This window comes from Hordeum vulgare, chromosome 3H (genome assembly GCF_904849725.1).
Source record: "Hordeum vulgare subsp. vulgare chromosome 3H, MorexV3_pseudomolecules_assembly, whole genome shotgun sequence".
Classification (NCBI taxonomy): domain Eukaryota; kingdom Viridiplantae; phylum Streptophyta; class Magnoliopsida; order Poales; family Poaceae; genus Hordeum; species Hordeum vulgare.
Window position 1 is genome coordinate 286,379,607 of NC_058520.1, and position 72,089 is coordinate 286,451,695.

Below are 72,089 nucleotides of genomic sequence, written 5' to 3' on the forward strand. Positions count from 1 at the left end.
CTATCAGGCCACTGTACGCGTCGCTCATTCATCGTGTCCTCAGACTGAGATATGCGGCTCTTATCAGGGTCGTCGACACGACGGGAGGTCGTGCTAGTCTTGTCCTACCTTGGCGATATATCTTGCGTATAGGAATGCCGGTGAAGCTTTGGTTCTCCCCAGAGTTGAGGTTTTCCACTAAGGAATCCGGCGAGATCACGAGATTCGTGACAGAGGATTACTTTGCGGCCCGTGACAGTTTGTGATGGACTAGTTGGAGCACCCCTGCAGGGCTTAATCTTTCGGAAAGCCGTGCCCACGGTTATGTGGCAACTTGGAATATTTGTTAATATCCGGTTATAGATAACTTGAACATAATCTAATAAAATTGCCAACTGTGTGCGTAACCGTGCCTGTCCCCTTTGAAGACCTCTCTTCGATCGGGAACACGGTGGGGTTATGATTGACGTAAGTAGGTGTTCAGGATCACTTAGTGATCAGCTAGTATTCGCCCGCTAGTATAGACCACCATCAATACTTGTTCTGTGAAAGATAGCCACCATAAATGCTTAGGATGCTGCAACCTAAACACTGAACCTTCCTTACCTAATAACTTCACTAGTTCTGGCACCGAGGTCATAGATTGTTGAGTCCCTATGGCTCACTGATTACTTCAACACACCAACAGGTACAGGTACGCCCGACACAGGTGATCCCGATAGCATGCAGCTGGCATGGCAGTACGATGAGGAGAACGACCGCTTGTATGTGAACTATCCAGAAGACTGAGGCATGGTCGTGATCGTGGGCAAGCATGCAGGGTAGCATAGCCATTTATCATGTTATGTAGTCCGTAGCGGAACTACCTTGTCTGAAATAATGTGTGATGTAAACTCTGATATTATTTATGAGATGGCAGATGAATCCCTATTTGTCATTCTATTATTATGTATGTGTTATGTTATCGTGATTGCGAAACTCTTAGATGCGCTTCTTTCCATTTTGGGGCCTCGTTCCCTAAATCGGAAAGGACCGCATCTTAGTCGTTACAAGTTGGTATCAGAGCCTTACGACCATAGGAGCCTTTGTGTGATCGTACTTGGCCGAGTCGAGTCTAGTAAAATGTTTTGAGTCTTAGTTATATCGGAGAGTAGGATTCTTTTTTCTCCTCTTCCATGCTCTGGTGAGGTTCCCGACTTAGGAAATCTTAATTCTACTCCTCTTCTCGCTCAAATCTTTTTTAGGATGACGCGGGTATTTTTGAAATCTATATGATATCGATGTGACGGAGTTCTATCTTGGTGCCTCCTGTCTGCCTTGATTTCTTCCGGGGAGTTGAGCTCCAGGGGATTCTTGTGAACATCGCCATCATTCAGATTTCTGAGTATCTCAGAACGAAGGATGTTCGTAATTGCTTCAATACTTGTAGTGGCGAGATAACCCCGATGTCCCTAGTACTGGTGCAGATTGTTCGGGAGTACTTCCATACTTTGTGTCGTTGTGATCACGAGGATCTGTTGTAGATGAAGGTCCGAGATTCTGGTTATGTGTTGACGGATATGATATAGTGGACGGGTTAGTATAGGAGTTGTGTGAATATTACTCCTTGTATCCGTGTACTAGATTGCATGACCAGATATTTCGGGAATTCATAGGTGGGATATCAAGTAGTAACTTATAGGGCAATCTTCCTACAGATGCATGATGTGAGGTTGGGATTCGATATTCAGTGGGTATGTTTGTTCGCGGTCGTCTTACAGCGGTTCTCGTTGTGTCTTAAAGAGTCCTTGTAGCTCGCTACGACTCGGGGATACTTCGTAAGTCATGTGCACTACCTTGCACAGGATCGCTACTGTAAATTCGAGCCCGTGGGATCTTATCCACGAAGATATCGGACGAAATCTCGATCATATGTTTGTTCCGAGCAGTTCTAGCTCATACTTGTTTGCAAGTGGTCTTAATCAGAATTTTGTCGACCGTCACTTTGAGGAAGCATTCTTACTATTTCGTTCGAGTGCAATTGCTAATATTCCTGTTCAAATATTCCTGCCTTTTCGATTCAGCTATACCTTCAATTTATTCTGTGGGCTAATGTGTTGTCCGTCTTCAGGATGGCTCCACCAACTCGTCAGAATCCAGGTCGTGAGGATGTGCCGCCACCACCTCCTCCTCCGCAGAATCCTCCTCCTCCGCCGCCTCCTCCTACAGAGGCTTGGCAAGCGGTGATGGCTGCTACAAATGCAAACACCCAGATGCTGATATAGTTGTTGCAAGAGATGACTAATCAGCAGCAAGGCAATTTCCAGCATGGTGACGATCAGTTTGCTAATCTGAGTCAGTTCCTGTCAAACCAGCCGAAGACTTTCACTTCCTGTGACCAGCCGTTTGATGTTGAGGATTGGATCCGTGACACGAACAAGCACTTTGAATGCAGCAATGTTCGTCCTGAGGATTTCGTCAAGTTTGCAACATTCCAGCTGAAGGGGCAATCATATATCTGGTGGCAGCAATTGAAGGATTCCAGGGGTGCTAGAGTGATCACTTGGGATGAGTTCTGCCGTGACTTCAGATCCCACTACATTCCGTCCAGCTTCGTGGAGGAAATGCATGAGAAGTTCAGGTGCTTGAAGCAAGGTGGTAACTCCGTGTACAAGTACAATGTCGAGTTCCATGAGCTAGCCCGATACGCCTTGCAGGATATCCCTGCTCAGAAGAGTAAGATTTATCAGTTCAGAGGTGGCTTGAAAGAAGATTTGCAGTTAGCTTTCGCTTTGCACGATCTTGAGGAGTTCGATAAGTTCTACAACTTAGCTCTCAGGGCCGAGGCAGCTTTGCTCAGGGTGGAGAATTCTAAGAAGCGCTTCAGAGATTCCAGCTCGTCTTCTACTCAGGTGGTTCAGAAGCAACAGAAGTTTTGGGTGTATCCTCCTCCTCCTCGGCACACGCAGCAGCTCAAGCATTCTGGTGGCCGTGGTTCTTCCCACCCACCCAACCCAGCTTTCCAGCAGAGATTCCAGTAGCAGAAGCAAGGGCCTCCTCAGACACAGGACCGTCAGCCAACAGATGTTACTTGTCACAAGTGTGGGCAGAAGGGTCACTATGCCAACAAGTGCACTTCTCAGCTCCATCTTCCGCCTCCTCCTCCAGGCAAACCTCCAAGCAATGCCCTCGTGAAGTTCAACCCCAGGTCTGCTCGAGTCAACATGGTGAATGCAGCTGAGGCAGAAAACTCGTCAGATGTGATCATGGGTAACCTCCTCGATAATGATATTCCTGCTAAAGTGTTGTTTCATTCTGGTGCTTCTCATTCGTTCATGTCTAGAATGTTCTTTGCCGAGCATGATTTTGATTCTGAGTATTTGAAGAAGTCATTATGTGTGGTGTCACCCGGTACTCTTATGAGCGCCAACAAAGTGGTTCGAGATGTCTCAGTCAAGATCGGTAGTTATTCTTTTCTGGTGTCTCCTATTGTCTTGGGCAATTCCGACATTGATTTGATCCTTGCTATGGTCTGGTTGGCCATGAACAAGGCATCGATTGATTGTGAAGCTAAAGAACTGAAGCTTACTCACTCTTCGGAGGACGTGATTATATTCGCGGCGCGCGATGATACAATCTGTTTGTTCTCGTTGAATGAAAAGGGTGAGATTAATCTTATTTCGCAAGTCCCAGTGGTCTGCGAATATGAAGATGTGTTTCCAGAAGATCTACCAGGAATGCCTGTGTGCAAACGGTCGTACAAATTGGGTCCAGAAGAGTTGAAGGAACTTAAGAGGCAACTCGATGAGCAGGAGCGTTTGGGTTAGATCAGACCGAGCTCGTCTCCGTGGGGCTGTGGAGTTCTGTTTGTCAAGAAGAAGGATGGCACGGACCGGTTGTGTGTCGATTACCGTCCATTGAACAAGAAGACAATCAGGAACAAGTATCCACTTCCGAACATAAATGAGTTTTTCGAACAGTTGAAAGGGGCTAAGATCTTCTCCAAGCTCGATCTCAGAATGGGCTATCATCAAATTCGCATTCGCGAAGAGGATATTCCAAAGACTGCTTTCAGGACTAGTTTTGTCTCGTATGAGTATACGGTCATGTATTTTGGTATGGCAAATGCTCCTCCGATATTTTGTCGAATGATGAACTACATATTCTCTCTGTTCAAGAATGAGTTCGTCTTGCTGTATCTCGACGATATTCTGGTCTTTTCAGAGACTGAGGAAGAACATGAAGAACATCTCAGACTGGTGCTTGATAAGTTGAGAGAGCACAAATTATATGCCAAGTTTTCCAAGTGTGAGTTCTGGTTGAAAGAAGTCGTCTATCTTGGGCACACCATCTCTGCCGAGGGCATCAAAGTTGATCCGTCGAAGGTGCAGGCCATTGTTGAATGGGAGCCTCCGCAGAATGTGAAGCAGCTTCGAAGCTTTCTCGGGCTTGCAAGCTATTGTAGAAGGTTTGTTGAGAACTTCTCCAAGATTGCTAAGACTCTCTCAAGTCTTCTTCAGAAGGGTGTGAACTATGCTTGGTCTCCAGAGTGTCAGTTGTCCTTCGACACACTCAAAGAGAAGCTCACCTCTACTCCAGTATTGGTTCCTCCTGATGATTCCGAACCTTACCAAGTGTTCTGCGACGCCTCTCTTCAGGGTCTTGGTGCAGTTCTGATGCAAGAGAAGAAAGTGGTTGCTTATACCTCCAGGTAGTTGAAGCCAACGGAGAAGATATATGATCTTGATTCCATATCAAGACTTGTTATGCTAGATTCACGTTTCCTTCGTCATATGCTCGCTGCCTACCACTGAAATAATTGCCTCCTGATATTGCCATGAAACCCAGACACTTATCCCCTCCTAGCAAATCTTGAATGGCTACGTAGGCTTTCTTAGCTTCTAATGTTAGCGTTGCTAGTTGCAGGTGCCTTGTCTCATGTGATAACATGAGTTTGATATCATTATGTTAAATCTGTTATTTATGTAATGCACCTATATACTTGGTAAATAACGGAAGGCCTAGCCTTTTGCCGGATGTTTTGTTCCGTTATTGCCGCCATAGTTTCCGGCTACCGGTGTTCGATTCCATATCTGATCGCTCCTAACACGTTCGGGGTTGTTATGGGGACCCCCTTGATAAATCGTGTAGTGTTAAGACTTGTACGGTAGGACCCAACATTGGTGTTAATTTGCTAATCACTTAATAATAATCTACATAGGGAATAGCTACCCCGAGGAATTAATAAACAACCCGGGCCAGTGCTCCTCATGAGTGTTGGTCCAAACCAGAGCACTGTGCGGGGCCAACACAGGGCAACTAGAGAGATTTCTATCAGGCCACTGTACGCGTCGCTCATCCATCGTGTCCTGAGACTGAGATACACGGCTCTTATCAGGGTCATCGACACGACGGGAGGTCCTGCTAGTCTTGTCTTACCTTAGCGATATATCTTGCGTATAGGAATCCCAGTGAAGCTTTGGTTCGCCCGAGAGTTGTGGTTTTCCTCTAAGGAATCCGACGAGATCACGATATTTGTGATAGAGGATTACTTTGCGGCCCGTGACCGTTTGTGATGGACTAGTTGGACCACCCCTGCAGGGTTTAATCTTTCGAAAAGCCGTGCCCGCGGTTATGTGGCCACTTGGAATATTTGTTAACATCCGGTTATAGATAACTTGAACATAATCTAACAAAATTGCCAACTGTGTGCGTAACCGTGACTGTCCCCTTCGAAGACCTCTCTTCGATCGGGAACACGGTGGGGTTATGATTGATGTAACTAGGTGTTCAGGATCACTTAGTGGTCACCTAGTATTCGCCCGCTAGTATAGACCACCATCAATACTTGTTCTGCATAAGTTAGCCACCATAAATGCTTAGGATTCTGCAACCTAAACACTGAACCTTCCTTACCTAATAACTTGACTAGTTCTGGCACCGAGGTCATAGATTGCTAAGTCCCTGTGGCTCACAGATTACTTTAACACACCAACAGGTACAGGTACGCCCGACACAGGTGATCCCGATGGCACGCAGCTGGCGTGGCAGTACGATGAGGAGAACGACCGCCTGTACGTGAACTATCCAGAAGACTGAGGCGTGGTTGTGATCGTGGGCAAGCATGCAGGGTAGCATAGCCATTTACCATGTTATGTAGTCCGTAGGGGAACTACCTTGTCTGAAATAATGTGTGATGTAAACTCTCATATTATTTATGAGATGGAAGATGAATCCCTATTTGTCATTCTATTATTATGTATGTGCTATGTTATCGTGCTTGCGAAACGCTTAGATGCGCTTCTTTCCATTTTGGGGCCTTGTTCCCTAAATCGGAAAGGACCGCATCTTAGTCGTTACACACTCTTTGTTCCATTGTCCATGAGAACATCACCCAAAACTTGAAAACTTCACAACAAAAAACTTAAACAGAAACTCATGATATCATTAGCATAAGAAAACAAACCACCAACTCTTTAGGTACTGTAGTAAACTTGATTTCTATTTAGATTGATGTTATATTACTGTATTATCACTTTTCCATGGATAGTACCCCTCTATACTAACAATAGTTTCATCTAAATAAGCAATCAACACAACAAAAACAGAAATTTTCAAAAACAGACCAGTCTGTAGCAATCTGTATACTTCGTATACCTATGGTATCCCAAAAATTCTGAACAATTATGCCAATTAGGGAAATTCCCATATCAATCAGCAGAAAAAAGAATCAACTCAAAAGCTCTTTCTGGATGGAAATTAAAAATAATTTCGTGAGTACAAAGTTTCTGTCTTTTTGAGCATGATCAAACAACTATCACCAAAACTAACCATAAAGGTTCTACTTGGCACAAACACTAAAAAACATAAAAAACACAATAATAACAGAATTATGATGGTGTGGAGACAACAAAACAGAAAGCAAAAAGCAAAAATATATTCATTGGGTTGCCTCCCAACAAGCGCTATCGTTTAACGCCCTTAGCTAGGCATATCAATTTCAATGATGCTCACATAAAAGATAGCAATCGGACACGAAGAGAACATCATGAAACATGTGACAAACATATCTAAGTCTAACATACTTCCTATGCATAGGCATTTTATAGGAAAACAAATTATCAAGACAAGCAATAACTACCATATGCAAGGAAGAAGAAAGAGACAATAGCAATCTCAACATAACGAGAGGTGATTTACTGATATGAAAATTTCTACAACCATATTTTCCTCTCTCATAATAATTACATGTGGGATCATATTCAAATTCAACAATATAACTATCACATAGGATATTTATTTCATGATCCACATGCATGCAAAGTTGACACTCTTCAAAAGGAGTGGGATTATCATCAACTAAAGTCATGACTTCTCCAAACCCACTTTCAATATTATTGCAAACATTATTATCAATATCATATTCATCATCAGGCTTAAACAAATTTTCAAGATCATAAGAAAAATCATCACCCCAATCATGATCATTGCAACAAGCAGTGATTATAGCAAAACTAGCATCCCCAAGCTTAGGGTTTTGCATATTTTTAGCATAATTGACATTCATAGAATTCATAGTGAAACCATTGCAATCATGCTTTTCACTCAAGGAGCCCTCGTGGATCACTTCATAAATTTCTTCATCACAATTTTCAGATTCACGCATCTCAAGCAAAACTTCATAAAGATAGTCAAGTGCACTCAACTCACTAGCAATTGCTTCAACAGAATTGGATCTCTTAAAGAGATTAGCAAGTGGGTGAGGATCCATATCAATAGATTTTTAGCAAGCGAAGATGCAAGCAAATAGAAGGCACATGGCAACACAAGCAAACATAGCAACAAAAAGGCGAACGGAAGAAGAGCGAATAAAAAGGAAAATATTTTTGGTAATTTCGGAAAATCGTTTTAAAAGTGGGGGAGAGGAAAACGAGAGGCAAAAGGCAAATAATGTAAATGCAAGAGACGAGTTTGCGATAGTTACTTGGTATGCTTCACTTGAATACTCCCCGGCAACGGCGCCAGAAATCCTTCTTGCTACGTCTTGAACTTGCATTGGTTTTTCCCTTGAAGAGGAAAGGCTGATGCACCAAAGTAGCAATAAGTATTTCCCTCAGTTTGAGAACCAAGGTATCAATTCAGTAGGAGTATCAAGATGAGGCACCAATGTACCCGCGCAAAAACGAACAAACTTGCACCCAATGCGAAAACGGGGTTGTCGATCCCTTCATGATTATTTGCAAGGTGAGATCTGAAGGTGAAAAGTGCAACAAAGTATTTTTGGTAGATCTGAATATAGGATGTGAAGTAGACCCGGGGGCCATAGTGTTCACTAGAGGCTTCTCTCATGATAGCAAGTATTACGGTGGGTGAACGAATTACTGTCGAGCAATTGATAGAATCGCGCAAAGTCATGACGATATCTAAAGCAATGATCATACATATAGGCATCACGTCCGAGACAAGTAGACCGACACTTTCTGCATCTACTACTAATACTCCACACATCGACCGCTATCCAGCATGCTTCTAGTGTATTGAGCTCATAACAAACTGAGTAATGCCTTAAGCAAGATGACATGATGTAGAGGGATAAATTCATGCAATATGATATAAAACCCATCCTTTTACCCTTGATGGCAACAACATGATGCGTGCCTCGCTACCCCTTCTGTCACTGGGTGAGGACACCGCACGGTATGAACCCAAAACCAAGCACTTCTCCCATTGCAAGAATTATAGATCAAGTTGGCCAAACAAAACCCATAACTCGAAGATAATTACAAGGATACGAAATCATGCATATAAGAGATCAGAAGAGACTCAAATAATATTCATAGATAATATGATCATAAATCCACAATTCATCGGATCTCGAGAAACACACCGCCAAAGAAATTTACATCGGATAGATCTCCATGAAGATCAAGGAGAACTTTGTATTGAAGATCCAAGAGAGAGAATAAACTATCTAGCTACTAGCTATGGACCCGAAGGTCTGTGATGAACTACTCACGCATCATCGGAGAGGCAATGGTGTCGATGAAGAAGCCATCCGTGTCCGAATCCCCCTCCGGCAGGGCACCAGAACGTGCCCCAGATGGGATCTTGTGGAGACAGAAGCTTGCAGTGGCGGAAAAGTATTTTCGTGGCTCTCTTCTTTGGTTTCGGGATTTTAGAGAATTTATAGGCGAAAGAGGTAAGGAAAAGGAGCCACGTGGGGCCCACAAGCCTGCCAGGCGCGGCCACCCCCTAGGTCGCGCCTAGGGGGCTTGTGACCTCCCCCGAGGTCTCCTGCCTTGGTTCTCAAGTCCCCTGCATATCTTCTGTTATGGAAAAAAATCATCCCGCAGGTTTTATTCCGTTTGGACTCCGTTTAATATTCTTTTCTGAAAAAGGTCAAAAACATGGAAAAAACAGAAACTGGCACTTGGCACTGAGTTAATAGGTTAGTCCCAAAAATGATATAAAATAGCATATTCATACATATAAAACATCCAAAGTTGACATGATAATAGCATGGAACCATCAAAAATTATAGATACGTTGGAGACGTATCAACCACCACGACCGCGCCGCCAGCCCTTCGTTCCTCCCCTTCCCCTCCAACGCCGTGTCAGGATCTACTTAACTGACGAATGAACGCTTGGTATTTGGAACTGATTTCACAGATCGAGATTAGCTCACAAGGGAATTGTATTGCCCTCAAAATGGGGAAAGTAGGTAGACCACGGCATAGGCGACTTAGGGTTTTACCCATACAACGATTACATGCCTCTATGGGCTGGAAAGGGAGGCATTTATAAGCCAAACGGAAGTGCATAAAGTAGAAAGAGTAATACAACTGCTACTGGAGTTGTCGGAAAGCAAACAGCGACCCGGGGGAGGCGCTGAGCCGTCGGATGCTGTATCGATGGCCCTCGACAACCTCAACAGCGAATCGGTTTCTGATACTCTCAGCCGTTGGATTGAAGATCGACTTGCCAGGGTGCTTCCGGCACACAAAAACAGGGGAGGCACTCGGTTCCTCACAGTTCCCCCCTATTAAGCGGCAACTTGCCCACAAGCTGCAAAAGAAGGAAAAACTTTTTGGATAAAAGCTGAATCTTCCCAGGTGGCTTCCTCCATTGGCATATTCACCCATTCGATCAACCATCTCATCGAAGTAACACTAATGTCTCTCTGAACTCTGGGAACCAATTTTCTCTCCAATATGGCCTCAGGTTCTATTTTGATCACTCCATCTGGACCAATTAAAGGCAAATCTTTGGAAGGCACCACTGATGGCCCAATGTGCTTCTTCAACTAACTCACACGAAAGGTATGATGTAATTTGCAGTCTGCAGGCAATAATATCTTGTAAGCATGAAGACCAACTCTCTAAAGAACTCTGAAGGGCCCATAAAATTTGGAATGCAATTTCAAATGCGTGTGGAGACTAAGGGATGTGTGTTTGTAAGGTTGCAGCTTCAAGTAAACCATATCCCCTACTACAAACTCTCTTTCCATTCTCTTCTTGTCACCAAACCATTTCATCCTTGCATGTGCCTTGATAAGGTTCTGCTTGATCACCTCCAAAGCCAACTCTCTGTGTTTGAACTGAACTGTCAGCATCCACAGAGATGGAATCAGGCAGAGCAGACTCAGCTACCATAGGAGGGGAAAACCATAAAGAGATTGAAAAGGTGTCATGTGCAATGAAGTGTGAAATCTACTGTTGTACCACCACTCAGCCAAAGCCAACCATCCATGCCATTTCTTAGGCTACTAAAAACACATACATCTTAGGTAATTCTCCAGGCATTGATTCACTCTTTCAGTTTGCCCATCAGATTGAGGATGATAACTAGTACTCATATGCAGTTTAAACTTGAGGGACTTTAATAGTTGTTGCCACAAATTGCTAGTGAAGATTTTATCCCTATCAGTGACAATTACTACTCGCATACCATGCAATTTGAAGACTATTTCAGAAAAGGCTCTTGCCACAGACTCTACTGTGATAGGATGTTTCATAGCAATGAAATGAGCATACTTAGTGAATCTGCCCATAACCACCAAGATTAAATCTTTGTTCTCAGACAGAGGCAAACCTTCCACAAAATCCATACTAACATGGGCCCAAGCAAAATCAGGCACGGGAAGTGGTTCAAGCAGGCCTGGATAAGGACAGTGTTCAGCCTTATTAATTTGGCAGACTGGGCAAGCCTTTACAAATGCAGTAACATCCTGTTTTAATCCTGGCCAATGAAACACCAACTTGACCCTTTGATAAGTAGATCTTTTTCCATATTGACCTCCTAATTCAGAGCTGTGTAAGGTTTTCAATAATTCTTGTCTGAGAGCAGTTGCCTTTCCGACTACTACCTTGTTTTTGAACCTTAGGATACCATTCCTATATGAGTAAGAAGTAGTGTTATCCTTTGCCACAGTGCATTGAGCAATCAGCTCCTTAATCCTTTCATCTTGACTATAACTTTTCACCACTTCTACTACCCAGGTGGGAGTGGTGCTGCTAGCAATAAGCATGGAAGCAAGATGCATCACTCTGGATAGTGCATCAACTGCTTTAGTTTCTTTGCCTTTCTTGTACTCAATAGTAAAATTGTATCCCAACAATTTGAGTAACAACTTGTGTTGAACTCCCTCAGTGAGCTTCTGCTCCTGTATGTATTTCAGGCTCTCTTGATCTGTTCTGATAACTAGAGCAGTTGCCAGGAAATAATGCTTCCATTTCTTAACACCTTCAATGATTGCCATAGCTTCTTTATCATAGGTGGACAAGGCAGTAGCTCTAGGCCCAATTGTTTTACTGAAATAAGAAATGGCTCTTCCTTCCTCTATCAGTACAACTCCCAAACCATATCCACAAGCACCAGCTTCTAAAATAAATGGTTTGGAGAAATCATGCAAGATTAAGACTGGAGAGTGAGTGAGATTGTCTTTTATTGCAGCAAATGCCATGTCCTGATCATTGCCCCACCGGAAAGCATCTTTCTTTAAGCAGTCAAACAGTGGCCTGCATATGAAGCCATAGCCCTTAATGAATCTTCTGTAGTAACCACTTAAACCCAAGAAACTTCTCAATTCAGTAATGTTGGTAGGAGCTGGCCAATCCTGGATTTCCTTAATCTTAGATGGGTCAGTAGCCACCCCTTCTTGGTTAATGATGTGGCCCAAATACTCCACCTCAGTTTGACCAAAAGAACACTTTTCCAGTCTAGCATATAACTTGTTTTCTTGCAGAATATCAAACACCTCAGTGAGATGCTCCTTATGTTCTTCCAATGAAATGCTGAAGACCAGGATGTCATCAAAGAGTGTTACTACAAACTTGAGCATACCAAAGAGAAAATCCATCAATGCTCGAAAACTAGGAGGGCCATTTGTTAAACCAAAAGACATGACTAGATATTCAAACAAACCAATATGAGTGACAAATACTGTTTTGTGGATATCCTCTTTTGCCATTCTGATCCGGTGATAACCATTTCTGAGGTCTATTTTGGAGAAAAATTTAGCTCCTTTTAGCTGATCCAACAAATCCTCAATGATTGGAATTGGGCACTTGTTCTTGATGGTAATAGAGTTCAACTTCTTGTAATCAGTGCATAATCTCCAAGACCCATTGTAACATCCCAAATTTGGAATGTTAATATAATTGTTAGAATGATTCTTTGTTTGTTTGAGTGATTGAAACTTGACTCGTGTTTGTAACTTTTCAAAAAAAAACTTTTGAATGAGAGGGAATAAAATGATTTTCCCCTTCTCCCATGAATTCAAATTCATCCATTTAAAATCAATGAGCGAAGATGACATGACTTCTTCAAATTTTAAAGATTTTGAATGAAGGTGGCATTTGAATTTCTTTAAATTGTTGTTTTGCAAATTCATTTTCTTCTTCACTCACGGAGTGCCCGGATTATTATCTTGCCAAGCAAGAAAGAGTGGAGGAACATTACCCTCCAAACCAGGGGCATTTATTTGAAGTATTTGAACCATAGAACCCCAGGGTTTATTTGAAAATTATTGCAAAAAGAAATAAAATATTTAGGGGATTTTCTGGAAAACATTTTTTTAAGTTTTTATTTTAGCCGTGTAAAAATGTCCATCATTTAGATATTATTTTTCTGATAATTTTAGTATATAAAAACTATTTATTCCGATATTATTTGGTTTCCCTTTTATCGTTTTAGTTTCCTGTTTTTGAAAAAGGAAAGAAATCGCGTTTAATAGGAAATAAAGCGATGACCCATTAAGGAGTTTCCAAATCTGGCCCATTTACTATCTTCTCCTTCATGTGGTCATTCACGTTCCGAGGAAACTTCCATCAATGGAGGAAGGAATCTTCTCCCTCCCGATCTCCCTCGTCTTTCCCTCCCGGCGCCTCCCGAGCCCCCTATAAGAACCCACCCGGCTTCCTCGTTCCATTTTCCCAAAGAGACGCCACCCTCATCGCCCCTAGCCGCCGGCCGCCTCGCCGGAGTAACCCTGCCCCGGTCGAGTCCAAGAGCTCCCTGCCGACCTCCCCATCGCCCCTACCCTCGCTGCACCACACCCCTACCCGCCCCACCCCTCGCTGCACCCCACCCACCCGTGCCGCGCCTCCCCACCTCGCCCCCTTCCACCTCGTCGCCGTATAGAGCCCACGCCAACACCTCGCCATTCCTGTCTGCATGAACCTGACGAAGCACCCCACGGACTCCCCAAGCGCCCCCTTCCCCAAGCGCCCCCTCCACCGGCCCCTTCCCCACCCTCGCCGGCGACCCCCCCCCCCCTCGCCGGAGTGCCCACCTCGCCGCCCCATCCTCCCGCCGTCGCAGGAAGCTCCTGTAGGGCATGTAAGCTTTCCTTCTTTTTTTTTCTCTTTCCACCACTTGATCTATTTTCAACGGTGTAGATTAGAGTAACTTACCCCTTCGTTTTTAGTTATATAACCATACCGGTTCCCTGTTAGTAATTTTAAACCGAAAGGGTTTTTCTTATATAGCGGCCATCCGCTGTTTAGCCTATGCAACGCACACCCATCAGCCAATCAGAAGCCGCCACGTGGATTCCCTGTTTGTTTTATTTTTCAGTTTTAGTTCAAAAACAGAGGCAGTTTCAGTTTTGTTTTGCTCATAACTTTTGATCCACAACTCCAATGAGGTTGATTCTTTTTCCACTAGATCACAATTTTTCTGCAGTTTTCAAAAACTTATTATTTGCCTATGTTTGAAATTTTAAAATTTGAATTAGATCAGATTTAGTTTAAACCTTGTTTTGCTTATTCTGGGAGTTTAAAAATAGATTTTTAATTAATTATTTTTGCTACTGATCACTAGTGATCTTATTTTTGAGTGGTAAAAATATAAGAATTGTTTGTGTATTTTAGCTCATTATTTCTGGTGAAACACTTTCTGTTTCACTTCTTTTAGGATTATGACTATATTTCTTTCTTTAGTTGTTTTTAAATTATTTTTCTTTTATATTTCAGAAACATTACGTCTTGTTTCTGTTAGTTACCAGTAGGTTTGCAACAAGTTTTGATTTTATTTTTATATGTTATCATGAAATCAATTCTAGTTCTCTAATAACTTGCAATTGGTTTCTCTACTGTTTCAAATCCCGTTTGGAAATACTTTCAAATAGTTTTGTGAAAAATACTTTGTTTTATCTTAGTTAAATTTATATCTTTGTTCCCTGTTATTTAAGTATTTTAATTTTCTGTTAGACAAAAAAACTATTTAGTGTGTGATACAGTAGAAGTCTCCCTAGTCTTATTTGAAGTTTCCTTCGGATTCTTATTCTCTCTCTCTCTTTTGTTTTGATTGCTAGTATTGAGTGCTTACGTGAATGATATGGTTGTTATATAGATTTCATCGGAGAGTGACGAGTAGTCTATCAAGTTATTCCTCTAGAACGAAAATTCTTCTTCGTCAACATCACCAGGCAAGTCATTTGATCATGTATCACCTATGTTTTATGCATCGTAGTTCTACCATCCTATGCCCAATTGCATGCTGAGTAGGTACTTGGAAATTATGGTTACATATTGTAGTATCATGTGGTAGGCACCCAACAACCCCGTTACTTGGCCCGGGATGAAAAATTTCATATTGCTATGCTTGAGTAGACGGGATTCTGGTTGAGAGTTTATCACGAGTGATGCGAGAATAATTTAATAACCAAGACCGGTTAAGTCAAGACTTTTCAAGACCTCGTGATGCAATGCAACTCTGGGTGAAGGAAGGTTGATCGGCTCCCTGGAGAAACCAGTGGATGACCCAGGATGCTGGAGACGTGCCATGACATCTTGCGGAAAGCTTCACCCAGGCTCAAAGAGACTGACGGATATTTTCAAGACCCAAGGCTTACCTGCACAACCACAAGTCATTATGGGCTCTGGCTTGGTTGGACAACGCGGCGACTCTGGATAGGCGGTGCCAGCAGATGTAGAAGAACTGTAGGATTTGGATGGGCTCCGACAGGGATTCAGAGGGGCCCGTTGAAAGACCATGTTTTGATCATCCGGTCTTCAAACACCCTGAAGTGCGAGGATATACACGGAGGCGATCAAATCTTGTGGGGAACGTGTGCAAAACTCTGCAGAGTACTCAAACCTAATCGATTAGCCGTGTCCACGGTCATGGACAACTTGAGCCAAAGGAACTAAAGTTATCTAGAATTCTCAACACCATTTATATATATTTGATGTGGGTAATATTGATAACCTGGGTATGAGAACTGGTTGGCAGAACCATCTCATTAACAACCAAAAGTGTAGTAATATTTTGCTTTTAGCCCCTCTTGTTGTAGGAGAAAATTTTGTTTACGCTAAAACTTACAACACCCCTCGCCATATATGCATATAGTATAGATGATATTTTACCCCCTCTCATATGTGAATTGTGGGCATATTAAATATGCTGACCTACACGGCTGCAACGTCTTATGTTGCAGATATTTTTCTTCGACGAGTAAGAGTACGATTCAGGGTTACGGTCTACACACAACTTGCCGTTGGTGTTTATTGGGACTCCACTCCCTTGACTGCTTCCGCTGAGATATTTAAGGTATATATCAGTTTTACGCTATTTCCATGTGATTGCACTTTGATATATACATTGATGTACTGTGTGTGCCAGCATACTGATCCAGGGATGGCACAGATACACAGAGGCTTGACTCGTTTTGTGTCGGGTCGCTACACCCATCCTTTTTCTTAACTAGCAACATTGGAGATGTAAAGGGGTTGGTACTAGGCCTAATCACTCTAGATTTTAACAATTATTTGATGATCTTCTCCAATATTTCCTTCTGGTGATGGGGCATTTTGTAAGGCCTATGATTCACTACTTTTGCTCCTTCCACTAATGGAATCCTGTGAGCACAAGGTCTGCTGGGAGGTAATTCAGTTGGTTCTTGAAAGAGCTTCCCATACTTTTGTAGTAGGTTCAGTAACTCTACACGTAGTTCCTTGGATGTGCTTCCCATTTCAACAACACAGACAGTAAACAGGACAAACCCACATACTTCTTGCTCCATCAGTGTATCAGCACCATCTTTAGCCTCTTCACGCTGTGCCCTTGGTATTGTTTCATCATGAAATGTGATTAACTGGCCATTCAAAACAGACACCTTCATCTCCATTTTGATGAAATCCATGTGTATTGGGTCGTGCTTCTTTAACCAGTCAACTCCCAGTATCATGTCATAACCCTTCAATTGCAGAACTCTGAAGCTGTGAGTAAACTGGTGACCCTGTATTTCATAGAGGCAATCTTGCACCATGAATTCACTCCACATCACCTCACCACTTGCCACAACCACTTTAACTCTAGGAGTAGGCTTGGGCTTTACTTGCATTTGGGCTGCCATTTCTGGTGACACAAAGTTAGAGGTACTGCCAGTATCTACTAATGTTGTTGCAGAAGTGTTGCCCACCTTGACTGTCATAATAAAAGTGTTTTTGACTGCTCAAATTCCCATAGCTGCATGCATAGATACCTGAAGAATTGCATCAGCTGGAAGTTGGTCCATGTTCTCTAATTACGGATCAGCAAAATCAGTAACATAGATAGTCTCAGGTACTTCCTCCTCTAGTGCTTGAAGAGCCTGAACCTGTGCTCTTTGACTCATCTTACACACTTGCCTGTGTCCAAGGACCCAAGGTTCCCTACACTTGTAGAGACATGGTTTTGTTTTGCTTGCAAAATCAACACATTTCTGTTCTACACTGCAGGGCTCCCTTGTACCTTTGGCTGATCAAAAGTTACTTGTGTCTTTGGTTGTGGAATATAAGCCTTGGTCTGCACCACATGCACTGGTGGTTGAGCCTTCTCCATCCTTCTAGCATACCAGATATCAGTTTGCATATTTTTAGGCTTAAAACATTCCACATGGCTCTTGATGTAAGTGTTCAGTCCAGACACAAAACTAGTCACATAATAGCTATCTGGAATACCATGGTTTTCCCTTCTCATGACATTCATTAAGTGCTCAAATTGTTCCACATATGCTGACAGAGTAGTAGTTTGATGAATTGCATGAAAGGAGCTAACTATGTCACAAGATGAGTCAATAGCAAATCTTTCAGATAAATAAGAACAGAATTTATGCCAAGGCACATTACTAGGTGCATATCCAGTTCCTCTCCACCATTGGACAACATGTCCTTGCAAATAGGATATTGCCAGCTCAGTTCTATGTTCAATTGGAGTTCTCGCAGCAGCAAAATATTGGTCCAAATTTTGAATCCAAGCCTGAGGGTCTTGTCCATCAAATTCAGAGATGTTCAATTTAGCAAGCTTCACTGTAAGAACAGGCCTTCTACTACCCGAAGGAGAATAAAGCCTTTGCTTCTGCCCATCTAGCCATTCCTCCATGGTGCCCATATCAACTGGTGGTAACTGCAGCTGTTGCTAATGTCCTGTTGCCCGATTGCCCTCATTCTTGTTGCTGGTGAAGTTAGGATGCGTGTATGGAATCTTACTAGTACCATCTAAATTCAGCTCCTTTCCTTTGTGATCTCTCAATACTGCCGTGCCTACTACCACATGTGCTTCTTTCTCCTGTCCATGCACTAATGGAGGCGTGTAATTGACCAATTGCTTCGGCCTACCCGCAGGTACAACAGGTGAGTGCACTTCATTAATCTTCATCTGGGCACTACCCTGCTCGGAGCGCTCTAACTGTCCTTCCTCACAACCAGGATCTAACAACAACTTCCTGAAATTCTCTTGTATATTGTAAAAATTGTTGTGCATCGTGACAAAAATTTTGTTCATCATGGTGCGGAATTCATGAAATTACTTCCTATCTTCCTCTCTGTTTAACTCCATGGCCTTAATATCTAATTTCAATGACGCCAACTGCAGATCAACCGTAACTATCGAGGCTGCTTGCCCTGTCATGGTGTTGCTGAAACAGGGGTGGATGGTGGGATTTGATGCAGTACCTTGGATCTTCTTTTGTCACACCTCCGTCCGATCTGGATCTCGTAGAGGCTCTCACCACCGCTTCTCCTCAAGCACCACCACCAGCCGCGAATCGACTGGTCTCTGGTACCAATTGTCAGGATCTACTTAACTGACGGATGAACACTTGCTATTTGGAACCGATTTCACAGATCGAGATTAGCTCACAGGGGGGGAAAAGTAGGTAGAGCACGCCACATGCGGCTTAGGGTTTTACCCATACAACGATCACATGCCTCTATGGGCTGGAAAGGGAGGCATTTATAAGCCAAGCCGAAGTGCATATATAAAGTAAAAAGAGTAATACAACTGCTAGTGGAGTTGTCGGAAAGCAAACAGCGACCCGGGGGAGGCACTGAGCCGTCGGATGCTGTATCGATGGCCCTCAACAACCTCAGCAGTGAATCGGTATCTGATACTCTCAGCCGTTGGATTGAAGATCGACTCGGCAGGATGGTTCCAACACAGAAACAGGGGAGGCAATCAGTTCGTGACACGCCGTGGGGCGGATCTACCAAAATAGTCCAGGTTCCGCTGAAGATGAGCTAGGTCAATCCACTGAACTGAGACATAGTTTTTCTTGAAGTGCGCGACAACATCACGGTAGATCCTGCACTGATCCTTTGCCCAGACATGATCAACATCCTTGATCACAACCCTCTCGTTGAGATAAAGGTTCTGAGTGCAAAACCGCAGAAAGTCCTTGGGGGACATTGTGCGGACATTGATCCTCTTGTCCTTACTTGCGGTCTTCTTGAAGGACTGCCTTTTGGGGTGAAGACCTGAGGTGGCAGACCCCTCGGGAGCCTCTGTGTTGTGAAACTGCTTTGACTGTGTGTCCCGTGGGGGGTTCGAACAGTGAGAACTACCTGTGACACAAAGCACACATCAAAAAGAAGCGACAAAAAGAGTCAAGGCAATGAACTAGAAAAAGCAGAAAAATAAACACTCATTGCCAAGCACATGAAAAGAATGCGCAGTGAATCCTCCTGGCGGTAGTACCGCTACCCCTGGCGGTAGTACCACTGGGGCCTAGCGGTAGTACCGCTGGGGGTCCTAGCGGTAGTACCGCTACCCGTGGCGGTAGTACCGCTGGGGTTTTACTTTCAGATCTGACAGATAAAAATAGACCTCATGCATAGGGCTACACGAATTTACGAGGGCATTGGCTGTATATGAGCACTAAGAACACCACCCCAGCCCTACTCACATGAGGATCACAGGTAACACCGAAATAAATACATGCCTAGGCAAGAGAGAGCAAGTTTTAGATCTAAACCAAACATAGTTCAAGTGCTAGATCTAAAACAAGTAAATCCTAGGGCATGGCAACATAATCAACAATGATTCATAGGACCTACACTCCCCTCAAATATCTCCTTCATGCCATCCAAGAACAAGGCACAAGATCAAAGACATGGATCCAATCCCCAATGCTCCTAACCCTAGAACAAGAACATCAACCAAAGAGAAGAAGGGGAGGAGCTTTACCAGGATTCATGGCCCTTGGAGGAGGAAGGAGAGGTGGAGCAACCCTTCCAATCCAACGGAGAGAAGGAGCTCCTCGAAACGAGATCCAAACAGGGAGATTTCGGGCTAGGGGAGGGAGGAGCCGCGAGAAAGAAGAAATAGGCTGAGAAAAACGGGCTCCCCCTCCTTTATATAGCCCAAGGGGTGTGGGCCAGCGGTAGTACCGCTGAGAACCTAGCGGTAGTACCGCTGGATGCAGCGATAGTACCGCTGGGGTCCTGGCGGTAGTACCGCTCCCCCTGGCGGTAGTACTGCTCCCCCTTGAGACAGCCCTAAAAATTTCCTAGCCGGTCGTGTTAGATTGGGGTCCTGGCGGTAGTATCGCTACCCCTGGCGGTAGTACCGCTGGGGTCCTGGCGGTAGTACCGCTGCAAATGTCACAACGCGGCCTAGGATAAGAGAAGAACTTGGGCAAATGACAAGTAAGTAAAAATGAGATCACCTAGAAAAATGTACTGACTTGTCATTGTATATCCTTTCTTCTATACAAAAGAAAGGGGCGGTGACCGAGGCCACCTATGTTTGAGACAATGGTATGACACCGCGAAGAATTATCCTTGGGTTCATGACCAATGCTCGTCTTTGAAGCACAAGTGCCATTTGACAATGGCTAAAGTGAAAGACTAGATTGATTTATGCATAATGGGGGGAGGGAAAGTTCATTAAGAGAATAACACTCCCCTATGTCCATGCCTACATCTAGACCAAGGTGGAATGCAAAGTGAGGTGCAATATGCCTAGTTTCAATCCACATTACTTGAATCAATGATATTTAGCTCATGCCTTAACTCCCGGAACCTTGCTTCATCTAGAGGCTTAGTGAAAATATCTGCAAGTTGCTCTTCAGTGTGGATGAAGTGAACCTCAATATCACCTAGCTTGATATGTTCACGAATGAAGTGATGACGAATATCAATATGTTTGGTTTTGCTATGTTGCACTTGGTTGAGGGAAATCTTGATAGCGCTTTGATTGTCACATAGAAGAGGCACTTTGTCACAAGTGACACCATAATCCTTTAAAGTTTGCCTCATCCATAGCAATTGTGCACAACAACTTGCAGCTGCCACATACTCAGCTTCGGTGGATGATAAGGAGACGCAATTCTGCTTCTTTGACGACCAACTTACCAATGAGCGACCAAGGAATTGGCATCCTCCAGACGTTGACTTCCTCTCTACACAATCTCCTGCCCAATCTGAGTCAGAATAGCCAACTAGATTGAAGTTTGCTCCTTTGAGATACCAGAGGCCAAAGTTTGGGGGTATGAGCCAAATATCGAAATATTCGCTTAACAGCCATGTAATGAATTTCTTTTGGTGCGGATTGAAACCGTGCACATATCCCTACACTTAACATAATATCCGGTCTAGATGCACAAAGGTAAAGGAGGGATCCAATCATGGAGCGGTATACCTTTTGATCCACTGCTTTACCATTGGGATCACTGTCAAGCTTGCATCTTGTTGGCATGGGGAACTTGACGGGTTTGACATCTTCGAGCTCGAACCGTTTGAGCATGTCTTGAGTGTACTTGGCTTGTTTGATGAATGTCCCTTCTAGACCTTGTCTAATCTCGAACCCGAGGAAGAACTTCAACTCTCCCATCATGGACATCTCAAACTTCACAGTCATTAGTGCAGCAAATTCTTCATTGAATGAAATGTTAGGAGAGCCAAAGATAATATCATCAACATATAGTTGGCATATGAACAAATACCCTTTAACCCTCTTAGTAAAAAGAGTGGGATCTATCTTCCCAATTTCAAACCCACGATCTTGTAACAACTCAGTAAGATACTCATACCACGCGCGTGGGGCTTGTTTAAGGCCATAGAGTGCCTTATTAAGTTTGTACACATGATTGGGGAGCTTGGGATGTTCGAATCCCGGGGGTTGTTTGACATAGACCAACTCATTCAAAGGACCATTAAGAAAGGCACTTTTCACATCCATTTGCTGTAATTTGAAGTTATGATGAGAAGCAAATGCAACCAACATGCGAATAGATTCTAGACGAGCAAGAGGGGCAAAGGTTTCACCGTAGTCGATACCCTCGACTTGGGAGTAGCCTTGAGCCACCAATCTTGCCTTGTTTTGAATCACAATTCCATTGGCATCTTGCTTGTTCTTGAATATCCATTTGGTTCCGATGACATTATGTTCCTCCGTTGGCCGAGGAACTAAATCCCAGACTTGGTTGCGCTCGAAGTTGTTAAGTTCTTCGTGCATGGCCATAAGCCAGTCCACATCATCGAGCGCTTCCTGTACCTGTTGAGGTTCACAATACGAGACAAACGTGTGATGCTCACAGTAATTCCAAAGCTGTTGACGGGTGGATACTCCCTTTTTTAAACTGCCAAGTACATTCTTCATAAGATGTGACTTGACTCTCAGCTTGTTCGCATTCTTGGCTGCTCGACGCTCCAAGAGTTCTTCATTAGATAACGGGGGAGCATCGACTTGTTTCGGTTGCTTGCCCTTGCGTCTTGAGCCGGCTATTGGAGCTCCAGAGGGGAATTGTGAGACAGTCTCCTGATCATCTTGTCCTTCGACTTGAGCAGGTTCACTAGTTTGTTCTTGTATTAGTGGTTGCTCTTGATCTTGATCTTGCGCTTCTACTTGGTATGGATCTCGGGGATCCACTTGATCTTGATCATGAGCAGGTTCGGAGTCTCGGGGTAGTGCTTGAATATCATGGGACACATCACCATTGTTGGGCAATTGATCTTGACCTTGAGCTTGTTCAACTTGTTGAGAGTCTTCTCTTTGTTCATCGGAAGCGTGTGGGGCTTGTGGGGGTGATGGCTCCACGTGAGTAGAGCATTGTCCTTCTCCTTCGGCCACAAGGGGTTCCTCAATGGGGAGTATTTGACCAATCACCACTCTTCTTATGGCTTGGGGAGGAATTTCATCACCTACATCACAAAGACCACTTTGCTCCACTTGGGAGCCATTATTTTCATCAAACTCTACATTACACGTCTCCTCAATTAGTCCGATGGACTTGTTGAGGACACGGTAAGCATGAGAGTTTGCAGCATAACCAACAAAGATACCCTCATGTGCTCTAGAATCAAATTTAGCTAGCCGTGCTCCTTTCTTGAGAATGAAACACTTACAACCGAATACCCGAAAGTATTTGAGATTGGGTTTGTTTCCAGTTAAAATCTCATACGGAGTCTTGTTCAAGCCTTTGCGGATGTAGAGCCGATTGGATGCATGACATGCTGTGTTGATGGCCTCTGCCCAGAAGTTATATGGAGATTTGAATTCTGCCATCATTGTCCTTGCAGCGTCTATCAAGGTCCGGTTCTTCCTTTCTGCCACGCCGTTTTGCTGAGGGGTATATGGTGCAGAATATTGGTGCTTTATTCCCTCATCACATAGAAACTCATCTAAGGTGTAGTTCTTGAACTCTGTGCCGCTGTCACTCCTAATCATCAAGATCTTTGCTTCATGTTGACGTTGCGCTTCATTAGCAAAGTTGATGACCGTTTGCTGAGTCTCACTCTTCTTTTTAAAGAAGTATACCCTGGTATATCTTGAGTAGTCGTCAACAATCACTAAGCAATACTTTCTGCCTCCAAGACTATCAAATGATGGAGGACCAAACAGATCCATATGGAGAAGTTCCAATGGCCTCTTAGTGTAGATAAGAGTCGTTGGACGATGAGCAGTTTCATGAATCTTTCCTTCAATGCAGGCACTGCAACCACGATCTTTAGCAAAGCTCACATTTGTTAGTCCTCGAACATGGTCCCCTGTCAGAAGACTTTGCAAAGATCTCATATTAACATGAGCTAAACGGAGATGCCAAAGCCAGCCCACGTCAACTTTAGCCATTAAACATGTCGCAGTCTTAGTGGGTCGCTTTGAGAAGTTCACCACATAAAGACCATTTTCGACATGTCCAACATAGGCTAGTTTAAGAGTCTTGCTCCTCAGGAGGACCACAGTGTCAATATTAAAGAATGTGGAAAAACCCATAATTGCAAGTTGACGAACCGAAAGTAAATTGTAGGCAAGTGACTCAACAAGCATGACCTTCTCAATAGATAAATCTTGAGAGATGACCACCTTACCAAATCCCAATACCTTTGAAGAGGATGCATCGGCGAATTGGACATGGGTGGGCATAGATGGAGAGGGACGCACATCCACCACTAAGTCCTTGCTTCCGGTCATATGATTTGTTGCTCCACTATCGAGCAACCATGACACCCCACCGGAAGCAAACTCCTGCAATAGATCAAGGCTTGGTTTTAGGTACCCATTTTTTAATGGGTCCTTTCATGTTAGAGACAAGGGTCTTAGGAACCCAGATAGCCCATTCAATATCCTCATCGTAGGAACCAACAAATCTGGCATAAACATGCCCATCACTAGCACAACACAAAACATAAGAAGAATTGAGTTTGCCGGTTGTGTTAGTAGGAACGGTTTTGCCCTTCTTGGGGTTCCCATAGTCCACCTTGTTCCTGTTCACCTTCTGAGTCCCCTCACCCTCTTTGAAAAAGATGTCCATGAGGGTGAGAGATCGTTTGTTCTTGTTCTGACTTTTACCTTTTGACTTGGAGGTAAGTCCAAGTCCTTCCTTTCCTACAACACCCTTTTTAGTGCTCAAGAGATCGTTCAGACTCTTCTTACCTTGTATGCATGCCACAAGACCCTTCTCAAGTTTCTCCTTTAACTTGGTATTTTCCTCCACAAGATGTACATGCTCACAAGAGGGGTTAGTTGCACAAGCATTATCAATTAACACAAAGGGAGGACAAGTAGAGATCTCCTTGGTAAGCTTTGCTTGGAGTTGATCATGAGACTCTTTTAGAGAGAAATGAGCACCTTTCAAGGCTTTGTGGGCCTTGTCAAGTATGTCAAACTCCTTTTTGAGTCTGTCATGACCAACCTCAAGAGCATACTTTTCAGATTTAAGCACACGAGTAAGAACAACATCATGATCTAGTTTCTTTTGCATTTTAGCGCAGTCATCGTTATATGACTCCTCAAGAGCCAAACGAAGAGTGCGCTCCTCTTCTAGAGCACTAGATAATTCGGCAATTTCATCGGCATAGTCACGACTATGTCCCTGAAGCTCAGAGATGGTCTCCTCATGAGACTCAATGAGGTCAGTGGCCTCACCCAGTTGTTCTAAGAGAGCAACAAAGCGCTTCTTGGGTTCTCCCTTAATAGTGCACAGAAACTTGTCAAGATCATGCTCATTAAGTTCCCCAACATCACTATCTGCAACACAATTTAACAATGAAGGAGCAGAAGCAATGTTGGTCTTAATGATGGGAGTTACCTGATTGATACCTTTTGCCATGAGGCACTTGGTGATGTGGTTCTCGTTGGGGGCGTTGAAGAGAGACACCTTCTGGGGAGAGGTAGTGGCAATAGCAACAGTTGCCGTTGCCACTGTATCATCATCATCATCATCATCATCTGAAGGATACTCTTCAAGGGCCACCATCCCTTTTGGGTGAGGTTTCTTCACAAAGTTGTTCTTGATTGGAAATGATTTGGTTTTGTCTTTGCGAATCAGCTTGCCTCCATTGTCTTCTCTTTTCTCATAGGGACATTCGGCCACGAAGTGACTCACGTTACCATAGTTATAGCATGTCCTTACTCGTTGTTGGGTTTGAATCCACTTGAGTTGTTCTTGGTGAAAGTGGGTCTTGAGTTCCTCTTGCTGCCTCAGAACTGCCTTGATGCAAGAGCCATGTGCTCATGATAGGCATACTTTGTGTCCTCAGGGCAGCCCTCCTCTTCCTCATCTTCTTCTTCTTCTTCAAGCATTGCTTTTGCCTTCAACGCATGGTTGGGTGAAGTTGTCTTTGATCGAACACGAGCAAGTGCATTGTCGGCTGTTTCGTTCATGATTGACATTGCAATGAATTCATCCAACACCTCACTGGAAGACAAGGAGTGAAAGTCTGGCCGCTGACGAATGACTGATGACATAGCTTTATTGAAAGGCATGATGGCTTTAAGGAACTTGCGTTTGACCCATGTGTCATCCACATCCTTGCTCCCATGATCCTTGAGTGCCACAGCAATAGCAGTCACCCTCCGATAGAGATCACGAGGGTCCTCGTCTTCCTTCATCACAAACTCATCGGCCTTATCAAGTATCACTTCATAGTTGGATCGTTGAATGCTTGAGCTTCCCTTGTACAACACCATAATATGCTCCCAACAATCCTTGGCTAAAGTGAAGGGACACAAGTGAGGAATATCTTCAGGTGGCACTGCAGACTGGAGAATAAACAAAGCAGAGTGATTGTATTGATTGTCTGCATCTTCTCTCGGAGTGAGGTTGCTTGGATCATGGGGATAATATCCTTGCTCAATGATTGTCCACAAATTTGTTGAGCTGTGATTCAAATGAGACTTAATAGAAAATACCCAGTTAGCAAAGTCACCTTTCACAAGCTTAGGAGGAGGACCAACAGGATTAAGACGTGGTGCGGGAACGGATCCTCCATAGACCATGGGGGGTGGAACTGAGGCATATGTTCCAGTCCCATCCTTTTCGTGAGACGAGGGAGGTTGCATACCTTTAGCCGCTTCCTCAGAGGAGTTGGCCTCCGAATCGGAAACGGTGGGTTTAACCACTATAGCCGGTTCGGGTGAACTTTTAAATCCCTCAATTAACTCTTTAAGCATGGTCTTGACCTCGTTCGTCAAGGACGTCTTGAGAGCGGCCATAGCCGTATTCAAGTCGTCCCTTGTGACCGAAGTCAAGTCCATGGCCTCGGGTTGCCCATGGTTAATTCCCTCTTCGCCTTCCATACTCTTTGGGTGGTTAAACCCTTAATAAAGAGACGTGGCTCTGATACCAATTGAAAGGATCGATATGGTTGGCTAGGGGGGTGAATAGACAAGGATCACTTTTTAAATAATCTTAGCAAGTTAAGGTAAGCAACATACGGGTTCACAAATAGTACGACAATGAGGTGAACCCTAAAGAAGCTAAAAACGAGAGCTATTAAGACAAGTAAGATGTAGTCACAAGCATAAGCAAATACAAAGTAAAGGATAGAGATAACCACAAGTGGAACCGATGGAGACGAGGATGTGTTACCGAAGTTCCTTCCCTTTGACAGGAAGTACGTCTCCGTTGGAGCGGTGTGGAGGCACAATGCTCCCCAAAAAGACACTAAGTCCACCGTATTCTACTCACGCCCTCGCACGATGCAAGGTACCGTGATTCCACTATAGGTGCCCTTGAAGGCGGTGACCGAACCTTTACAAACAAGGTTGGGGCAACTCCACACAAAGCTTGGAGGCTCCCAACTAGACCACGAAGCTTCACCACAATGGAATATGGCTTCGAGGTGACCTCAACCGTCTAGGATGCTCAAACACCCAAGAGTAACAAGATCCGCAAGGGATTGGTGGGGGAATCAACTTTTCTCTTGGTGGAAGTATGGATCTAGGCCTTCTCAACCAATCCCTAAAGAATCAACAAGTTTGATTGGCTAGGGAGAGAGATCAGGCACTTTTGAGCTTGGGGCGCAACAATGGAGCTTAGAGAGGTAAGAGATGGGGTTCCTCAGCTAGAAGAACCCTTTATACAGTGGGGGGGAAAATCAGACCGTTTTCCCACTCTCTGCCCGAGCTCCAGCGGTACTACCGCTGGCTGCAGCGGTACTACCGCTGGCACTCGAGCGGTACTACCGCTGACAAGGGTGGTACTACCGCCGCCTAGCGGTACTACCGCCGGATGCAGCGGTACTACCGCTGGAACTCCATCGGTACTACCGCTGGGCCCCTGGTAGTGCAAAAAGCACTACCACCGCCAAGAAAGTCTTCGCAAAAAGGTCCGTCCACGAACTACTGCTAGGCAGGCGGTACGGAGCTCCTGGAGCGGTACTACCGCTGACTAGGGGCGGTACTACCGCTGGTTGCAGCGGTACTACCGCTAGCATCCCAGCGGTACTACCGCTAGGGCCAGCGATACTACCGCTGGGGACCAATTTTGCAAGGAGGACAAAAACACAGTGGTGGGGGCCGCTCCAATGAAGAAGGTAAGGGAGAATATGTGAAGTGTGCGCGTGCAAAGATAGATTCCACCCAAACCTTTCCACTACGGACCCCCTCTTAATAGTACGGCTTTCCTATGACTCAAATAAGGAGAATCGTAGAGAGCGCCGTGCTTCCGTTCCATGAATGAGGAGACGAGTCGACTTGTGCCGTTGATGTGTGTTATCTGAAACCTTAACACACACGGTTAGTCCTTTACGGTACTATCATCAATCACCAAAATTACTTAGGCATAAACTATGCCCCAACAACCGGCCCGAGCAACCCCGGTGCTTCACCTCTGTGATGACGAGGACGGTAAGTTCTCTCTAGTGTTTTGCTTAACAAATGCATACTTAGCTTTGTACGTGCTAGTTAGCCCTAATATGTCACTTACTTGGCTCATTTTTCGAAAGAAAGACATACTTAGCTAATTATAGTCCAAAATGACATAATTAACTTATTTATTTCATTTATGGAATAAGTAACTTAGTTAGGTCAAAAATAACATAATAACCTTGGTTAGCTCATAAATGTCATATACTTCGCTTGTTTTTCTTCAAACTGACATAATAAGTTTAATTAGCTCAAAAATGACATAGTTACCTAAGTTAGCTTAATAATGATCAATACTTACCCTATTTTCATTCAAATGACATAATAAGCTTAGTTAGCTCAAAAATGACATAATTACCTAAGTTAGCTCTAAGATGACACAGACAAGGAATAAGAAGAAGAAAATCGAGGAAGAGGAGAAAAAAAGAATATAAGAAGAAAGAATAAAACAAGAAGAATGAGAAGGAAAATGATAAAAAGGTAGAAGAAAGAAGAAGGAAATATATTGTTATTCTTCCTTTTTCTCTTCTTTCTTTTTCTCCATCTTCTACTCCCTCTTCTTCTTCTTCTTCTTCTAGTCCTCTTCTTCTACTTCTTCTACTTCTTATTCTTTTAGTCTTATTCTTCTTCTTCTTCTAACTTTCTTAATTACTCTAATTTTTGTAGATTTGGTTCACCTCATGGAAGTTGGCATTGATGGCCTGCTAGTGTTCAGTTTTTTTTCATTTGTATTGACGAACAATGTGAAACTTATGTATGTATATATGGATCAACTATGCGAAACTATGTATTGTGCTAGCCTGTGTGTTCTTTAGCTTGTTAAATATTTCATGATGATGTTGGAAATATATGTCCTGTGAAATATACGTGCTGAAGATGTTTGAAACTATATATATATATATATATATATATATATATATATATATATATATTTGTGCTGTGAAAATGTAGGGAAATTGAAAGTGCGTTATATCGACTAGAGGGGGGTGAATAGGAGATTTTTAGAATTTCATCACTGAGGAAATTCCTTTTGAGGAAATTCCTCACTGATGGCTAACTTACAGCGGAAATAGTAAATGATCAGAAGTGCAAAGTTTCACAACAATAGTTTTTTAGAGTGAGGAGTGTGAAAACAGATTGCATTGTGAGCAGGCATGCAAAATACAGATGAAGATTAACTGGCGTGAAGAATTTGGGGTTGAGGAAATTCAGAGAAAGTCTTCAGCAAATTCTTCAGACAGTAGCACTGAAAGTCATCAACACATAATTTGAGGAAAGTAAGGAGTTGAGGAATTAGAACCCGTTTCTTAGTGAAGACAGTAGTTGATGACCCAGTTCCACCTGCTGTGACAGTCTATCGGGACCCCGATCCTAAGTCATAGGAATCCAGCGTGTAACACATCGCATCCCTTTGGTGGTCTCACGCACGGTTAACTCCACGGCTGCAGCCTTACCTTAGCCGGGACCGTTTGCGTCTTTTGACTCACGTATGCAATAGTGTCGCTAGCATTCCAATGTCAAAGAACCCGGATTGACAATTCTAGTCACAAACCAAAGTGGCAGTACCGCACAAGGACAGGCATACATGACCCAACAAAGCAGGTGTCGGTCACCAGCGAGTGTAGACGAGTCGTAGCAAGCTAGAAGGACTCCATTACATCGCGTGACATTTCCCCAAAGGGGACAAACAGAGCATTGAATAGGTAGCATCTTGTACTACCATGTCAACAGTGACTCCCAACCCATAGGACCAATGGATTGGCTCCTCAGCTCCAGGGTAGTCTGGAAATACCCTAACAGTGCAGATGTACTGGCTCTGGTTGAAGTCTCGGTACTGTTCCTCCACTGTGTACTCGGGGTACCAGCGGTAACCGCACACCGACATCACCCTGACCAGCATGGCCGTATGACCCGGCACATCAATGCACCTGGTCAGACGTACCACCTGACAAGAAGGACGGCGAGGCATCTGTAAATAGAGAGTAATGCAAAAGCATTAGAGCTCTGAATGCAAAATTGGGCAGCATAACAACTGTAAATGCTCAAAAACAAATTTTGAGACAACCCACAAATGGAATAGCGTAACCACTCAACTATCAAGTTCAACTCTCTGGTCATCAAGCTTACTTCCTTTTTCCTAGGAATGAAAGAAACCCAATATCTCTTGACCCGTGGTCCTATAATCTACCGAGCAGAAACACGAGCCTAGAAGAATATGAGTAACCTAGTCCTTAATTCCCGCAGAAAAGACGAGGAAGACCAGAATAGAATAACTTGAGAGGAGAACAAGAGTCTTACGTTCCCTTCCACAAACAATTCCCTTATATATAACTAAAGCAAGTCTAGACTCAACTTCGACCAGTTTGGCTTAGTAATCCTACAATCAGTCAGGCTCTGATACCAACACTGTCGGGACCCCGATCCTAAGTCATAGGAATCCAGCCTGTAACACATCACATCCCTTTGCGGTCTCACGCACGGTTAACTCCACGGCTGCAGCCTTACCTTAGCCGGGACCGTTTGCGTCTTTTGACTCACGTATGCAATAGTGTCGCTAGCATTCCAATGTCAAAGAACCCGGATCGACAATTCTAGTCACAAACCAAAGTGGCAGTACCGCACAAGGACAAGCATACATGACCCAACAAAGCAGGTGTCGGTCACCAGCGAGTGTAGACGAGTCGTAGCAAGCTACAAGGACTCCATTACATTGCGTGACATTTCCCCAAAGGGGACAGACACAGTTGCTAAGAAGGACACATGCCGGTCAACCAATGTGTCCAGAGCAGTAGCGAACTACCATGGCTCGTTGGATGACAAAGGGGCATTTCCTTGTAAGGAGTGCTACTAAAGTTGACGACTAGGTAATCGAACCCCATACATATCAAGTACGACACACGTACGCATGGCATACCGATATGTATAGATACATCAATGGCATCACAACATAACCATAAACATACAAACTTTATTTAAGAGGCTCGGAAGAGCCACACACATAATATTACACATTAAGGGTCTCACGACCCATAATAGCAGTCATTCAGTTACAAGCCAGCGGAAGAGTTTAAAACTGTCTGAGTACAGACAGGTGCAACTAGAAGGCACACGGCCTGACTATACTACAGACCCAACGTAGGGCCGAATCGTAGCTGGGACACCAGCTACTCGTCGTCGTCGATGTCTACGAAGAACCCTCCATTAGGGTCACTAGCAACCTCTGCAACAATTATTAAGAAAACATGAGTACGAAGGTACTCAGCAAGACTTTAGGATAACTAACTACTCATGCAATGTATTAACAAGGTATGGTGGGGTTTCATGCGGAAAGCCAGCATTTTTAAATAATTTTGACAACTTGATTTCTCGCACACGAGTCCACTAACACCACAACAATACACCATCGTGGAATCATCCCGTCTCCATAAGGAAATGCCGTCCACGACACTCACGCTTATCTTGACAACTTTATGAGTAGCCATTTAAGTTATCTATGAACAACATATGTCTCCAAGTAGTCCATATCCGCGGACGCGGCTATTCGAATAGATCATAACCCTGCTGGGGTGTACTTCGTCACACATGCTCTCGCCACTTATCGCCATGTGCACGTCATGCACCTCGGCAACCTTCAAGCGGAAGCCTAGCGAGGGAGTCGGCCACGACCGTTAACCACACTAGTACCTAGTCCAGGTTTATCGCCTATCTGAGAGTAACCCGTAAGGAAGTCCGGCTGAGGTTTCCGCCACGGCCTCAAGCGATGTGCGCAGGGTTCCCAAGCCCACCTCCGGGTGCCACTTGGTACACCGTGCCACTGCCTACCGCATCATAGCCCACCTCTCAGGTCAGCACTATGCACGACCTCCAGCACGACTATAAACACCAGAAACTACTTGCAACTCCTGGACCGAGTACTAAGCGATTAATAGGCCGAGCGGGGTCATATTTCAGGGCCCAGCATGTGGTAGTATCTAGTCTTGGATTACATACACGAAACTCAGTTCCTAAGGACGGTTCCAATGAAACAACCCGCCATGTTTCTACACAGCCTTTCACCGGTACCTTTACCAAATCAGGTTCAACCCACAACCTTTGCTTACCGAACACATTCTCACAATTCTGTTCATCTTCCAGATGACAGGCCATACACAACTCTAAGCATAGCATGCATAGCAGGATAAGACACATCATGGCTCAAGCAACTACCAGGTATGCTAGGTTGCAAGGTTCGGCTATTCACTGTGACAATGTTAGGTCATGCAAGGGAAGTGGGTTCAACTAACGTGGCAAAAGCATTTGAAGCATTTGATCCTAATGCAATAAGTAAGTGCAGGATCAAGAACATGGGATTTATCGGGATGATCAAAAGGGTTGCTTGCCTTGTTGCTCAGAGGAGGGACAATATCCGTCACAAGGATATTCGGTGGAATACGGGGGAGCGGAGCCTACCGAAGGAAATGACAACAATCAATATCAAGCATATGCAATCAAGATGATGCATGAGCATGGCATGAGAATGCAAGGTGATAAACTAATATAATCAACATGTATTAGGTTTGAAGTTGATTTGAATTAAATTCAAATATCACCTCAAATGAGGTATTCTCGGATACCGACTTAATTGATTCGACCTGATGCTTAGATCAACTTGATGTTAACATGCATGGGATGTCATGTCAAGTTGCTGGTTTGTTATTAGAATAATGTTTGATCATGTCAAACAAAAAGAAATTTAAATACTTTCCATATTCCTTTTATAAAGTATTTATAAGAATTGATTTATTCATTAATCTACATGTTTGGGTTCTGTAACTTTTTCAAACATGATTGAAAATAGCATATTCAGATTCCATGAATTTTTCTGATGCTTTTTCATATATAAATTATTTTCATTGGAGTTACAGATTAATTTCTATGAATTTTTGAAGTTTTAAACATTTCTGGAATTATTCTTATACTGGAAAATACTTTTACTACATCAGCATGACATCAGCAGGTCCAATTGGCCGTTGAAAGTCAAACCTGACCAGTGGGACCCACTGGTCAGTGTCTCTGGTCAATTTTAGATTAGGATTAATCTTATTTAGTTAATTAAACTCACTGGACCCACATGTCAGTGTCTTATTAATTTATCTGATTTATTTTTATTATCTCTAAACTATCCAGAGGCTGGCCCCACCCGTCAGTGGCTCAGGCCAGCTGAGATCCTCGCCGGCGGGGAGCCTCCGGCGAGCACCAGAACGTCGGGGGGGGGGGGCTGGGAAACGGCGAACAGAGGGCCAAACGCTGCGCGAAGAGCACCAAAAGAACGACACTTCTCCCACGGTTCCATTTCTGCACTTAGCCGGGGCTGATCTGGCCGGAGATGACGCCGGCGACGAGCTTGACGGTGGCCAAGGTTCGGGCGTCATCGAGGTCATCGATACAAAGGGAGTTGCGCACGGGACTTAGCTCCTACAGCATCTACGCGACGGCCTGAAGCTGCTGGTGCCCTTAGAAGGACGAGCTGATCACCGGAGGGTTACCGGCGACGAGCTGCAGCGGCGGATCTTGTCGGGCTCCGGTGGAACTTGGCCTAGGGGAGGGGATCGACGGGGAGATCTTAGGGGAAAGACGCGCAAGCTCACGAGGAGTGCAGTGGTGGCGCTAGTTTGCTCGGGGATGGCCTGGAGAGGGAGAACGCTGGCGACGATCTCCGTTGACCCGAGGAAGAAGACGACTGCTTCTCGTCGTTTCACTGCATCTGGGCGTCGGGCTCGTGGCTAGGGAGCTTCAGGGGGTTGCGGCGGAGCTAATGCGCGGCTCAGAAGGAAAAAGGGGAGGCTAGAACGACGACGAGCTCGAGCTCTGCTCGGGCTCCAATGGCGGCAGAAGGAGGGAGGAGAGATCCGAGAGGAGGGGGGGGAACTGGCACTCGGAATGGATAGCCACGGGCTCGGGGAGCTTATCCCCGAGCTTGCCAGCGCGAGGCGGTGGCCAGGCAGGCGCACAGGTGCGTGGCCGCGCCGGAGTACGCGGCGGCCATCTCCTGCTGCCCACTGGCGGGGGAGGAAGACGACAGGAAGGAGATGGGCCGGGCCAGGTGAGCGTCAGGTAAGTTTTTCCCATTTTCTTTTCTGTTTTGTTTCTGTTTTTTCTATTTCATTGTTTTACCCTTTATTCTAACTCCCAAATAGTTTCTAAAAACTATTTTAAACACACCAGAACATTTGTTGGAATATTTCCAACCATTCTCAAAGTTTTCAATATTTTTGAAAGTTTAAAGTTTCTGATTTCAAATTTAAAACTTGAAATGAGTAGCGTTTTGCATTTATTTAAAATGCTTAAAGTGTCAAGAAAATGGTTTTCTTCATTGCTCATTTACTTTCATGATTTATCAGAAAGTTTGAACTTTTCTTGAGGCCATTTTGGGTTCATTGATTTTAACTAGTTTGAGATTTCCTTTATTTAAAGAAGTGGCTAGGGTTTGAGTTTTTCCTCCACCTCTTTCTTTGTTCTTGTTGAAAATTTCTTAGATGCAATGCAAAGAAGACATGAGCACAAGACTAACTTGCTTAAGGTGTCAGGGATGTGACAACTCACCCCCACTCAAAGGAATCTCGTCCCGAGATATAGAAGTCGTCGGGAATAATGCAGGATACTCAAGTCGGAGACGATCCTCTCTTTCCCAATTTGCCTCCTTTTCAGAATGATTTGACCATTGAACTTTAAGAAACTTGAGGTTTCGACGTCGAGTGGTACGCTCAGCTTGATCAAGAATACGCACGGGATATTCTCGGTATGAAAGGTTATCTTGGAGATCAAGCGTTTCGTGGTCCACTTCACGGATAGGATCCGAAAAGCAACACCTAAGTTGCGAGACGTGGAAGACATCATGAACCTTGGAAAGATGCGGAGGAAGTTCCAACTGGTAGGCAACTTTTCCTCATTTGGCAAGAATGCGAAAAGGACCAATGTAACGAGGAGCCAACTTGCCCTTGATACCGAATCGATGGGTACCCTTCAAAGGTGTAACCCGAAGGTAAGCCTTCTCATCAACTTCAAAGGTCACAGCCTTATGATGACGATCATATTGGCTCTTTTGACGAGACTGGGCTGTTTTCAACTTTTCACGAATGATGCGAACCTGCTCTTCTGCATCCTGGATCATATCCGGGCCAAAGAGTTGCCTCTCTCCGGTTTCTGACCAATTAAGAGGTGTTCGACATCTTCGTCCATAGAGAACTTCAAAAGGAGCTTTGCCCAAGCTTGATTGATAACTATTGTTATAAGCGAATTCAGCGAATGGAAGGCACTTCTCCCAATTCATACCGAACGATATAACACAAGCTCGGAGCATATCTTCTTGGATTTGATGCACTCTTTCTACTTGACCACTTGATTGAGGATGGCAAGCAGTGCTAAAAGATAAGTGAGTCCCCATGGCATTCTGAAAACTTTCCCAGAAGCGAGAAGTAAAGATACTTCGACGGTCCGAGTTAATCTCCAGAGGAACACCATGAAGAGACACTATTCGGGAGATATATAACTCTGCTAGCTGGCTAGCTGTTATACTCTCACGAACAGAAAGAAAATGAGCCACTTTGGAGAGACGGTCAATGACCACAAAGATAGCATTATTTCCTTTCTTGGTCTTGGGAAATACGGTAATGAAATCCATACTAACTTTATCCCATTTCCATTCAGGAATCGCTAGAGGTTGAAGGGTGCCAGCAGGCCTTTGATGTTCTGCCTTAACTCGACGACAAACGTCACAGTTAGCAACGAACTCAGCAATTTCTCTCTTCATCCTAGTCCACCAGAACCTCTGGCGTAGGTCCTGATACATCTTAGTACTACCGGGATGAATGGTGAGAGGAGAATCATGAGCCTCCTTAAGGATTAACTGCCTTAGATGTGGGTTCTTAGGAACCACTAGACGATTCTGGAAGAACACAACACCTTGATCGTTCATGGAAAATTCTTTAGCGTTTCCGCTAAAAATATTCTCCTTGATCCGTGATATACCCTTGTCACGCTTTTGGCCAGCAATAATTTGATCCTTAAGAGTAGGCTTCGCCACCAGGGTAGAAAGGAATCCTTGAGGAACAATATGAAGATTCAACTTCCGAAAGTCCTCATGGAGATGTGATTGACCTTGTTGTAGCATCAAATTGTTACAATAAGATTTACGACTTAGTGCATCGGCCATAACATTGGCCTTCCCCGGGGTGTAAGTTATCCCTAAATCGTAATCCGAGATCAACTCAACCCACCGTCTTTGCCTGAGATTCAAATCCGGCTGGGTGAAAATATATTTCAGACTTTGGTGATCAGTGAACATTTCGCAATGATTACCCAGAAGGTAATGTCGCGAGGTTTTTAGTGCATGGACCACAGCTGCAAGCTCAAGGTCATGTGTGGGATAATTATCCTCATGTGGACGCAACTGTCGAGATGCGTATGCGATCACATGACGATCTTGCATGAGAATGCAACCTAATCCTTGTCCTGAGGCGTCGCAATAGATAACAAAGTCCTTAGAAAAATCTGGTGGTAGCAACACAGGTGCAGAAGTCAGGCGTCTTTTCAGTTCCTGAAAACTATGCTCACACTGTGGTGTCCACTCGAACTTTTTATCTTTCTTGAGGAGTTCAGTTAGATGCTTTGCAACCTTGGAGAAATTCTCGACAAAGCGGCGACAATAGCTCGCTAGACCAAGAAAACTCCTAACTTGCTTAACCGATTCAGGTTGAGTCCAATCAAGGACAGCTTGAACTCTCTCGGGATTGATAGCAATACCCTTGCCAGAGATGACGTGACGCAGATAGGTCACTTCTGGTAACCAGAATTCACATTTTGAAAACTTGGCATAAAGGCGATGCTCTCGAAGTTTCATCAATACCAGCCTTAGATGCTCGACATGTTCTTGTTCGTTCTTCGAGTAGATGAGAATATCATCGAGGTATACCACGACGAATTTATCCAAATACTCCATGAAGATTGAATTCATCAAACGAGAGAAGGTGGCTGGGGCATTGGTTAAACCAAAGGACATGACGGTGTACTCGTATTGTCCATAACGAGTAACAAAAGCCGTTTTTGGAATGTCCCCGTTCTTAATCTTGATTTGATGGTATCCCAACCTCAAATCCATTTTGGAGAAGACTGAGGATCCAGTGAGCTGATCGTACAGGTCATTGATCCTGGGGAGCGGATACTTGTTCTTTATGGTGACCAGATTAACTGGTCGGTAATCTACAACCATCCGATCCGTTCCTTCTTTCTTCTTGACGAAGAGGACGGGGCAAGCCCAAGGAGAAGAGCTAGGATGAATGAAACCTTTATTCAAGGCCTCATCTAATTGCTTCTTAAGTTCGGCTAGCTCCAGGGGTGCCATCTTATATCGTCTTCTGGCTATTGGGACAGTTCCCGGAACAAGACCTATCACAAACTCTACATCTCTGTGAGGTGGAATTCCTGGCAGTTCCTCTGGAAAAACATCCGGGAAGTCACGGACTACCGAAATGTCTTCAAGTTCCGGAAGAGGGTTGGCATTTAAGGAATAGAGTTGGCATTTGGTAACTCGAGTAGAGACATTTACTATCTCACCCGAGGGATGGGTAAGCTGGACATTTCTGTAATGAGTATCAATCTTGGCATAGTGTGCTGACATCCAGTCCATGCCCAAGATGATATTAATATCAGAAGATTTCAATGCTATCAATGAGGCTAGAAAAACTAGCCTATCTACTAGAATTTCATTGTCATAGGTTATCCTAGAGGTTTGCCATTTACTACCAGCTGTTTGGACAACCAATGGAATTGGCATATCACAAAAATACATGTTATGCAACTGTGCATAACTTTCTGAAATGAAGGAATGATAAGACCCAGTGTCAAAGAGAACGGACGCTGGGTGATGATTAACAAGAAGCGTACCCAGCATGACGTCGGGATCCTCTGCAGCTTCTTCTGCTGACACGTAGTTCACACGACCACGTGCAGGAGTTGGCTTCACCTAGTAAGCTTTGCTCGACTTGGCTTGCCCGACGGACTTTCCGGATTGCTTGACACCCACATTTTGAGGACACTCACGGGAATAGTGCCCTGGTTCTCCACACTTGTAGCATATCACTTGGTTGGCACGTGGTGCAGCATTGCTAGCTGGACCACCATAAGCTTTTGCTGGAGGGTTGGCCTGATTCGTCTGAGGCGCCACGTAGGATGACCTCGGAGTGTATCTTGGCGGCAGAGAACTGTTCGGAACCCATAGCCTGCGTTTGGGAAACGCGGAACCAGAAGAAGAGCCAAAGTCACGGGAGTGCTTCCTTGTGGCTTCGAAGTCAGTATGGCCAGTCTCGGCACTGATCGCCTTGTTGACCAGAGCTTGAAAGCTTGCACACTCGTGGAGGCGCAGATCACGAGGAAGTTCAGGGCTCAGACCCTTACGGAACCTTGCTTGCTTCTTGGCGTCAGTAGACACCTCCTCTGTTGCATAGCGGGCGAGGTTACCGAACTCGCGACCATAGGCATCCACAGACAGCTTGCCCTGAGTGAAAGCACAAAACTCCTCTCTCTTTCTGTCCATCAGGCCCTCTGGAATATGGTGCAGACGAAAAGCTGCACTGAAGTCTACCCATGTGGCTACTGGTTCAGCGGGACGCATAGCTTCAAAGTTCTCCCACCACAGATTGGCGGGTCCTTCGAGGAAATACGCCGCAAAGGTCACCTTGTCGGCCTCAGACACATTCGCAGAGCGAATCTTGCGTGAGATGCTGCTCAGCTAGTCATCAGCGTCGAGGGGATCGACGGAATGATGAAACTTTGGAGGATTCAGCTTCACAAAGTCGTTGAGGGACACTGCAGCATTCCTAGGCTGACGAGCCGTATTCTGCTCAATACGCTCTAACAGTCGGTTGGTCTCCCTTTTGTTTCTCTCTGCCTCAAGCATCACTTCCGCCAGAGAGGGCGGGTGAGGCAGCTCTTCCTGCGACGCTTGACTACCCTCGCCTTGCTCATGAGCAGGGGCACGGTTCAACCTGGTGAACACCATCCTGACAAACAAACTCACAGCTTAGACCAATATCATATCAATACTAGCTATGGATTAAGAATGTACTGAACACACGGAATGCGGAAATGAATATCCGAACGACATGGTAACAAGCAACTCCTATATATACACCATGGTTCATACACACCCTTACATAGTTCAGTACAACCTTAATCGAAGAGCAAACTACTGAAATTATGAAACTACTCATCAAAGGCTAACAAGCTTCCTATACATTATTTATCTAGGCCTCCGGAATTCATTTCACATCACAGGCATACTTCACAAGTCACACAGGACTGTGAACGTACGGCTACTACCATACTATCCTTCCGCTCACAGCTCAGGCATCCGCATAGAACATCTCATAGAGATTACCTCCATGACCTGGAAGCTCAACCTGCGGACCAGGAAACACTCTATCCGGAGATCCCTGGGATCCATAAGGACACGGATGTGGCCTTGGTCCCCTGACTGGTGGTAAGAGGGGTCCCCGAAGAGGTGTGACTCCTCCTATAGTTGGCCAGTCAACGTGAACCGGAAGATGGGTCCTAACAGGGTTCAACATCTCCATCTCTCCGTACCCTGTCTGGACTACAGGTGCCAGCTGCGTCAAAGCCGTCCACAAACGGGCACGGGTAGCATAAAGCTCCATGCGGAGAGCACGAGCATCCCTGTCTCTGTTCTCTAGCATCTCAACGGTGGACTGCAGTAATGGATCCTCCATAGAAGAATCAAAATAGACTCCACTGAGGTATCCCTCTTCACCAGGCTGAGAGGCCGGAACATAGCAGAACTCTGAATTCTGCAGCAGTGCATGTCTCGCTCTCATAATGGTCAGCATTGAATAGGCAGCATCTTGTACTGCCATGTCAACAGTGACTCCCAACCCATAGGACCAATGGATTGGCTCCTCAGCTCCAGGGTAGTCTGGAAATACCCTAACAGTGCAGATGTACTGGCTCTGGTTGAAGTCTCGGTACTGTTCCTCCACTGTGTACTCGGGGTACCAGCGGTAACCGCACACCGACATCACCCTGACCAGCATGGCCGTATGACCCGGCACATCAATGCACCTGGTCAGACGTACCACCTGACAAGAAGGACGGCCAGGCATCTGTAAATAGAGAGTAATGCAAAAGCATTAGAGCTCTGAATGCAAAATTGGGCAGCATAACAACTGTAAATGCTCAAAAACAAATTTTGAGACAACCCACAAATGGAATAGCGTAACCACTCAACTATCAAGTTCAACTCTCTGCTCATCAAGCTTACTTCCTTTTTCCTAGGAATGAAAGAAACCCAATATCTCTTGACCCGTGGTCCTATAATCTACCGAGCAGAAACACGAGCCTAGAAGAAGATGAGTAACCTAGTCCTTAATTCCCGCAGAAAAGACGAGGAAGACCAGAATAGAATAACTTGAGAGGAGAACAAGAGTCTTACGTTCCCTTCCACAAACAATTCCCTTATATATAACTAAAGCAATTCTAGACTCAACTTCGACCAGTTTGGCTTAGTAATCCTACAGTCAGTCAGGCTCTGATACCAACACTGTCGGGACCCCGATCCTAAGTCATAGGAATCCAGCCTGTAACACATCACATCCCTTTGCGGTCTCACGCACGGTTAACTCCACGGCTGCAGCCTTACCTTAGCCGGGACCGTTTGCGTCTTTTGACTCACGTATGCAATAGTGTCGCTAGCATTCCAATGTCAAAGAACCCGGATCGACAATTCTAGTCACAAACCAAAGTGGCAGTACCGCACAAGGACAAGCACACATGACCCAACAAAGCAGGTGTCGGTCACCAGCGAGTGTAGACGAGTCGTAGCAAGCTACAAGGACTCCATGACACCGCGTGACATTTCCCCAAAGGGGACAGACACAGCAGCTAAGAAGGACACATGCCGGTCAACCAATGTGTCCAGAGCAGTAGCGAACTACCATGGCTCGTTGGATCACAAAGGGGCATTTCCTTGTAAGGAGTGCTACTAAAGTTCACGACTAGGTAATCGAACCCCATACATATCAAGTACGACACACGTACACATGGCATACCGATATGCATAGATACATCGATGGCATCACAATATAACCATAAACATACAAACTTTATTTAAGAGGCTCGGAAGAGCCACACACATAATATTACACATTAAGGGTCTCACGACCCATAATAGCAGTCATTCAGTTACAAGCCAGCGGAAGAGTTTAAAACTGTCTGAGTACAGACAGGTGCAACTAGAAGGCACACGGCCTGACTATACTACAGACCCAACGTAGGGCCGGATCGTAGCTGGGACACCAGCTACTCGTCGTCGTCGATGTCTACGAAGAACCCTCCATTAGGGTCATTAGCAACCTCTGCAACAATTATTAAGCAAACATGAGTACGAAGGTACTAAGCAAGACTTTAGGATAACTAACTACTCATGCAATGTATCAACAAGGTATGGTGGGGTTTCATGCGGAAAGCCAGCATTTGACTCGTGGCTAGACAACTTGCATTTTTAAATAATTTTGACAACTTGATTTCTCGCACACGAGTCCACTAACACCACAACAATACACCATCGTGGAATCATCCCGCCTCCATACGAAAATGCCGTCCACGACACTCATGCTTATCTTGACAACTTTATGAGTAGCCATTTAAGTTATCTATGAACAACATATGTCTCCAAGTAGTCCATATCCGCGGACGCGGCTATTCGAATAGATCATAACCCTGCAGGGGTGTACTTCGTCACACACGCTCTCGCCACTTATCGCCATGTGCACGTCATGCACCTCGGCAACCTTCAAGCGGAAGCCTAGCAAGGGAGTTGGCTACGACCGTTAACCACACTAGTACCTAGTCCAGGTTTATCGCCTATCTGAGAGTATCCCGTACGGAAGTCCGGCCGAGGTTTCCGCCACGGCCTCAAACGATGTGCGCAGGGTTCCCAAGCCCACCTCCGGGTGCCACTTGGTACACCGTGCCACTGCCTACCGCATCATAGCCCACCTCTCAGGTCAGCACTATGCACGGCCTCCAGCACGACTATAAACACCAGAAACTACTTGCAACTCCTGGACCGAGTACTAAGCGATTAATAGGCCGAGCGGCGTCATATTTCAGGGCCCAGCCAGTGGTAGTATCTAGACTTGGATTACATACACGGAACTCAGTTCCTAAGGACGGTTCCAATGAAACAACCCGCCATGTACTCCTACACAGCCTTTCACCGGTACCTTTACCAAATCAGGTTCAACCCACAACCTTTGCTTACCGAACACATTCTCACAATTCTGTTCATCTTCCAGATGACAGACCAGACACAACTCTAAGCATAGCATGCATAGCAGGATAAGACACATCATGGCTCAAGCAACTACCAGGTATGCTAGGTTGCAAGGTTTGGCAATTTACTGTGACAATGTTAGGTCATGCAAGGGAAGTGGGTTCAACTAACGTGGCAAAAGCATTTGAAGCATTTGATCCTAATGCAATAAGTAAGTGCAGGAGCAAGAACATGGGATTTATCAGGATGATCAAAAGGGTTGCTTGCCTTGTTGCTCAGAGGAGGGACAATATCCGTCAGACGGATATTCGGTGGAATCCGGGGGAGCGGAGCCTACCGAAGGAAATGACAACAATCAATATCCAGCATATGCAATCAAGATGATGCATGAGCATGGCATGATAATGCAAGGTGATAAACTAATATAATCAACATGTATTAGGTTTGAAGTTGATTTGAAGTAAATTCAAATATCACCTCAAATGAGGTATTCTCGGATACCGATTTAATTGATTCGACCTGATGCTCATATCAACTTGATGTTAACATGCATGGGATTTCATGTTAAGTTGCTGGTTTGTTATTCGAATAATGTTTGATCATGTCAAAAAAAAAGAAATTTAAATACTTTCCATATTCCTTTTATAAAGTATTTATAAGAATTGACTTATTAATTAATCTACATGTTTGGGTTCTGTAACTTTTTCAAACATGATTGAAAATAGCATATTCAGATTCCTTGAATTGTTCTGATGCTTTTTCATATATAAATTATTTTCATTGGAGTTACAGATTAATTTCTATGAATTTTTGAAGTTTTAAACATTTTTGGAATTATTCTTATACTGGAAAATACTTTTACTGCATCAGCATGACATCACCAGGTCCATCTGGCCGTTGAAAGTCAAACCTGACCAGTGGGACCCACTGGTGAGTGTCTCTTGTCAATTTTAGATTAGGATTAATCTTATTTAGTTAATTAAACTCACTAGACCCACATGTCAGTGTCTTATTAATTTATCTGATTTATTTTTATTATCTCTAAACTATCCAGAGGCTGGCCCCACCCGTCAGTGGCTCAGGCCAGCTGAGATCCACCGGCGGCGAGGTCGTCCTCGCCGGCGGGGAACCTCCGGCGAGCACCAGAACGTCGGGGGGGGGGGGCTCGGCAATGGCGCACAGAGGGCCAAACGCTGCGCGAAGAGCACCAGAAGAACGACACTTCTCCCGCGGTTCCATTTCTGCAGTTAGCCGGGGCTGATCTGACCGGAGATGACGTCGGCGACGAGCTTGGCGGCGGCCAAGGTTCGGGCGTCATCGAGGTCATCGATACAGAGGGAGTTGCGCACGGGACTTAGCTCCTACGGCATCTACGCGACGGCCTGAAGCTGCTGGTGTCCTCAGAAGGACGAGCTGATCACCGGAGGGTTACCGGCGACGAGCTGCAGCGGCGGATCTTGTCTGGCTCCGGTGGAACTAGGCCTAGGGGAGGGGATCGACGGGGAGATCTTAGGGGAAAGACGCGCAAGCTCACGAGGAGTGCAGTGGTGGGGCTAGTTTGCTCGGGGACGGCCTGGAGAGGGAGAACGCCGTGTTGGAAATATGCCCTAGAGGCAATAATAAAATGGTTATTATCATATTTCCTTGTTCATGATAATCGTCTATTGTTCATGCTATAATTGTATTAACAGGAAACAGTAATACATGTGTGAATAAATAGATCAAATGTGTCCCTAGCAAGCCTCTAGTTGGCTAGCTCGTTAGTCAATAGATGATCATGGTTTCCTGATCATGGGCATTAGATGTCATTGATAACGGGATCACATCATTGGGAGAATGATGTGATGGACAAGACCCAATCCTAAGCATAGCACTAGATCGTATTGTTCGTATGCTAAAGCTTTTCTAATGTCAAGTATCTTTTCCTTCGACTGTGAGATTGTGCAACTCCCAGATACCGTGGGAGTGCTTTGGGTGTATCAAACGTCACAACGTAACTGGGTGACTATAAAGGTGCACTACGGATACCTCCGAAAGTGTCTGTTGGGTTGGTACGAATCGAGATCGGGATTTGTCACTCCGTGTGACGGAGAGGTATCTCTGTGCCCACTCGGTAGAACATCATCATGAGCTCAATGTGACTAAGGAGTTGGTCACACGATGACGTGCTACGGAACGAGTAAAGAGACTTACCGGTAATGAGATTGAACAAGGTATAGGTATACCGACGATCGAATCTCGGGCAAGTTCTATACCGACAGACAAAGGGAATCGTATACGGGACTGATTAAATCCTTGAGATCGTGGTTCATCCGATGAGATCATCGTGGAGGAAGTGGGAGCCACCATGGGTATCCAGACCCCGCTGATGGTTATTGGCCAGAGAGGTGTCTCGGTCATGTATGCCTGTCTCCCGAACCCGTAGGGTCTACACACTTAAGGTTCGATGACGCTAGGGTTATAGGGAATTGTTATACGAGGTTACCGAATGTTGTTCGGAGTCCCGGATGAGATCCCGGACGTCACGAGGAGCTCCGGAATGGTCCGGAGGTACAGATTGATATATAGGACGGATGGTTTCAGATACCGGAAGTGTTTCGGGCATCACCGGTAACGTACCGGGACCACCGGAGGTGGCCCGGGGGGACCACCGAAGGGGGGCAATGACCCAGGGAGATAAGGTGGGCCAAGTGGGGGTGGGAACCAGCCCCTAGGTGGGCTGGTGCGCCTCCCCACTCAGCCCATAGCTCCAGGGAGAGAAAAGGGGGGGGCAAACCCTAGGCCAGGTGGGCCTAAGGCCCACCAGATGGTGCGCCACCCCCTCCTCCCCCTTCTGGCCGCCGCACCTCCCATCTGGGGGGGCTGCCGCACCCCCTAGGGTGGGAACCCTAGGGGTGGCACCCCCTCTCCCCTCCCCCTATATATATCAGGCACTTTTGGCCATTGAGACACACGGTTTTTCCTCTCTCTCGGCGCAGCCCCGCTCCTCTCCCTCCTCCTCTCTGCCGGTGCTTGGCGAAGCCCTGCAGGGAGACCTCGTCTCTCCATCGACACCAGGCCGTCGTGCTGCTGGAGTTCTTCCCCAACCTCTCCCTCCTCCTTGCTGGATCAAGGTGCGGGAGACGTCACCGGGCTGCACGTGTGTTGAACGCGGAGGTGCCGTAGTTCGGCACTAGATCGGAATCGCTGCGAGTACGACTCCATCAACCGCGTTCTAGCAACGCTTCCGCTTAGCGATTTTCAAAGGTATGAAGATGCTCTTACCCCTCTCTCGTTGCTGGTGTCTCCATAGGAAGATCTGAATATGCGTCGGAAAATTTTGAATTTATGCTACGTTACCCAACAGTGGCATCCGAGCCAGGTTTTCTATGCATAGATTCTATGCACGAGTAGAACACAAAAGTTGTGGGCGATGATTTGTCAATTTGCTTGCCGCTACTAGTCTTATTCTTTTCCAGCGGTATTGTGGGATGAAGCGGCCCGGACCGACTTTACACGTACACTTACGTGAGACTGGTTCCACCGACAGACATGCACATCGTGCATAAAGGTGGCTAGCGGGTGTCTGTCTCTCCTACTCTAGTCGGATTGGATTTGATGAAAAGGGTCCTTATGAAGGGTAAATAGCTTTGGCATATCATCGTTGTGGCTGTCACGTAGGTAAGAAGGCGTTCTTGCTAGAAACCCAAATCAGGCACGTAAAACTTGCAACAACAATTAGAGGACGTCTAACTTGTTTTTGCAGGGTTTGATATGTGATGTGATATGGACAAAGTTGTGATGTTGCATGTATGATGTATGAGATGATCATGTTATTGTAATAGGTTTCACGACTTGCATGTCGATGAGTATGACAACCGGCAGGAGCCATAGGAGTTGTCTTAATTTATTGTATGAGATGCAACGCCATGTGCTTACTACTTTTACTTCATTGCTAACGGTTAGCTATAGTAGTAGTGATAGTAGTAGTTTGCGTGACGACTTCACGGAGACACGATGATGGAGATCATGGTGTCACACCGGTGACGATGATGATCATGCGATGCCTGAAGATGGAGATCGAAAGAGCAAAGATGATAATGGCCATATCATGTCACTATATGATTGCATTGTGATGTTTATCATGTTTTACATCTTATTGCTTAGAACGACGGTAGCATAATAAGATGATCCCTCTTAAAATTTCGAGAACGTATTCCCCTAAGTGTGCACCGTTGCGAAGGTTCGTTGTCTCGAAGCACCATGTGATGATCGGGTGTGATAGATTCTAACGTTCGCATACAACGGGTGTAAGCCATATTTGCACACGCGAAACACCTAGGTTGACTCAACGAGCTTAGCATGTACATACATGACCTCGAATACAAGAGACCGAAAGGTCGAACATGAGTCGTATGGTTGAATACGATCAGCATGAAGTTGCTCACCATGGTGACTAGTCCGTCTCACGTGATGATCGGACACGGGTTAGTCAACATGGATCATGTATCACTTAGATGACTAGAGGGATGTCGATTTAAGTGGGAGTTCATACTTAATTTGATTAAATGAACTTAATTGTCATGAACTTAGTCTAAAAGTTGTCTTTATAAATATTGTAGATGTCCAACGTCAACCTCAATTTCAACGCATTCCTAGAGAAAAACAAGCTGAAAGATGATGGTAGCAACTATGCGGACTGGGTTCGCAACTTGAAGCTCATTCTTGAAGCAGCTAAAAAGGCTTATGTACTTAATGCGCCGCTAGGTGACCCTCCCGCTCCCGCAGCATCCCAGGACATTCTGAACGTCTGGCAAACGCGGAGTGATGACTACTCTCTGGTCAGGTGTGGCATGTTATACAGTTTAGAAACGGGACTCCAAAGGCGTTTTGAGCAACACGGGGCATATGAGATGTTCCAGGAGCTGAAGCTAGTTTTTCAAGCTCATGCCCGTGTCGAGAGATATGAAGTCTTCGACAAGTTCTTTAGCTGTAAGATGGAGGAGAACAGTTCTGTCAGTGAGCACATACTCAAAATGTCTGGGTTACACGGTCGTCTGACATCACTTGGAGTCGAACTTCCGGATGATGCTATAATTGACAGAATCCTCCAGTCTCTCCCACCAAGCTACAAAGGCTTTGTGCTTAACTACAACATGCAAGGGATGGAGAAGACCATTCCCGAGTTGTACTCGATGCTCAAGTCTGCAGAAGTAGAAATCAAGAAGGAGCATCAAGTGTTGATGGTCAACAAGACCACTAGTTTCAAGAAAGGCAGGGGTAAGAAGAACTTCAAGAAAGACGGCAAAGCTGTTGCCGCGCCCGGTAAGCCAGATGCCGGGAAGAAGAAAAAGAACAGACCCAAGCCTGAGACTGAGTGCTTCTATTGCAAGGGAAAGGGTCACTGGAAGCGGAACTGCCCCAAATACTTAGCGGACAAGAAGGCCGGCAACGTTAAAGGTATATGTGATATACATGTTATTGATGTGTACCTTACCAGCGCTCGTAGTAGCTCCTGGGTATTTGATACCGGTGCTGTTGCTCACATTTGCAACTCAAAGCAGGAACTGCGGAATAAGCGGAGACTGGCCAAGGACGAGGTGACGATGCGCGTCGGGAATGGTTCAAAGGTCGATGTGATCGCCGTCGGCACGCTACCTCTACATCTACCGTCGGGATTAGTTTTAAACCTTAATAATTGTTATTTAGTACCATCTTTAAGCATGAACATTGTATCAGGGTCTTTCTTAATGCGAGACGGCTACTCATTAAAGTCAGAGAATAATGGTTGTTCTATTTATATGAGTGATATGTTTTATGGTCATGCTCCGCTGGTGAATGGTTTATTCTTGATGAATCTCGATCGTGATGTTACACATATTCATGGTGTGAGTACCAAAAGATGCAAAGTTGATAATGATAGTCCCACATACTTGTGGCACTGCCGCCTTGGTCATATCAGCGTTAAGCGCATGAAGAAGCTCCATACTGATGGACTATTAGAGTCTCTTGACTTTGAATCATTTGACACATGCGAACCGTGCCTCAAGGGCAAGATGACTAAGACTCCATTCTCAGGAATAATGGAGAGAGCAATCGACTTATTGGAAATAATACATACTGATGTGTGTGGTCCAATGAACGTTGAAGCTCGCGGTGGTTATCGTTAGGTTCTCACTCTCACCGATGATTTGAGTAGGTATGGGTATATCTACTTGATGAAGCACAAATCTGAGACGTTTGAAAAGTTCAAGTAATTTCAGAGTGAGGTTGAGAATCAACGTGACAGAAAAATTAAATGTCTATGATCTGATCGTGGAGGAGAATATTTGAGTCACGAGTTTGGCACACACCTAAGGAAGTGCGGAATCGTTTCACAACTGACGCCGCCTGGCACACCACAGCGCAACGGAGTGTCTGAACGTCGTAATCGCACTTTATTAGATATGGTACGATCTATGATGTCTCTTACCGACTTACCGCTATCATTTTGGGGATACGCATTAGAAACTGCTGCATTCACTTTAAATAAGGCACCGTCTAAATCCGTTGAGACGACATCGTATGAACTATGGTTTGGCAAGAAACCTAAGTTGTCGTTTCTTAAAGTTTGGGGCTGCGATGCTTATGTGAAGAAACTTCAACCAGAAAAGCTCGAACCCAAAGCGGAGAAATGCGTATTCATAGGATACCCTAAGGAAACTATTGGATATACCTTCTATCTTAGATCCGAAGGTAAAACCATTGTTGCCAAGAACGGATCCTTTCTAGAGAAAGAGTTTCTCTCGAAAGAAGTAAGTGGGAGGAAGGTAGAACTTGATGAGGTAATTACACCCCCTCTCGAACAGGATAGTAGCGCAGCGCGGGAAGCTGTTCCTGTGGTGCCTACACCGACTGAAGAGGAAGTTAATGATGATGATCATGAAGCTTCGGACCAAGTTACTACTGAACCGCGAAGGTCCACAAGGGCACGCTCCGCACCAGAGTGGTACGGCAACCCTGTGATGGAAATCATGTTGTTAGACAACGGTGAACCTTCGAACTATGAAGAAGCAATGGCGGGCCCGGATTCCAACAAATGGCTTGAGGCTATGAAATCCGAGATAGGATCCATGTATGAGAACAAAGTATGGACTTTGGTGGACTTGCCCGATGACCGGCGAGCCATAGAAAATAAATGGATCTTCAAGAAGAAGACTGATGCAAACGGTAATGTAACCGTTTACAAAGCTCGACTTGTCGCAAAGGGTTTTCGACAAATTCAAGGAGTTGACTACGAAGAGACTTTCTCTCCCGTAGCGAAGCTGAAATCAGTTTGAATCATGTTAGCAATTGCCGCCTTTTGTGATTATGAAATTTGGCAAATGGACGTCAAAACAGCGTTCCTTAACGGGAACCTTAAGGAAGAGTTGTATATGATGCAACCAGAAGGTTTTGTCGACCCTAAGGGTGCTAACAAAGTGTGCAAGATCCAGCGCTCCATCTATGGGCTGGTGCAAGCATCTCGGAGTTGGAACATTCGCTTTAATGAGGTGATTAAAGCGTTTGGGTTCATACAGGTTTACGGAGAAGCCTGTCTGTACAAGAAAGTGAGTGGGAGCTCAGTAGCTTTCCTCATACTATATGTGGATGACATATTATTGATGGGGAATAATATAGAGATGTTGGAGAGCATAAAGGCCTATTTGAACAAGAGTTTTTCGATGAAGGACCTTGGAGAAGCTGCATACATATTAGGCATCAAGATCTATAGAGATAGATCGAGACGCCTCATAGGTCTTTCGCAAAGTACATACCTTGACAAGATATTGAAGAAGTTCAATATGGAAAACTCAAAGAAAGGGTCCTTGCCAGTTTTGCAAGGTATGAGATTGAGTAAGACTCAGTCGCCGACCACGGCAGCAGATAGAGAGAAGATGAGTTATGTCCCCTACGCTTCAGCCGTGGGCTCTCTAATGTATGCCATGCTGTGTACCAGACCTGATATAAACCTTGCCATAAGTTTGGTAGGGAGGTACCAAAGTAATCCCGGTACAGAACACTGGACAGCGGTCAATAATATCCTTAAGTACCTAAAAAGGACTAAGGAGATGTTTCTCGTTTATGGAGGTGATGAAGAGCTCGTCGTAAAGGGTTACGTCGACGCTAGCTTCGACACAGATTCGGATGACTCTAAGTCACAGACCGGATACGTATATGTGTTGAATGATGGGGCAGTGAGCTGGTGCAGCAGCAAGCAAGAAGTCGTGGCAGCATCTACATGTGAAGCGGAGTACATAGCTACTTCAGAAGCGGCTCATGAAGGAATTTGGATGAAGGAGCTCATCACTGACCTTGGGGTGGTTCCAAGCACGTCGGGTCCTATGACACTCTTCTGTGATAACACTCGAGCCATTGCCATGGCCAAGGAGCCCAGGTTTCACCGGAAGACGAAGCACATCAAGCGCCGCTACAACTCCATCCACGACCATGTCCAGAGTGGAGTGATAGATATTTGTTAAGTACACACGGATCTGAATATTGCAGACCCATTGACTAAACCTCTTCCACGAGCAAAACATGATCAACACCATAATGCTATGGGTGTTCGATACATCACAATGTAACTAGATTATTGACTCTAGTGCAAGTGGGAGACTATTGGAAATATGCCCTAGAGGCAATAATAAAATGGTTATTATCATATTTCCTTGTTCATGATAATCGTCTATTGTTCATGCTATAATTGTATTAACAGGAAACAGTAATACATGTGTGAATAAATAGATTAAATGTGTCCCTAGCAAGCCTCTAGTTGGCTAGCTCATTAGTTAATAGATGATCATGGTTTCCTGATCATGGGCATTAGATGTCATTGATAACGGGATCACATCATTGGGAGAATGATGTGATGGACAAGACCCAATCCTAAGCATAGCACTAGATCGTATTGTTCGTATGCTAAAGCTTTTCTAATGTCAAGTACCTTTTCCTTCGACCGTGAGATTGTGCAACTCCCGGATACCGTAGGAGTGCTTTGGGTGTATCAAACGTCACAACGTAACTAGGTGACTATAAAGGTGCACTACGGGTACCTCCGAAAGTGTCTGTTGGGTTGGTACGAATCGAGATCGGGATTTGTCACTCCGTGTGACGGAGAGGTATCTCTGGGCCCACTCGGTAGAACATCATCATGAGCTCAATGTGACTAAGGAGTTGGTCACACGATGACGTGCTACGGAACGAGTAAAGAGACTTACCGGTAATGAGATTGAACAAGGTATAGGTATACTGACGATTGAATTTCAGGCAAGTTCTATACCGACAGACAAAGGGAATCGTATACGGGATTGATTGAATCCTTGACATCGTGGTTCATCCGATGAGATCATCATGGAGCAAGTGGGAGCCACCATGGGTATCCAGACCCCGCTGATGGTTATTGGCCAGAGAGGTGTCTCGGTCATGTCTGCCTGTCTCCCGAACCCGTAGGGTCTACACACTTAAGGTTCGATGACGCTAGGGTTATAGGGAATTGTTATACGAGGTTACCGAAAGTTGTTCGGAGTCCTGGATGAGATCCCGGACGTCACGAGGAGCTCCGGAATGGTCCGGAGGTAAAGATTGATATACAGGACGGATGGTTTCGGATACCGGAAGTGTTTCGGGCATCACCGGTAACATACCGGGACCACCGGGACCACCGGAGGTGGCCCCAGGGGATAACCGAAGGGGGGCAACGACCCCGGGAGATAAGGTGGGCCAAGTGGGGGTGGGAACCAGCCCCTAGGTGGGCTGGTGCGCCTCCCCACTCAGCCCATAGAACAAGGGAGAGAAAAGGGGGGCAAACCCTAGGCCAGGTGGGCCTAAGGCCCACCAGATGGTGCGCCACCCCCTCCTCCCCCTTCTGGCCGCCGCACCTCCCATCTGGGGGGGCTGCCGCACCCCCTAGGGTGGGAACCCTAGGGGTGGCACCCCCTATCCCCTCCCCCTATATATATCGGGCACTTTTGGCCATTGAGACACACGGTTTTTCCTCTCTCTCGGCGCAGCCCCGCTCCTCTCCCTCCTCCTCTCTGCCGGTGCTTGGCGAAGCCCTGCCGAGAGACCTCGTCTCTCCATCGACACCACGCCGTCGTGCTGATGGAGTGCTTCCCCAACCTCTCCCTCCTCCTTGCTGGATCAAGGTGCGGGAGACGTCACCGGGCTGCACGTGTGTTGAACGCGGAGGTGCCGTAGTTCGGCACTAGATCGGAATCGCTGCGAGTACGACTCCATCAACCGCGGTCTAGCAACGCTTCCGCTTAGCGATCTTCAAAGGTATGAAGATGCTCTTACCCCTCTCTCGTTGCTGGTCTCTCCATAGGAAGATCTGAATATGCGTAGGAAAATTTTGAATTTATGCTACGTTACCCAACACGCCGGCGATGATATTCGGTGACCCGAGGAAGAAGACGACTGCTTCTCGTCGTTTCACTGCATCTAGGCGTCGGGCTCGTGGCTAGGGAGCTTCAGGGGGTTACGGCGGAGCTAATGCGCGGCTCAGAAGGAAAGAGGGGAGGCTAGAACGACGGCGAGCTCGAGCTGTGCTCGGGCTCCAATGGCGGCAGAAGGAGGGAGGAGAGATTGGAGAGGAGGGGGGGAACTGGCGCTGGGAATGGATAGCCACGGGCTCGGGTAGCTTATCCCCGAGCTTGCCAGCGCGAGGCGGCGGCCAGGCAGGCGCACAGGTGCGTGGCCGCGCCGGAGTACGCGGTGGCCACCTCCTGCTGCCCACTGGCGGGGGAGGAAGACGACACGAAGGAGATGGGCCCGGCCAGGTGAGCGTCAGGTAAGTTTTTCCCATTTTCTTTTCTGTTTTCTTTCCGTTTTTGCTATTTAATTGTTTTACCATTTATTCTAACTCCCAAATACTCCCTTCGTTCCTAAATATAAGTCTTTTAAGAAATTTCACTAAGGGACTACATACATAGCAAAATGAATGAATCTACAATCTAAAGTATGTCTATATACATCCGTATATAGTCTTTTAGTGGAATATCTAAAAAGACTTATATTATGGAACGGAGGGAGTAGTTTGTAAAAACTATTTTAAACACACTAGAACATTTGTTGGAATATTTCCAACCATTCTCAAAGTTTTCAATATTTTTGAAAGTTTAAAGTTTCTGATTTCAAATTTAAAACTTGAAACCAGTAGCTTTTTGCATATATTTAAAATGCTTAAAGTGTCAAGAAAATGGTTTTCTTCATTGCTCATTTACTTTCATGATTTATCACAAAGTTTGAACTTTTCTTGAGGCCATTTTGGGTTCATTGATTTTAACTAGTTTGAGATTTCCTTTATTTAAAGAAGTGGCTAGGGTTTGAGTTTTCCTCCACCTCTTTCTTTGTTCTTGTTGAAAATTTCTTAGATGCAATGCAAAGAAGACATAAGCACAAGACTAACTTGCTTAAGGTGTCAGGGATGTGACACAGTCGTACATCTGGTTTGGAGTGGCTTGGTATTGAAACCAAAGGACACACAGTCCCGGGACACACGGTCCCTACCGTGTTCTCCTTGGGCTAAGAACACACAGTCCTCGTCCAACACTCATGGTAGGTCTTCAGGGCAGACTTCCAAACCCTCACAAACTTGGTCACCCGGCGATCCACAATTGACTGCTGGAAAGCTCTAGACCATGACGCCTAACCGTATGGAGCATGCACAGTCCTCAAAGGTAAAAGGCTTCAGTCCCACACAGGAACAACTTCTTCTGTGATGCTCAATCACTAGGTTTGGTTTGTGGTTTCGGTGTATGGGGTATTTCCTCAGTGATGAATTACTCTCGAAGACTCTGAGGAATTGGGTTGCTCTTATGACAAGTGTTAGTTTCTAACGGAGCAGCCAACCAGCTAATGGTTGTGGGGGGGCGGCTATTTATAGCCTGGGAGCATCCCGACATGATTTGACACTAATGCCCTTAAATAATATGACCGTTGGTGTGGATAAGACCAATGACATGGCATGGCTATCGAAACGGTCGGAACCCTCAACTGTGAGAGTTCTGATGTCACTCGTATTCCTCACTTGAGGCCTTTTGTAGGATTAGGCTTGGGTTGAGCATCATGAGGAAATTCATTCCAGAGTGTAACTTCGACCCCCTTTAACAGTACGGTGTTCCTATTACTCAAATGCGAAGAAAATAAAACAGAAAGAGTAAATCTTCATGCTTCAAAGTCTTCAAAGTGATTTTCTTCAGGACACACCGAATTCCTCAATTTCAGTATCTTCATGAAGAATATCAATTTCATCGCAGATTCCTCGCGATTCATTTCTTCAGCTTCAGACCAATTTCTTCAACCAAAGATATATATTTGTAGGGGTCGATATTCATCAATTATCTCAAACTCCTCAATGACTTATAGATCCTGTGTACACTCATAAACACATTAGATACTTAACCTATAAGTCTTCAAACCACCAAAATCACTAAGGGGCACTAGATGCACTTACAATCTCCCCCTTTTTGGTGGTTGATGACAATTATGTTAGTCTTCAACAGGGATAAAAAATATGAAGTGTAAATACTCATTTGAGGAATTTGAAATCAAGATTCAGAGAGACTCCCCGTGAAGATGTGCATATCTTGAAGATTTTGCTTTTCACAGCAAATGCACATTGATGATTTATATCATGGAGATCTTCCCCTAAGTCTTGTAAATCATGCATACATGTAACATATCGTATGAAGAAAATGAAAATGCATGATGACAAATGGTATCTGGCGAATTCCAGCATGCGTGCATTAAAACTTGAGAAATAAGCATGCGAAGAAAAACGTTCAAAAGCGTCAGAGTACCATCGGGCTTAAGTTACAACTCATTACATAAAAACTTCAGAAGATCCAAGAGTTTGTAACTTAAATATAGTTCATAAGCCCCAAAAGTATTCCGTTCAAAGACTAAAAAGGACAAATGAAGGACTAACGCCCACGAAGACTTCACTTCTTGGCGGTTGAGGAAGAGTCGTGACCCTTCTTGGGAGTAGTCTTCTTCCTTGGACCGGTAGCAGTGTCGAGCTGTTCTTCATCAGTTTCAGCAGTGCGGCATGAAGAAAAGGACCTGTCTTCAAGGTCTGGAACTGGAATGGGCCTGAACTTCTTCTTGGGTGGCCATGACCAATCAAAGTCTCGCTCAAAGTCCATTTCTTCAAGCTCTTTCTGAGTCTTCAGATGTGCAAGTGTAGCCCAGGTGTGATCAAAAACCTCATGCAGATAGTGATGGTTGAGCTTCACAGAGTTCTGTGTTTCAGTGAGGGTTTTCACAATGGCGCCAAACTGGCATTTGACCCACTTGTGATTGTGATCCACCTTCTGGTGAAGACTGAGGAGGAGCTCTCTTGTATTCATCACACGAGGAGGAACGGGGCTTGCCGGACGAGTCTCAGTATCATCCCATGAAGAATAAGATTCTGGCTCTCTGAACTGGCCATTAAGGGGCCTACTGCCTTCTTCAATCACAGATTTGCCTTTTCCTTCAATGGGCTCGAAAGTCTTCTTGTTGACCCGGATAGGAGGCATATAACCAACATGGTTTTGGCACTCTGCGTGAAAGTTGATGCCTGTCCTTGTCCTGATGAATCTCATGATCCATGGGGCATATATCTTGTGATCAAATGGACACATAGCATTGTCGACCAAAGTCCTCAAGAAGAAATCATGGATGTTGATAGGAATACTATGGATGATGTTGAAGATGATATTCTTCATGAGGCCTACAGCATCTTCTTCATCATCATGGCCTTTGATCGGCACGAGCACACTGTAGAGGATTCTGTAGACACACCTTGGTGTATATTTGAGCTTGTGGACGAGGAATGTTTTTCTCGGTGATTTTCCTTCAGCCAAAGGCTTCATGAGGACTTCCATCATTCCATTGGACAGCTCACGCTCACCATAAAGCTTCACAACCTCCTCTAAGGGAATTGGTACAGGCAGTTCACGGAGGAGCTCAGTAGCAGGAGCTTTGTAGTGAGTGTTTTGTGTCATCGAGTCAAACACCCAAGTGTTAATGTCTTCAGGGTTGCCAGAGATGTGAAGAGTGGCATAGAACTGAAGAATTAGCTCAGTGTTCCAGTCAGAGATGTCGGAGCACATTGGCAGCAAACCAGCATCATGGAGTACTTTGAGGACTGGCTCTAGGCACGGTATAGCTTCAAGTTCAACGTGAGGAATATGCCTGTGCTGGAAGATCTTGTTTCTTCCACACAACACAGAGGCATAGTAATTCATCTGTGTCCTAGTCCAAAACTTCAGATGCCTCATTTGAGGCTTGTCATAGGGGTTCTCTCCAATGAAGTACATGTGTTCTTCAAAGAAATTCTCCTTTTGAAACTTTGGTCGGTTGGAGAATGGCTGACGTTGAACTGGCTGAAGATTTTGCTGAGGAACAGGAGGGGAGACAACAATTGCAGTCTCGGGGTTGAGCACGAGGAATGCATTGTCTTGGTCAGGTGCATTTTCCTCAGGGTGAGGAATTTCAGCAGCTGGGGCTTCAGGCTGAGGAGATGGCTCTGGCTGGGCGTCAGGCTGAGGGGCTTGCTCTCGCTGTGCATCAGGCCGAGGAATAGGTTCATCTTGCTTAGGTGGAGGAGTTGGGTCAGCCTGTTCCTCATCTTGAAGGTTTTGCTCAGAGCTTTGAATTTCATCAGATTGAGGATTTTCAGTTTGTTCTTCCTCAGCTGGCTTGGTGGCAGAGGCAGTTTCTTCAGCTGGTGCAGCTGATCCTTGAGCAGTGTCTTTCTGAGGAATGAAGGGCTGAGGACTGTCGTCAATACGAATTTCTTCGTCAGTGTGTTCCTCAGAGGCGGCATCCTTCATTTCCTCATCTGCCCCTTTCGCTTGATCATCAAGGATGACCATTTCATAAGGAGCGACATTTAGGGGCACAAGGTCCAGAGGAGCAGTCTCTTCAAGCGCTTTGAGGCGCTTGGCCTCTGTTTTTTCTTCTACTGAGGAGGCCTTTCTCTTTTTGGCTTCCTTCTCAGGAGCCATGGTTTTCTTCACGTCTGATGCAGACGGAGTCATCTTCTTCACGTTTGAAGCTTTTGGTGAAGGCGTTCTCTCGACAGATTCTTCACCTGGCTTTGAAGAACCAGCTGGAGCAGAGTCATCAGCTTGCTTTGATGAAGCAGCTGGGTCAGGGGCAGTCTCATCAGCTGCAGAGGTTCATCAGCTGGAGCTTCCATTGTGATTTGTTCAATAGCCGGTACATCTACACGGCTTTCTTGGTTTATTTCCTCAACTTGAGGAGTTTCCTCACTTTGAGGAGATTCATCTGCTGGCTCTTCAATCAAGGGCTGGGGAGTTGGTGCTGGAGGTGCAGTCTTCTTGTTGTAGTCATCAACTGCTTTAGTGGCCAGCTTGATGAAATTGCTCTTGAGACTTTTACGATCTGACAGCTTGGAGTACTTGTCAGACAAATTCTTCAACTCAGCCTGTGTTGACACGAGTGCATCAGGCGTCAAGCTGAGGAGATTCTTCTTGAGGAATTTCTCCTTTTTAAGCTTTGCAACCTTGGCCTGCTTGGCCTGCTGTTCTTTCCACTTGGCTTCATTGATGAAAGTGGCCACCATGTGGCTGATGCCAGGGGGAAGTTTCAAATCATCAAGCGGAGTGTTTGGGTCCTCATACCAGATGTTGATGTAGTCTAGGAGGACCTTGGGGTCCATGGCCACAGGAATGGTGCTGCCTGATGCTTGAGCTACTCTTTCCTGCTTGTTTCTGATTATGGCTTGCAGGGTTTGATCATCATATTCATCACTGCCCTCTAATGCAGACGGGACGGTGATGATTTTGCTGGGGCTCGGCAAAGTTGCTCTTTCAGCAGACACCTGAGTCTTCACGGGAGGTGGTGAAGACTTTGTCTCCGAGCTGGTTGCAGCCGGGAGTGAGGAGTTGGAGCTGGCGGTCATAGGCTTCATGACTTGCTTCTGTACTGCTGTCTCTTGAGGCTTTGGTGGTGGTGCTGAGGATTTTGGAGCTGAGGGTTTTGGCGCTGAGGGTTTTGGCTCTGAGGGTTTTGTAACTGATGCCTGAACAGATTTCTCTTGAGGCTTTGGAGCCCTTGGTTTTGACGGCACTGACTGTGGTTGAGGAATTGTTGAACCAGAGGTCTCAGCGGCAGAGGAAGTAGCTGCAGCTGAGGCAGCTGCTGAGGATTCATTGAATTTCCTCACTGCAGCTTCTGCTTGCTTCTTGAGCTTAGCCAGATGATTTTCTTTCTCATTTGGATAGTCATCAAGGGTCTTGAGGCTTGAGGGATGCGCTACTTGATGAGCCTCAAGTGGGGCCCGTTTGCCAGGAGGCTTCAGGGCGAATTTCTTCACATATTTGGGAGTTACAAACCTGTATTCCTTCCATTCCTTAGCCCATCGGCGTTCTATCTTCTGCAGCCGAATCTTTCTCTTGGCCATTGTTTCATTTTCATCAGGTGTACAATAGTCCAAGTAAATATCCTCACGGATATCCACAACTGTGTTCTGTTCAAGTTTCTTTCCTCCCTTGTGCTTTCTGTCATCCTCCATTTTCTTCACCTGAGGATTTTGCTGATGAGATTGAACTCTTGAGGATTCCGATGAGACTTGAAGATTTTCTTCAAGAAACACTGCAAATGAGTTAATGTGATGAGAACCGAGAGATTCATCAGCTGACATGTGTGTACCTGTGAACAGAGTATAGTTGCAAGGAATTTGGAGAGGTCATATGTGTTCTCAGATTTGAAGAAAATGAAAAAAGTTTGACAGGTGAGGAATTTAACCAGTGGTTGAGGAATTTGCCTAAGCATACTTTCTTGGGTTCCAGAGTTGTACAGATCCGAAAATTCGCACAATTGAGGAATCTCGTGAAAATCTTAGATGCTTAGTGAGGTTCATCAATGGTGTGGTGATAGGCAGTGTTTGAGGAATCGAATGCATATCGACTCTTGAGGAAAAACATATTTCACATAGGAGATATAAAATAGTAGATCTAACTTGCTGTAAAAATGGGATTTTATTTACCCTGGAAGGAGCGCACGAAGAACACAGAAAAGGTGTGTAGACAAGCTCTTCGGTCGAGTGTCCAATGCACCCTAACCCGGCGACAGAGGACGTCTACGGCGGCGGCGGACGAAGATGGTCCGACTCCGGCGTGGTTCCGGCGACGGAGAAGTCGAGGCAATGAAGCTCTTCCTCACCGGCGACGAGACTTCCAGCGGTGGCGCTAGGGTTTGGTGCTTTTTGCTATAGCAGGAGAGTGATGGGGCGAAGAAGAGTTTGCCTAAGGGGGTAGGGACATATTTATAGCCAGACAGTTACTGTTGGCGCGAAGATTTCAGACCAAACAGCCCCTGCCTCTACGTCTCCGCAGGACACGTGTAGTTCCCGAGCAAGGCGGTGGAGATAGTGGAGATCGTGGTTATCCGAACGTGGCAAGTGGGGTTCAGTTACTGTGCATTAAAGAAACAATTTTTGAAGATTTGAGGATTTTCATTACAAAATCATCAGCTGACAAGGACGCAGTGAGGATTTTGAACAAAGTTTGAAGTAGAACGCATATGAAGAATCGAATAGACTGGATGAGAATAGCATAGAGGGAAAGTAGGGTCCGATCACATTCACTTAGAAGAAATATCAACTTGAAGAAATAGCTATAAGTGAATGCTGTTGAGGACTTGAAATCACAGTCTATCTAGTCAAACGAAAGTCATGAAGTGTTTTTGAAGATTTTGTGATAAATCGTCACAATGAAGAACAACTGTTTTGAGGAAAAACACATTTTGAGGAAATGGAATATTTGAAGAAAATCAACTTGAGGAATTTCATATTGGGCGGTGGCGTGACCCACCATATAAGAATGTTGATTACAGACGCCGCGTACAATTGTCGTAGGGCCCTGAGAATTAATTTCTTCATTGATTTCTTCACATTCAGAGTGATTTTCTTCATTAGTCGAAGAAAATTGATTCATCATGTGTTGCACATCTAAGTCATCAATTTTGCATAAGTGTTAGGATGTGTGCATGTTTTTTACAAAATATTTTAAGATTCTAAGATATTTAGCTCACACCGCAACTTGCAAAACCTTTTCTCATCCAAGGGCATAGTGAAGATATCTGCCAGTTGATCATCAGTCTTCACATGGTCGATGAGAATATTGCCCTTGAGGACATGGTCTCGAAGAAAATGATGACGAATCTGGATGTGCTTGGTCTTTGAGTGTTGTACTGGGTTGTATGCAATCTTGATTGCACTCTCATTGTCGCAGTAGAGAGGCACATTCTTCATGTTGATGCCGTAGTACTTGAGGGTTTGCTTCACCCATAGTAATTGAGCACAACATGAACCAGCAGCAATGTACTCAGCTTCGGCAGTGGAGAGTGATACGCAGTTCTGCTTCTTTGAGGACCAGCAAACTAGTGATCTTTCGAGGAAATTGTTGGGCAACGTCGCGTGGGAAACAAAACTTTTCCTACGCGCACGAAGACCTATCATGGTGATGTCCATCTACAAGAGGGGATGAGTGATCTACGTACCCTTGTAGACCATACAGCAGAAGCGTTAGTGAACGCGGTTGATGTAGTGGAACGTCCTCCCTCGATCCGCCCCGCGAACTATCCCGCGATCAGTCCCACGATCTATTGCCGAACGGACGGCACCTCCGCGTTCAGCATACGTACAGCTCGACGATGATCTCGGCCTTCTTGATCCAGCAAGAGAGATGGAGAGGTAGAAGAGTTCTCCGGCAGCGTGACGGCGCTCCGGAGGTTGGTGATGATCTCGTCTCAGCAGGGCTCCGCCCGAGCTCCGCAGAAACGCGATCTAGAGGAAAAACCGTGGAGGTATGTGGTCGGCTGCCGTGGAAAAGTCGTCTCAAATCAGCCCTAAAACCTCCATATATATAGGTGGGAGAGGGTGGGACCTCGCCTTGGGGCTCAAGGACCCCAAGGGGGTCGGCCGAGCCAAAGGGGGGAAGGACTCCCCCCCAAACCGAGTCCTACTTGGTTTGGTCGGTGGAGTCCTTCTTTCCTTTCCCACCTCCTCCTTTTTTTTCTTTTCTTATTGATTTTTCTTCCAATGCGCATAGGGCCCTTTTGGGCTGTCCCACCAGCCCACTAAGGGCTGGTGCACCACCCTCAAGGCCTATGGGCTTCCCCCGGGGTGGGTTGCCCCCCCGGTGAACTCCCGGAACCCATTCGTCATTCCCGGTACATTCCCGGTAACTCCGAAAACCTTTCGGTAATCAAATGAGGTCATTCTATATATCAATCTTCATTTCCGGACCATTCCGTAAACCCTCGTGACGTCCGTGATCTCATCCGGGACTCCGAACAACATTCCGTAACCAACCATATAACTCAAATACGCATAAAACAACGTCGAACCTTAAGTGTGCAGACCCTGCGGGTTCGAGAACTATGTAGACATGACCCGAGAGACTCCTCGGTCAATATCCAATAGCGGGACCTAGATGCCCATATTGGATCCTACATATTCTACGGAGATCTTATCGTTTGAACCTCAGTGCCAAGGATTCATATAATCCCGTATGTCATTCCCTTTGTCCTTCGGTATGTTACTTGCCCGAGATTCGATCGTCAGTATCCGCATACCTATTTCAATATCGTTTACCTGCAAGTCTCTTTACTTGTTCCGTAATACAAGATCCCGCAACTTACACTAAGTTACATTGCTTGCAAGGCTATTCTGTGATGTTGTATTACCGTGTGGGCCCCGAGATACCTCTCCGTCACACGGAGTGACAAATCCCAGTCTTGATCCATACTAACTCAACGAACACCTTCGGAGATACCTGTAGAGCATCTTTATAGTCACCCAGTTACGTTGCGACATTTGATACACACAAAGTATTCCTCCGGTGTTAGTGAGTTATATGATCTCATGGTCATAGGAACAAATACTTGACACGCAGAAAACAGTAGCAACAAAATGACACGATCAACATGCTACGTCTATTAGTTTGGGTCTAGTCCATCACGTGATTCTCCTAATGACGTGATCCAGTTATCAAGCAACAACACCTTGTTCATAATCAAAAGACACTGACTATCTTTGATCAACTGGCTAGCCAACTAGAGGCTTGCTAGGGACAGTGTTTTGTCTACGTATCCACACATGTAAATGAGTGTTCATTCAATACAATTATAGCATGGATAATAAATGATTATCTTGATACAGGAATTATAATAATAACTATATTTATTATTGCCTCTAGGGCATAATTTCAACAGAAATGGCATGTGCCAGAAGTTGACTTGCGATCCACACGGTCACCAACATAGTCAGAATCAGAATACCCTTCCAGATGAAGATTTGAGCCCTTGGGATACCATAATCCTAGTTTTGGTGTGTGAGCTAAGTATCGAAGAATATGCTTCACAACCTTATGGTGTGATTCCTTCGGGTTTGCTTGAAAACATGCACACATGCAAACACTAAGCATTATATCTGGCCTAGATGCACAAAGATACAATAAAGAGCCAATCATAGAGCGATATACCTGCTGATCGAAATCTTTACCATTTTCATCAGTGCCGAGGTGGCCATTGGTAGGCATTGGAGTCTTGGCACCCTTGCATTCATGCATGTTGAATTTCCTCAGAACATCCTTGAGGTATTTCTCCTGTGATATGAAGATTCCATTGTGTTGTTGACGAATTTGAAGACCAAAGAAGAATTTCAGCTCCCCCATCATGGACATCTGATATTCTTCACTCATCTTGTAAGCAAATTCATCACTGTATCATTTGTCAGTACAGCCAAATATGATATCATCGACATATATTTGACACACAAATAGCTCATTATCATAGGATTTAGTGAAAAGAGTTGGATCGAGTGAACCAGGTTTGAAGCCTTTCTTCATGAGGAATTCCTTCAATGTATCATACCATGCCCGAGGGGATTGCTTGAGACCATAAAGAGCCTTTTTGAGTCTGAAGACTTTGTCTGGATTCTTTGGATCCTCAAAACCTGGGGGCTGAGCAACATATACTTCTTCCTCAAGCTTACCATTGAGGAATGTACTTTTCACATCCATTTGATATAAGATGATGTTATGATGATTAGCATAAGCAAGTAGTATTCGAATAGCTTCATGTCTAGCAACAGGTGCAAAAGTTTCATCGAAATCTATTCCTTCAACCTGGGTGTACCCTTGGGCTACAAGTCGTGCCTTGTTCCTCACCACTTGACCGTCCTCATCTTGCTTGTTTCGGAAAATCCACTTTGTGTCGATGATGTTGTGCTTGCGAGGATCTGGTTGTTTGACAAGTTCCCACACGTCACTCATCTTGAATTGAAGAAGTTCGTCTTGCATAGCTTGGATCCACTCCGGTTCCAGAAAAACCTCAGCAACTTTTGAGGGTGCTGTGATGGATACAAAGGAAAAATGCCCACAAAAGTTAGCTAAGTGTGAAGCTTTTGAGCGAGTGAGAGGACCTCGCGCATTGATGTCGTTGAGGATTTTGTCAAATTCTACTTCATTTGCAATCCTCGGATGAGCTGGTTGAGGATTTCGTCTGGGCTGAGGAAGTAGTTCTGGTGCAATTTCCTCAGGAGCATCTTCTTGATTTTCATCAGTAATGGGGATCGTTTCTTCACCAATTTCCTCAGTGGGGACAATGTCTTCATATGAGGTTTTCTTGAGGAATTTGTGAAGCTATACCCTGTTGATGATATGGCACGCAGTGTTGATTGCTTCAGGGCAAAAGCGATGAGGAGTCTGATATTCTTCAAGCATAGTTCTTGCCATTTCAACCAGAGTCCTGTTCTTCCTTTCGACGACACAATTCTGCTAAGGAGTATAAGGAGCAGATAATTCGTGAGTAATACCAAGTTCATCAAGATAATCATCAAGACCAGTGTTTTTGAACTCGGTTCCATTATCACTCCTGATATGTTTGATCTTGATGCCAAAGTTTGTCGAGGCCCTTGAAGAAAATCATTTGAAGATTTCCTGCACTTCAGTTTTATACATTATGATATGCACCCATGTATATCTGGAATAATCATCAACTATGACGAAGCCATATAAAGATGCTGCATTGGTTAGTGTGGCATAGTGAGTAGGTCCAAATAGATCCATATGAAGCAATTCTAATGGACGTGTAGTGGTCATGATAGTCTTCGAGGGATGCTTGGATCTGGTCATTTTCCCAGATTCACAAGCACCACAGAGATGATCCTTGAGGAATTTGACTGATTCGATTCCGATGACATGCTTCTTCTTCGCGAGCGTGTGCAAATTCCTCATGTCTGCATGACCTAGTCTTCGGTGCCACAACCATCCTTGTGAGGTTTTTGCTAATAAGCAAGTGGCTGGTTGAAGACCTGTAGAGAAATCAACAATGTACAAATCCCCTCTTCTTACACCGTCGAAGACTTTGGATCTGTCAGATTCCATGATGACTACACATCTATATCTACCAAAGATAACAATCATATCAAGATCACAAAGCATCAAGACTGGCATGAGGTTAAAACCAAGGGATTCAACAAGCATCACTTTGTCCATATGCCTATCCTTGGAAATAGCCACTTTGCCAAGTCCCAATACCTTGCTTCTACCTTTGTCAGCATATGTGATTTGCTTCAGAGGTGATGGAGTTAGTGGCATATTCATCATCAAGCTTTTATCACCAGTCATGTGATGTGTGCAGCCACTATCAAGAACCTACTCAGTATTCTTGGGTTTGTCATCCTACAGATGAATTAGTACAGCTTACCATCTCATATGCTTCAGATTTGAAGAATATGATATCAATTTCATCAGATAAGAATTTCATCACAACAGAAATATAAGGACGTGTGAAATATTTCTATTTCATCACTCATTGGCTTGCGTTCTATCAAGCATTTCCTCAGGTCTCCAGCAGATTCTTGAGATGATGATTTTCATCTGGAGACCTGACCTACAGAAGTGATTAGTTCGATTTCTTCACCACCCACATCTGAAGGGGTGGAAAAGCATTCATCATCCTGCGAGCACCATATGAGAAAGGTGGCATTGAAGCTAATGCACTTCTCTTAACAGTAGGGGGGTTAAAGTACTCATATGAATATGCAGAGAACTGGTTTGAGGATTTATGAACATAATGATTTGAAGAGTAACGCTCATATTCATATTCCTTGTAATTTCCCTGCATGTTAGATGCATTAGCACGGGTAAGAGCATAATTTTGACCAGTTGAGGATTTTAATCCTCTTGAAGACTTTGGTCCTCCCGAGGAATTTGATGTGGGGTTCACAGTCTTCAGTGGTGGTGTCATGAGGACATTCACCTGAAGATTTTCAAGATAGCTTTTGGGAACCCAGATTTTCCTCAAGGGAGGGCCATTCCTGCAGTTAGTTCCAACATATCGAGCAAATACTTCACCAGATTGATTTTTGAACAGTTTATAGTTGGAGTCAAATGACTCATCAGAGGAATAGGATAATTCACATGAAAAGCCAGTTAGATTAGATGGATAAAAAGGAGGCCCAGTAGCAGCAACCCATGAAGTTTTGGGATACTGCTGAGGTTTCCAATAAGATCCATCAACATTTAATTTCCTCTCAAAGGCAATTCCTTCTTTCCTCGGGTTCCTGTTCAAGATCTGCGTTTTGAGCACATCACAAAGGGTTTGATGTCCTTTGAGGCTTTTGTATATGCCTATCACATACAATTCCTTCAACCCTGCATTTTCATCAGTAACATTTGTGTTTTCCTCAAGTGAGGAAATAGACACAACAGGTGCAGTTGAAGAATTTGTAGCAATAGTAGCATTTGATGATTCTGGTGAGGAATTAGCAGTTTCGCATTCAATGCATTTAAGACATGGAGGAATGAATTCAACCTGACTAGCGTTGATCTGTTGAGCTAGTAATGAATCATTTTCCATACGAAGATCATCATGAGACATCCTCAGCTTCTCAAGATCAAGCTTCCTTTGAAGAAATTCATAGGAAAGCTTCTCATGATCAGCGAGGAGTGTATCATAACAATCCTAAAGATTATCAAATCTAGACTGAAGACTTTTCACATCTTCAGTGAGGATTTGGGTAAGGTTCATTTCATCATTCAAAAGATCATCACTTTTATCTAGCAGTTTCTGAAGCTTTTCCAGGGCAGTTTGTTGTTTAGTGGCAATGATAGCAAGTTTACTGTAACTGGGTTTTTTGTAATCATTAGGTTCACAGTCACTTGAATCAGAGGAGGAGGCATTATTTTGTACCTTTGAACCTTTTGCCCTGAAGCAATAGGTTGGAGCGAAGTCATCAGCATAGTCATCAGTGTGGATGGTGCAATCATTTTCTTCAAGATTGAAGATTGACTTGCTCACAAAAGTGGTTGCTAGTGCAAGACTAGCCTGTCTGGATTCTGAGTCTTCATTAGAACCCTCTTCTTCATCACATTCCTCTGATTCTGCCTCGGAGTCCATTTCCTTGCCAATAAGTGCCCGAGCCTTTCTGAAACTAGTCTTCTTGTGCGATGAGGGCTTTGAAGATGAGGATTTTGAAGATTTCTTCTTCATCTTCGAGTCATCAGAACTCTCATCCTTGTATTTCTTCTTCTTTGATCCCTTTCCCCAACGGGAACAATCAGCAATGTAATGACCTGATTTCTTGCACTTCTGGCAGGTTCGTTTCTTGTAGTCCTCAGATGAAGATCCTGATTTCCTCATGTCTCTTCTTGAAGATTTACCGAACTGGCCACGTCGTGTAAACCTGTGGAATTTCTTCACGAGCATTGCAAGCTCCTGTCCAAATTCTTCAGGGTCACCAATGCTGTCATCTGAGTCTTCTTCTTCAGATGAGGAAATTGGTCTAGCCTTCAGTGCACGTGGTCTGGAATAGCTTGGTGCATATAGATCTTTCTTTTCTTCTAGCTGGAATTCATGAGTATTTAGCCTTTCGAGTATATCAGCTGGATCAAGCATCTTGTAGTCTGGTCTTTCTTGAATCATGAGAACTAAAGTATCAAATGAAGAATCCAAAGATCTCAGCAGTTTCTTCACAACTTCGTGATCAGTAATATCTCGAGCTCCCAGTGCTTGCAGTTCATTTGATATGTCAGTGAGGCGATCAAAGGTGTCTTGGCAGCTTTCATTGTCATGTCTCTTGAAGCGATTGAAGAGATTGCGAAGAATATTAACACGAGAGTCACGCTGGGTTGATACTCCTTCATTTACTTTGCACAGTCTCTCCCAGATCAGTGTTGAAGAGCCCAAAGCACTTACTCTTCCAAACTGGCCTGGGCTCAGATGACCACAGATGATATTCTTCGCTTGAGAATCGAGTTGCTTGAATTTCTTCACATCAGCAGCAGAGACACTAGCAGAGATGATGGGGACGCCATGTTCCACAATATATGAGAGATCATTATCAATAGCTTGTAGATGCATTTGCATCTTGTTCTTGCAGAAGGGAAAGTTCTTTCCTTTGAAGGTAGGACATGCTGCAGTCACCCTAAACATGCCTGCAGTCGACATACCTAACACTCCAGGTGGTTAAACCAAAATCACACAGAACAAGGGAGTACCTTGCTCTGATACCAATTGAAAGTGCGTTATATTGACTAGAGGGGGGGTGAATAGGAGATTTTTAGAATTTCATCACTGAGGAAATTCCTTTTGAGGAAATTCCTCACTAATGACTAACTTACAGCGGAAACAGTAAAGGATCAGAAGTGCAAAGTTTCACAACAGCAGTTTTTCAGAGTGAGGAGTGTGAAAACAGATTGCATTGTGAGCACGCAAAATACAGATGAAGATTAACTTGCGTGAAGAATTTGGAGTTGAGGACATTCAGAGAAAGTCTTCAGCAAATTCTTCAAACAGTAGCAGTGAAAGTCATCAACACATAATTTGAAGAAAGTAAGGAGTTGAGGAATTAGAACCCGTTTCTTAGTGAAGACATTAATTGATGACCCAGTTCCAACTGCTGTGACAGTCGTACATCTGGTTTGGAGCGGCTTGGTATTGAAACCAAAGGACACATAGTCCCGGGACACACAGTCCCTACCGTGTTCTCCTTGGGCTAAGAACACACAATCCTCGCCCAACACTCGTGGTAAGTCTTCAGGGCAGACTTCCAAACCCTCACAAACTTGGTCACCCGACGATCCACAATTGACTGCTGGAAAGCTCTAGACCATGACGCCTAACCGTCTGGAGGATGCACAGTCCTCAAAGGTAAAAGGATTCAGTCCCACACAGGAACAACTTCTTTAGTGATGCTCAATCACTAGGTTTGGTTTGTGGTTTCGGTGTATGGGGTATTTTCTCACTAATGAATTACTCTCGAAGACTCTGAGGAATTCGGTTGCTCTTATGACAAGTGTCAGTTTCTAATGGAGCAGCCAACCAGCTAATGGTTGTGGGGGGCGGCTATTTATAGCTTGGGAGCATCCCGACATGATTTGACACTAATGCCCTTAAATAATATGACCGTTGGTGTGGATAAGACCAATGACATGGCGTGTCTATCGAAACGGTCGGAACCCTCAACTGTGAGAGTCCTCATGTCACTCGTATTCCTCACTTGAGGCTTTTGGTAGGATTAGGCTTGGGTTGAGCATCATGAGGAAATTCATTCCAGAGTGTAACTTCGACCCCCTTTAACAGTACGGTGTTCCTATTACTCAAATGCGAAGAAAATAAAACAGAAAGAGTAAATCTTCATGCTTCAAAGTCTTCAAAGTGATTTTCTTCAGGACACACCGAATTCCTCAATTTCAGTATCTTCATGAGGAATACCAATTTCATCGCAGATTCCTCGCGATTCATTTCTTCAGCTTCAGACCAATTTCTTCAACCGAAGATATATATTTTTAGGGGTCGATATTCATCAATTATCTCAAACTCCTCAATGACTTATAGATCCTGTGTACACTCATAAACACATTAGATACTTAACCTATAAGTCTTCAAACCACCAAAATAACTAAGGGGCACTAGATGCACTTACAGAAATAAAAGAAAATAGACAAAAAATGGGCAATACAGGCTTTTTGCCATCTGCCAGCTGATGGCAAAGAACTTTGCCATCCGCCAATAGATGGCAAAGATGACACGTGGCAGCAACCTGTGCGACCTGGAAGCCTCACCTCTAATCGATATGGTCACCTTGCCATCTGCTGGCGAATGGCAAAGGGCTTGGGCGGGGCTGATGACAAAGGGCTTGGGACAGGCTGATGGCAAAGAGCTTGGGACAGGCACATGACAAATGGCTTGGGACAAGAAGATGGCAAAGGGCTTAGGGTAGGCAGATGACAAAGGGATCCAGACATGCAGATGGCAAAGTATGCGTGTCGTCAGCGTTCTTTGCGTATGCCAGCTGATGACAAAGTTTCTTTGCCGTCTGCTGTTAGCTGCCAGATGGCAAACAAACGCATTGCCAGCGCGAGCAACACCAAAACTGTTGCCATCTGTCGCCAGATGGCAAAGACCTTTGCCATCCGCGGACTGGTCCTTTGCCATCTGCCACAACAGATGGCAAAGAACCTAATTCCTGTAGTGAGCTAAATTAGAAGAAATTGATGTTACCATCAAGATTGCTAATAGAGATACTATTGCACCAATTGGGATTGTTAGGGATGTTGAAGTCTTGTGTGGGAAAATAAAGTATCCTACTATTTTTTGTTCTTGGTTCCCCTCAAGATGATTTTTGTCCCATTATATTCCGTAAACCCTTTTTGAATATTGTTAATGCTAAGATTGATTGTGAGAAAGGAACGATTACTGTAAGTTTTGGGGATGTGTCTCATGAGTTCAATTTCTCTAAATATTGTAGACAACCCCATGACAAAGAATTGCCTAGTAAAAAAAAATTATTGGTCTCGCTTCTATCGTTGTGCCTCCTACTGATCCCCTAGAACAATATTTGCTAGACCATGAAGATGATATGTATATGAATGAAAGGAATGGAATAGATAAGATTTTCTTTGATCAACAACCTATTTTGAAACACAACCTACCTGTTGAAACACTTGGGGATCCTCCTCCACCCAAGGGTGATCCCGTGTTTGAGCTTAAACAATTACCTGATACTTTGAAGTATGCTTATCTTGATGAAAAGGAGATATATCATGTTATTATTAGTGCTAGCCTTTCAGAACATGAAGAAAAGAGATTATTGAAAACTTTGAGGAAGCACCGTGCTGCTATTGGATATACTCTTGATGATCTTAAGGGCATTAGTCCTACTCTATGTGAGCACAAAATTAATATGGAGCCTGATGCTAAACTAGTTGTTGATCACCAACGACGGTTAAATCCTAAAATGAAGGAAGTGGTAAGAAATGAAATACTAAAGCTTCCGGAGGCATGTATAATTTATCATATTGCTCATAGGAGATGGGTTAGTCTCGTTCATCGTGTCCCTAAAAAGGGAGGTATTACCGTAGTTCCTAATGATAAAAATGAATTGATCCCGCAAAGAATTGTTACAGGATATAGAATGGTAATTGATTTTAGGAAATTACATAAAGCTACTAGGAAAGATCATTACCCTCTACCTTTTATTGATCAAATGCTAGAAATACTATCCAAACATACACATTTTTTGCTTTCTAGACGGTTATTCTGGTTTCTCTCAAATACCTGTGTCAAAAGAGGATCAAGAGAAGACCACTTTTACTTGCCCTTTCGGTACCTTTGCTTATAGATGTATAACTTTTGGTTTATGAAATTCACTTTCTACCTTCCAAAAATGTATGATGGCTATATTCTCTGACTTTTGTGAAAAGATTGTAGATGTTTTCATGGATGATTTTTTCGTTTACGGAACTTCTTTTGATGATTGCTTGAGCAACCTTGATCGAGTTTTGCACAGATCGGAAGAACTAATCTTGTCTTGAATTGGGAGAAGTGCCACTATATGGTTAATGAAGTCATTTTCTTGGGACACAAAAACTCCAAAAGAGGTATTGAAGTCGATAAAGCTAAAGTTGATGCTATTGAAAAAATGCCGTGTCCAACGAATATCAAAGGTATAAGAAGTTTCCTTGGTCATGCTGGTTTCTATAGGAGATTAATTAAAGACTTCTCGAAGATTTCTAAGCCTCTCACTAATATTTTGCAAAAATATGTTCCATTCGGTTTTGATGATGATTGTGTAGAAGCATTTGAAATTCTTAAGAGAGCCTTGATCACTTCACCTGTTGTTCAACCACCTGATTGGAACCTACCCTTTGAAATTATGTGTGATGCTAGTGATTATGCTATTGGTGCTGTTCTAGGACAAAGAGTTGATAAGAAATTAAATGCTATCCATTATGCTAGTAAAACTCTAGACAATGCTCAAAGAAACTACGCTACCACTGAAAATGAATTTTTAGCAGTTGTGTTTGCTTGTGATAAGTTTAGACCTTATATTGTTGATTCCAAAGTAACTGTTCACACTGATCACGCTGCTATTAAATACCTTATGGAAAAGAAAGATGCTAAACCTAGACTTATTAGATGGGTTCTTCTGC